Source organism: Microchirus variegatus, assembly GCF_963457635.1.
Source record: "Microchirus variegatus genome assembly, chromosome: 14".
NCBI lineage: Eukaryota > Metazoa > Chordata > Actinopteri > Pleuronectiformes > Soleidae > Microchirus > Microchirus variegatus.
In genome coordinates, this window is record NC_139815.1 from 19,358,723 (window position 1) to 19,430,811 (window position 72,089).

Consider the following 72,089-nt stretch of genomic DNA (forward strand, 5'->3'; position numbering starts at 1 on the left):
TATGACTTTTTGGTCAAATTTTGCACGACATGCTTTAGTATGACTTTTAGGTCAAATTTTGGACGACATGCTAAAGTATGACTTTTTGGTCAAATTTTGGACGACATGCTATAGTATGACTTTTTGTTCAAATTTTGCACGACATGCTTTAGTAGGACTTTTAGGTCAAATTTTGCACGACGTGCTAAAGTATGACTTTTTGGTCCAATTTTGGACGACATGCTATAGTATGACTTTTTGGTCCAATTTTGGACGACATGCTATAGTATGACTTTTTGGTCCAATTTTGGACGACATGCTATAGTATGACTTTTTGGTCAAATTTTGTACGACATGCTATACTATGACTTTTTGGTCCAATTTTGGACGACATGCTATAGTATGACTTTTTGGTCCAATTTTGGACGACATGCTATACTATGACTTTTAGGTCAAATTTTGGACAACATGCTATAGTATGACTTTTGGGTCAAATTTTGGACGACATGCTTTAGTATGACTTTTAGGTCAAATTTTGGAGGACATGCTAAAGTATGACTTTTTGGTCAAATTTTGGACGACATGCTATAGTATGACTTTTTGGTCAAATTTTGGACAACATGCTAAAGTATGACTTTTTGGTCAAATTTTGGACGACATGCTATAGTATGACTTTTTGGTCAAATTTTGGACGACATGCTAAAGTATGACTTTTTGGTCAAATTTTGGACGACATGCTATAGTATGACTTTTCGGTCAAATTCTGGACAGTATGCTATAGTATGACTTTTTGGTCAAATTTTGCACGACATGCTTTAGTATGACTTTTAGGTCAAATTTTGGACGACATGCTAAAGTATGACTTTTTGGTCAAATTTTGGACGACATGCTATAGTATGACTTTTTGTTCAAATTTTGCACGACATGCTTTAGTAGGACTTTTAGGTCAAATTTTGCACGACGTGCTAAAGTATGACTTTTTGGTCAAATTTTGGACGACATGCTATAGTATGACTTTTTGGTCAAATTTTGGACGACATGCTATAGTATGACTTTTTGGTCCAATTTTGGACGACATGCTATACTATGACTTTTAGGTCAAATTTTGGACAACATGCTATAGTATGACTTTTGGGTCAAATTTTGGACGACATGCTTTAGTATGACTTTTAGGTCAAATTTTGGAGGACATGCTAAAGTATGACTTTTTGGTCAAATTTTGGACGACATGCTATAGTATGACTTTTTGGTCAAATTTTGGACAACATGCTAAAGTATGACTTTTTGGTCAAATTTTGGACGACATGCTATAGTATGACTTTTTGGTCAAATTTTGGACGACATGCTTTAGTATGACTTTTAGGTCAAATTTTGGACGACATGCTAAAGTATGACTTTTGGGTCAAATTTTGCACGACATGCTTTAGTATGAATATTTGGTCAAATTTTGGACAACATGCTATAGTATGACTTTTTGGACAAATTTTGGACGACATGCTTTAGTATGACTTTTAGGTCAAATTTTGGACAACATGCTTTAGTATGACTTTTTGGTCAAATTTTAGACGACATGCTTTAGTATGACTTTTTGGTCAAATTTTGGACAACATGCTTTAGTATGACTTTTAGGTCAAATTTTGGACGACATGCTCAAGTATGACTTTTTGTTCAAATTTTGGACAACATGCTATATAGTATGACTTTTTGGTCAAATTTTGGACGACATGCTTTAGTATGACTTTTTGGTCAAATTTTGGACGACATGCTAAAGTATGACTTTTTGGTCAAATTTTGGACGACATGCTAAAGTATGACTTTTTGGAAAAAATTTTGACAACATGCTATAGTATGACTTTTTGTTCAAATTTTGGACAACATGCTAAAGTATGACTTTTGGGTCAAATTTTGGACGACATGCTTTAGTATGAATATTTGGTCACATTTTGGACGACATGCTATAGTATGACTTTTTGGACAAATTTTGGACGACATGCTATAGTATGACTTTTTGGTCAAATTTTGGACGACATGCTATAGTATGACTTTTGGGTCAAATTTTGGACGACATGCTTTAGTATGACTTTTAGATCAAATTTTGGACGACATGCTATAGTATGACTTTTTTTTCAAATTTTGGACGACATGATATAGTATGACTTTTTGTTCAAATTTTGGACGACATGGTATAGTATGACTTTTCGGTCAAATTTTAGACGACATGCTAAAGTATGACTTTTCGGTCAAATTTGGGACAACATGCTATAGTATGACTTTTTGGTCAAATTTTTGACGACATGGTATAGTATGACTTTTTGGTCAAATGTTGGACAACATGCTAAAGTATGACTTTTTGTTCAAATTTTGGACGCCATGGTATAGTATGACTTTTTGTTCAAATTTTGGACGACATGCTATAGTATGACTTTTGGGTCAAATTTTGGACGACATGCTATAGTATGACTTTTTGGTCTAATTTTGGACGACATGCTTAAGTATGACTTTTGGGTCCAATTTTGGATGACATGCTATATTATGAATATTTGGTAAAATTTTGGACGACATGCTATAGTATGACTTTTGGGTCAAATTTTGGATAACATGCTATAGTATGACTTTTCGGTAAAATTTTGGACAACATGCTAAAGTATGACTTTTCGGTCAAATTTTGGACAACATGCTTTAGTATGACTTTTTGTTCAAATTTTGGACGACATGCTAAAGTATGACTTTTCAGTCAAATTTTGGACGACATGCAATAGTATGACTTTTGGGTCAAATTTTTGACGACATGCAATAGTATGACTTTTGGGTCAAATTTTGGACGACATGCTAAAGTATGACTTGTTGGTCAAATTTTGGACAACATGCTATAGTATGACTTTTTGGTCAAATTTTGGACGACATGCTATAGTATGACTTTTTGGTCAAATTTTGGACGACATGCTATAGTATGACTTTTTGGTCAAATTTTGGACGACATGCTATAGTATGACTTTTTGGTCAAATTTTGGACGACATGGTATGGTACGAATATTTGGTCAAATTTTGGACGACATGGTATGGTATGAATATTTGGTCAAATTTTGGACGACATGCTATAGTATGACTTTTTTTGCCAAATTTTGGACGACATGCTATAGAATTACTTTTTGGTCAAATTTTGGACGACATGCTATAGTATGACTTTTTTTTCAAATTTTGGACGACATGGTATTGTATGACTTTTTATTCAAATTTTGGACGACATGCTTTTGAATTACTTTTTGGTCAAATTTTGGACGACATGCTATAGTATGACTTTCTTTTCAAATTTTGGACGACATGGTATAGTATGACTTTTTGGTCAAATTTTGGACGACATGCTATAGTATGACTTTTTATTCAAATTTTGGACGACATGGTATAGTATGACTTTTCGGTCAAATTTTAGACGACATGCTAAAGTATGACTTTTAGGTCAAATTTGGGACAACATGCTGTTGTATGACTTTTTGGTCAAATTTTTGACGACATGGTATAGTATGACTTTTTGGTCAAATGTTGGACAACATGCTAAAGTATGACTTTTTGTTCAAATTTTGGACGCCATGGTATAGTATGACTTTTTGTTCAAATTTTGGACGACATGCTATAGTATGACTTTTGGGTCAAATTTTGGACGACATGCTATAGTATGACTTTTTGGTCTAATTTTGGACGACATGCTAAAGTATGACTTTTGGGTCCAATTTTGGATGACATGCCATATTATGAATATTTGTTCAAATTTTGGACGACATGCTTAAGTATGACTTTTCAGTCAAATTTTGGACGACATGCTAAAGTATGACTTTTTGGTCAAATTTTGGACAACATGCTATAGTATGACTTTTTGGTCAAATTTTGGACGACATGCTATAGTATGACTTTTTGGTCAAATTTTGGACGACATGGTATGGTGTGAATATTTGGTCAAATTTTGGACGACATTGTATGGTATGAATATTTGGTCAAATTTTGGACGACATGCTATAGTATGACTTTTTGTCAAATTTTGGACGACATGCTATAGTAGGACTTTTTTTGTCAAATTTTGGACGATATGCTAAAGTATGACTCATTTGTCAAATTTTGGACAGCATGCTATAGTATGACTTTTCGGTCCAATTTCGGACGGCATGCTATAGTATGACTTTTTTGTCAAATTTTGGACAACATGCTATAGTATGACTTTTTGGTCAAATTTTGGACAACATGCTATAGTATGATTTCTTGGTCAAATTTCGGTCAAAGTCCAAAATGTGAAAAAAAGTAATTCTTTAGTATGACGTCCAAAATTTCACCAAAAAAAACTTGAGACTTGTTTGCATACGTGTGATTTACTCCCATCTCAAAACAATGGTTCCAGAACTCTGCCACACTGTTGCTGCTGCTAGATGTCAGCAAAGACCCATTGCATCATGTCAGTCATGGGAAGATTGGGAACGACTCAGAACAAAGCCAGATAGAAAAATGTCACCATGTCAGCAGATGGTGTTCAAGTATTGAAGCAATACTTGAACACCATCTGCTGACATGGTGAAGCACCTCAGCTGATAGACTGACAGAGCTGCTGAAATTCTGTCATGGTTTCATGTGCTCAGGTTAAAGTGGTAATTAAATAAATAATAAAACACAAATGTGTGTTTTTGTTTGTATTTTATTCATAAATATTCAGTTTTATAAACAAGCAGCACAACAGTATAATAGCAACAGCACAAAAAACATAACAAATAATCAACTTTACAGGATTGAAGGAAAGCAGAGGGGGTACAATAAATAAATAAAACATATACACAAAAAAATTACAAGTTAAAAGAAATCTGGTCACAAATTAATGTAAATTAGATGTCAATATTGACATATCTTTAATAACTATAATATCATGACCAAAGATGTTTTATACAATAGATACAACACCCTGTATTTACTCTGCAACACTGCAGAGACACACCATGTCAGACCCTCTCCAGGAATCATTTTTGGCAACGATCATCCATAATGAATTGTCTCATGCTGTAAGTTGAGTCAGGGTCCCATATGATTTTGCAGTAAAAATATCTGAGCAGAACTTTATTTTCATTTTGGAGTGTTCTTTGCTGTTTTACATTTTAGAGAAATAAAGGGGTAAAAAGAATGCAGTTTGCTACAAGAACAGAGCAGACTGTGAAGAAATTTATATTTTAAATAAATACTTGATGCCAGGAGTTTATGGAGCAGTTGCCTTCAAGATGAGTTTCCGAGGTGTCATTTTCCCAGACATTCTTTAAATGTTGGGTTGAGACTGGATTACAAGATGTGAAATGGGAAACTGCATTACAAATCTTTTTTGACTCTGGGGCCTGAATCATACAGTTTTACAGGTGCAGGACAGACGTTGAAAGTCGTGCAGGGTCTGTTTGTGCACATAATCGTTGACGTGGAGGTAGTGTAAGAACTGTTCTTATGGTAGTTTGCTGTACTGTATTCCTATAAATATACAAAGGAGGCAATAAATGAGGTCAGGATGACAAACAGTGGTGTAAACTGAATGTTCAGTCTGAATAAATTATTTCCTAAACTGATACAAGATACTTAATGAAGTGGTGAACAGAGGACATAGTCATTTTGTCAGTGCCTAAATAATTGTGTCACAACTCACAAGTTAGGCCAACTGATGAGTCCCATGCATTTGGATCAAATGTTTTTCAGAGATACAATTGGCTTGAAATGTCCATACAACTGCTAGAAACTAGTTAGCTTCAAAAAGTCCTCTGTATAAGGATAGGTAGGGTTTGAAAGATGAAGCCTGGGTAGTGTCGCTGCACTCTCCATGATTCACCTTGCAAATGAATTTGGATTCTTTTGTCAAAACATTTTGTAACAATATGAAAAGGTAAGGTTTTAAGGACTTTAAGGACAAACCAGTTCTCCCCTCAGAGACAGAGACAATACATCTTTTCTTGATGCATAACCAGCTTTCCACAGAATATTTTAAAAAGCTCTTGCAGAGGATTTGTCACGTCAGGAGAGGAAAAGTAACATGTCATCCACGTAAAGAGAAATGCTATCATTCATTTAAAAAATGATTCCCAAACGTTTTCTGCATGGCCTTCCTTTGGTAGATTAAAAACAAATTCAAGCCCATTCACACATATTTACCTGATGCCAGCAGCTTTGTCATCATTAAGGGAAAGGTCGGAACTACAAAAATGCAAATAGCAAATTTAGATTTAAGCATAAATTGCAACACCATTTGTCAGCTTACAATTACTTCATTACTGACCGATAAAGAATTGGTACTAAGTTAGAACTGGCTTTCTCTAAAGCTACATAAAACCAAACATTTGTATATATTAAAATTCTGCCAATAAACCGTCCTAAATGTTACACACTTATGGCAAGCCGTTTTAACATTTAATAGCTAGACTGGATATGTATTACAGATATCTGTAATTCTTCCTATCCACTATGTCATTTTCCCTAGGACAAATGGTTTCATTACAATTACTGTAAATGTTATTATGACTAGTAACAATTGGATTGAAGATATCTGAAATGGGAGTTTCTCCCAGTAAGAATTCTACTGCAGATATCCAGAATGTTCATTCTAGATATATTCCAGAATGTAATTGTGAATTTCTGAAATCGAAAGCCCAATACACATGAATGGCAAAAGTAACATCATTTGTCCTAGGAAGAATGTCATTGTGGATATCTGAAATCTTCTTTTTGACTAGGAACAATTGAATTACAGATATCTGTAATACATATCCAGTCTAGCTATTAAATGTTAAAACGGCTTGCCATGCACACTGGACCTTCAGCTGTGGTCCACTTTACCGCATTGACTCGCTGGAGTTTGACATTCGCTCTCTGTGGACAGCACTCATCCACAGGTCGCAGGCCACAGATTACTCCCTGTGTGTGTGTGTGTGTCTAGTGTGCCCCAAAAGCAGCAGGACCTCAAACACCACCTCGCTGCTGTTGTGAAGAACAAAACGACTCCACGAAACCAACCACACACGCGAACGATCACTGCACAAACACGTTTCACATTTCACAGCTGTGTTTCCCCTCCTGTCGGTGCCTTCTCTCTGACGATGGAGGTGCACACGGTGGTTACTGGATACCTCTGAATAGACACATCGCAAAGACCATGGCAAAGAGCTGAAAGAGATGAAGCGTTCAACAACTGGTGGGACAAACTGAATCACCTAAGTACAACATTCACGTATCTGTACTTTATTTATATTTCTAGCAACTCATTAAATACTTACTACATACTAGTAGGGTTAAGTAGTACTTTTTGTCAAATTTTGGACGACACAATTTTTTATTTTCAAAATAGAATATTTTTTTTAGTTAATTTTTTTTAAGTTTTCCTTAAAAAGTTTTTTTTTTGAGTTGTTTTTTTTTCAAAAAAAAATTTTTGGATGGCATAAAGTTTGACTTTTTTTTGTCTAATTTTGGACAACATTTGACTTTTTTCAGTTTTCTTTTATTCAAAAAAATATTTGTTTTTTCCAATTTTTCTTCAAGTTTTTTTTTTTTCCTAATTTTGTTTTTACGTTTTATTTTATTTTTTCAAAAATAGCTTTTTTCCCCAAGTTGAAATAAGAAAATTCTGTGTTTTTTCAAAAGTTTTTTTTCCAAGTTATTTTTTCAGAAAGTACTCTCTAAAAAGTACTTTTTCTCCACTACATTTCCTCTAAGAGCCAAGAATTTAACCCACAACCTACCAGTTGAAAGACAACTGAGCTACCATGGCTCAATCCTAACTTAAAACTTAATACATTTTATATAAAAAAGGTACTTTTGACACTTAAGTACAGTAAATGTCATATACTTTAAGACTTTTACTTAAGTAACATTTTTAAAAAAGTGACTTCAAAATTCAACCAAAGTCATTTTCTGGTAAGATACTTGCACTTTTACTTAAGTATCCCTTTAAGGTACTTTATATAAGACTGACTGTCCATTAGCAGAAGGCCATGATTCACTTTGAACTCTTATAAAAGATGGATTATTTTAAATACAAAGCATTAAGAAGACATAGCACTTACTTCAATTGTCAGCACTGCGATGGCCAGAGCTCCTGCTGAGTAGATGTACATCTCAAAATAATCCACGGTTGCTGAGTAACAGCCCTGCAACATAACACACAGAAGTGGATTTATTATATAACATTATTACATATTGACACATAGTCAGTGATTACTAACTGTGCTGTATGTGACTCCTTCAAATTGAGACCAACTCTATAACAAAAGGCTCACCGAATCAGTTTTCTAACTGGAAAATTAGTCAAGTAACATACTTGAGTAATTTACATAATCATTTTATATTCATTCAACTGTTTTGATTCCTATGGAGCCCCGAAGTGACATAAGGAAAAAAAAAAATGAAGAAAATCATATTTTTTTTAAATCTCAAGTTTCCAAAATAATTGAAAAAAAAGAAAAAAAAACTTTTTTTTTCATAATTTTTTCGGAAACTCAAGATCTCGACTTTACCCCCCCCCCCCCCCCCCCCCAAAAAAAAATGTTTTTTTAATTTTTTGGAAACTCAAGATCTCGACTTTCCCAAAAAAAAAAAAAATTTTTTTAATTTTCTGGAAACTCAAGATCTCGAGTTTCAAAGTCGACAAATTTTCCTTCATTTTTTTTTTCCTCCTGTCACTTCGGGGGCTCTGTAGATTCCTAACGTTTGTGTTTTTTAAAGTTTTTTGTTTGGATTTGAAGTACCACAAATTTTGAATTTCCTACCTTGTTGTGTCTGAAGGTCACCCTTCCACTCATGCACTGCTCCACGCTGACGTCTCCATGGTAACTGTTCCTCTGGCAACAGGCCTCAGGAACCATGTGACTGGGGCTGAGGAGCCTAAAGAGGCTCTCCTGGAAGTCCTCGGGACCGCTAACACCGCAGCAGTCGAACTGAGGAGAGAAGCACGACGATGAGAGCAACAGCAGACATAAGAGACATAAAGAGATCCGGAGTGATGCATCACCGTGGTCATGATGCCGTTCCACATGGATGTGAAGACGTCAGAGTTGTTGTGACCTTGATAGTGACGTTTCAGCTCCCTGGTGAAATAGTCTCTGTTTAACTGTGGGCACACAAACACACAAACACTCAGGTCAGTCAGGTCATCTCGACGTCAGGAAACAACGACTGTGTTTGAGAGAGAAACTCAAGACACCGTGACCTTGACCTTTAACCATCCACATCTAAAGTCTGATGGTGCGTTCACACTGAATAAAATGCATATTTTTCTGTCAAACATCCAGAAATTAGATTTTTTTGTGTAGCTAACAGTTAAACTGATAATTCACTGTGGGGTAATCACATATAAACACATTAATCTTTCATTGGCTTTTAGTTTCTGTGCTGTTGCAGCAAATCCTCAACACAGATATCCAGTTATCAATCCACTGTTTGAGACAGACTCACATGATCCCTGAAGAGGAAGGCCAGAATGGCTGCTGCCAGCTCTGCCAGGAAGATGAAGAGGATGAGCATGGAGAACTGAGAAGAGTCAAACAACAGGAAAAGGACAGTGAGGATACACGAAGCACGAAGACAAAGATTCATGTTGCTTGATTTTCAATATAGGAGTAGAGTTTATGATAAAAAAGTACAGATAAACAGCAATAAAGTTTATATAAAGTGAACAAATTCACACAGAATGTCTGCCTGTATGAAAAGTACACCGAGAAACTCAGTTTCTGTCAGTGCAAGGGTTAGGGCTGGGTTAGGATTGAAACTGTATCAGAATTACCACCAAAATCTGATAATTTCTTCCACTTTCATCCCAAGAAAATTCGATCCAAATCAGTCCTTTAGTTTTTAAGTCTCCTGTTGTGTCCCTCTTGTGTCTGATGTGCACTGTATCATAACTGCATTGCTTTTTATCTATTTGTTGAAAACAGATTTGTGACCTCATGTGACCTGTGCATGCACATATATTACATATATATATATATTTATGCTAATTTGCACAAACATCTCGGTAATTTTTCTTTTCAGGTCTGAGATCAACAATATTTCTTTTTATTCATTGTCTCTTAATGTTCTGCATATGAATCACCTTTTGCTGTAACTGTTATTGTTGTATTGTGGAAATTAGCTTTGACTATAATGCATATTTACATTTATACAGTATATGCATTAATATGTACTGTCACATTATAAATAAGTTAAGTTATTTATGTTGCTTGAAGTTAGCCACATGCAGCCAAAAACATAACCTCCTTAATTTAGGATCAGTGGAAATAATATCATATTACAGATTCACAACAGAGCAGTGATGTGTTTAGGTTTCCCTGAATATGTACAGTAAGTGACATGTTTGGGGACCGTGACACGAAACACACTCACAAACAGCAGCAGACACTTGTTCTCCCTGATGGCGCCGCAGCAGCCCAGGAAGCCGAGCAGGAACAGCATGCTGCCCATGGCCAGAACGGCGTACACGCCCGGGAACAGCAGCGGGTTCACCGCCATCATCTCCCTGAAGCCCAGCGGGTCAACCAGCACCCAGATGCTGACACCCAGCAGGAGAGAGCCACCCAGCTGTGAGAGGGAGAGGGACAGTTACAGGTCAGAAAAGACAGGTTAAAGTCATACAGCTGAAAAAAAAAAAAAATGTCCATAGGAATGAATGGACAGTTATCAATGATAAAACTTAGCACTCTCTGGAGCCACCATGTGGTGACATACAGCATGTTAATATAAACACAGCTCAGAGTTGAAACAAGTTAACTAATTAGATATCACAATTAGGTTAATTAAGTAAAAGGACACATGAATAAAAGTATTTTACCAGAAATTACTTTGGTAGAAGTTGAAGTCACTTTTTATTACTTAAGTAAAAGCCTTAAGTATATGACAATTACTGTACTTAAGTATCAAAAGTAATTTTATGATATAAAATGTGCTTATTTATAGTTTTAGAAGAGTTAGGATTGAGCCATGGTAGCTCAGTGGAAGGTTGTGGGTTGAATTCCTGGCTCTGCTAGTCTATGTGTCCTTGAGCGAGACACTTAACCCAATGCTGCAGCATGTGAACGTAACTGTAGTGTAAAGCAGCTCATCAAGACTATAAAAGTGCTACAGACCCGTATAAGTACAGAAGCAAAGTATTTGTACTTTGTTACAATAAAACACTGTGAACGGTGACAGAAGAAGAAGAAGAACATTTTGAACTCACAAAGATGAAGAAGTTGAAGATGAACATCAGGTACTTCATACAGCTGAGACAGTCGCCCTCCATGGCTGAGACCTGCCCCTAAACACACGCACACACAGGCAAAACATAGGTCAAATATATTCACAAAACACACACACTGTGACAAAAACGTTGTCAATTAAATCAATAAATCAGTTGATGTCAATAATAGTCATCATGATAAATACCAGATCATTAAATATTAAGTTTTGAGTGAAAGTTGAAGTAACTACAACTGGTTAATTGTATTTTTTAATTATTATTTGTTATGGACAGTGTTATATCTCAAAATCATTCAGAAACATTAAACTGATACCCACGACATTGAACCTTTGTTATTTTCAAAGAAAACTATTATGTTATTTCATATAGTTTTGTTTATAACACTGTCCTCATTCAAATGATTTAAAAAGATCAATTTACATTACAGTACTGTAACAACACAGCATTGCTAAGACAATACTTTTGTAAAATTGAGGTAAAATAATATTTTCTTTTTTGTCTCTTTTATTGTACAGGACAATGAAGAATATCACACTGTGGTAATAAGTAGATAATATTGCAGTAATTTCATGCTATTTCCAAAGTAATATTCTGGTCATATATTGGTTTTGATAGTTACTAACATTCACATAAAATGCATGTTTATGAATCAACATTGATAATTACCATATGTTAAATATGACGTTGATACTCCCTCATGTCCTTCACACATGTTCAATCATCATGATTAAATGAGATGGTATTACCAGACATACAATTACCATATTGTTAGTGTAGAATGTACAACATGATGAGGATCACACACTGCAGTAACAGTGTGCTGCTGCATCTAGAGAGTGAGGAACTGTGTGGTTCATTTCCACTTGAAATGAGCAGAAAACGACACACGACACATGGACACAAACAGTTTTTTTTCACAGTGTGACGGCGAAAGTTTGTCCCCGCGGGATCGCATGACTAATGGAAGGACGTTTGGCTGGAGCCGAGGATGACATGTTGAAGTGAGCAGGGCCGTCAGTGGGGGGTGGGGGGTGTGAACAGGACCAACTGTGCACTGAGGCCCTGATGGTGTTTACCAGTTAAAGCCAACATGCAGCCACCTGTCGCAACACAGGGGAGGAGGGAAGTTTGGCTTCATATCGCCAGTGACTCCTGGTCACCTTTTTATTCTGTCATTTCAGCTTTTTTTAAATGAGAACATTGGATTAAAACCGTTCTCTGTTCCTTAGTGGAATAAATGAACACAACAAGCATCATTTTCACTGGGGCACTAAGGGGGAGATGCACATGATTGCAGTCATTTCACAAACTGCAGTGTGCACTTGTTAAAAAACCCCACATATGCCGACTGCAGGAGCACAGAGAGGCAAACAGCACAGTGGAAATGTTCTCCAGGTGATTGTTTGATTATAACAAACAGGGAGTTAGAATGACATCAGTCATCACGATGATTTCCTCATCACTGAATTCTGTTTTCTTGTCCTGGAAGGTGGTAACTCAAATTCATACATGAGTGGTAAATTATGACCTCTTGGGATTCTATTCTATTCTATTGTCTCCTTCTTTGCTGTAGTGTGTGTTTGTCCACTATAGAATGAACATTTTTGACATTAATAATTATAGTCAAAAACACACAATTATATTATTATAGTATTATAGTTTCCCATCTGTCTCTGTCTGTATTCCTCAGTATAACAGTGTTTAGATCTAGTGCCATCTGGCCACATTTCTCCAGCGATGTCAGTCGATGATAATAAAATGACCGGAGTGCTGCACTCTTGCATTATTATCACATCTTTGTCAATCACTTTAACCTTTATTTAAGCAGGAAAAGACCCATTGAGATTCAAAATCTCTTTTACAACAGTGTCCTGGCCAAGACAGACAGCAGCATAGTCATACACACAAACACAGGGTGGACACAAACAAAACTGCAAACATTTCAAGGTCAGCTACAACAATAAAAGCCTCAGGCTAAACATCTACAGTCAGATGTTTCTGCCTCCAGCTCAGCCAACTTCCCCTTAAAAGTGTTCAGACCAACTCATTTTGTTTCAAAGTTTTTGCTGTTGTTCCAGGCAGAGGGAGCAGCAAAAATGCTTTCTTTCCCAGTTCAGTTTTGACTAGCTCATGTATTTCAAACCTACTGTAGTTCTGGGGCAAACACACACAGAGGATGGATGCATGAATGATTGCATGACTGAATGGAGAATCATGGAGAATCACTCAACTCAACCGTCGTGCCTCTCACTGTGACTGTTTCCTGATTTAAGTTACAGCTGCATCATGTAGCTCCTTTTCTTGTGTCTGAGCTTGAACCTACTTTACTCAGCCTCTTGGTGGCAGCACACACTGAGAACAAGACACTGTCATAAGAAGTTGAAAGTGTGGTTGTCTTCTCTTCTCTTTGTTTATTCCAGCTAAATTCCTAATATAAAAACAAAGATTTATCAAGTAATGACTATAAACGACCCTTTTTGCACCAGACTCCTGAATTAAAACAATTATTTGACACAAAATATTGATTTTGAAATGATTGTTGTGCTTTCACTAAATGAAACAATCCTCCAGGTTCTGCAGTTTTAGAACTGTGACCATGGTTTTGGATCCAGTAATGTCAGAATTCACAGTTTTCATTTACTGTTTAAAATGATTGTTATGATATATTTTGCTATAGCATCAATGAGGTTCAAAGTATTCCTCCCACTGCAAACAAAATAAGCAATTGAATTTGGTTTTTCAGCCTGACATCTGAGATTTCTGGCTTTTTAAAAAAATGTGTTTCCAAAAAAAACATCACACATGTGACACTAATCTTCTTCCATATTTGGGAAAGATTAATCTTCTCTACATAAAGGAAAAGTGCAGATTTGTGTCAGAACAGTGATCAAGTGGTGGAAATATTGCATTAATAATAATTAAGTTTGGCCGAACCATTTCTGAAAAAATGTCCATAGATTTTTAATACGATGAGAGAACCATAAAATGCAAAAACGTCCGGTGAGACAAATTGTCATTACATCATAAAGATAACAATAAACCAAAAACAGAGGGAAAATCTCTGTTGGTCAGAGTGAGTGCTGCTTTAATAGATGATTTATTTATTTCCTGCTTTATTTTAAGAACATAAATCCACTGATGTGAAGGATCCACATGTTTGTTGTGCGACTTGTTAAAAGCATGAGTGACGATGACGTTGACGATAACTGACAGTGAATAAAAATGTGACGACCGAGGACTGAACAGTCCATCTTTGACCATCTGCCACAGTCACACACTGTCACACATCCAAACGCATGTGGGCATGACCACATGTGAATGTGTGGTTTGATCTGTGCAGTACGCACACACACACACACACACACACACACACACACACACACACACACACACACACACACACACACACACACACACACACACACACACACACACACAAACACGTCACTAAACAAGATAAAACAATCTGTTCCTACTGAAGACACTCCTAAACATCAGAGAGTAACTTAATTAATCAGATTTAAATTGATCAGGTCGTCCTTCCTCATGCAATATACGATAATCAATACGTCAGGGCAAATATCAATATGTTATTTAACAAATTAAGGAGCTCTAAAGTGAACATGGGCGTTGCTACTTCATGTCTCCTCGTGGTGGCGCTGCTCAAATGAATGAGGGAAACTTGAGTGGAGGTTACCTGGCTGAAGAAGAGGGAGTTTACAGCGGGTTAATGGTGGAGGAAGCCACGTTAAGAGATGCTCCATCCACGTTCAATACATAGACTTTATGCACGTTGTTCTCTACGTTGTGAAGAAACAGAGAAATCCTGCACTTTTAACTTTTCCGCGGACGCTTTGTTTTCTTCAGTTAGACAGATATCGTGATGCATCGCTCTATGATTGTCTTGCAAGATATTGATTATGACAGAATCGTTGTATGGCGATATTATTGGTATCGTGGACCATGTATCGCGTACCGTAAATTGAGGCACCCTGTGATTTAGGGGTGGGGGGGGGAATTGATTCACATAGGAATCGCGATTCTAATCATCCACGATTCTGAATCGATTCATAAACTCCAAAACTGTTTTTTAGTGTGTATCTGCATCATTACCTTGTTTAAGAAGCCCTGAAGGTTCAAAACAAACAGTTCAGCCACTACTGAGAACACTGTGTTTTATTGTTACGTAAACACCGGTTCTCCGGAACAGCAGATCGTCCTGCTCCAGGCACGAGTCCGGGCACATCCGGTCGCGTACATTGAACCGCAGAAGAAGAATAACGTCCGTTGTGGAGGTTTTTCACGAGCAACAGTGTCTTCTGACTCTGGGTCTGACTCCGGGTCAAAGTCATAAAAAGGACTGCGGCGGGGAGTCGTGAAGAAGCTATTTTTAAACATTGTTAAAACAATGTTTTGATAATGAGTAGCAGTGCATCCACTGTTCCAGAGGGGGGAGCTGTGCTTCTGAGAGCGGGTGTGCTGAATATGTCACTTCCGGGTACTGGCCAATCACAAGACAGTTGGGAAGCCGGGGTGATGTTTGAGTCTGAAATATCGCGGCTGGGGATTTCTATCGGCTCGTTTACAGCAACTAGGAGGTTTTTGACCATAAAAACAAGTTATTGTATGTAAGGAGACCTCCATAAATAACATATGTGCAACAGGACCACTCTATGTGAGCTTTAAAGTTTCTATTTTGAAAAACCACACAAAACACCCCTTTGTTATTTGTGTACTGTTTATTTTTGTAACTTCTGGGAGAAAAAGGCAGCGAGCCTAAGCTTTTATTTATGCAAGTTATTTTTTTGTACAGTATATAGGTTTTTATTTATTTTGAATGAATAAATGTTAACTTTTGTCTTAAGTTTGCCTTTGTGTAATGACATCATCATATCTTATACAAACGGTATTGTTTTAATGCCATCATTTGCCTAGACACACTATGCATTGTATCAATTTTTGGGAATCGTATGAATCTAAAATCGTATGAATAGAATCGGTTGAATCGAGAATCGATTTTGAATCGAATCGTGACACTAAGAATCGGAATCGAATCTAATCGTGAGCCACCAAAATATTCACATCCCTACTGTGATTCCCATCTCTACTTCAGATAATTCATAGTAAGAACGTGGGCGTGTCCTGCTGTCCACCACCCGCCTGGATTTTCTTATTTTATTTTTACATTCTCCTGCTGTTGTGAATGTGTCTCGACCCAAGAATCACCTGCTGCTTTCGTTCAAGTTACACACTAAGAAATCAAAGTACGAGACTGTACCTAAAAAGGTACAAATGCTTTGTCGCTCCAGTTGTTCCCTATCAGGGTACAAGCACAGCACCTTTAAAATTTGAACCTCTAAAGAAACATTTCTGCACCCCTAGTGACAAAAATGTACCTGTACACATTGAGAAAGCAGATGTCACCACAAAGCGCTGACGAGGTAACATGATGAACAAACCATGGAAACAACCAAAGTGCAGTGAAGGTGTCGTACCATATTATGTACCTGTTTCAAGGCTCCTGCTCCAGGTGAATGGGTATTTAGCCTTTGACCTCTTGCAGCTTCACATCAGCTGTAGAGGAGGAAGGAAAAGGAGATAGGATTAGATTCTGCACAAAGACCAAGCACATGATGGACAGATTATAAGTCACTGGAAAACATGGCTGCCAGACAAGAAAGGACAAGAAAAAAAACAGATTTTTAACACCTCTTCTTATACCTTAAAGCTTCAGTACATAACTTTGGGTGATTGTTGTCATTATTCTGCCTCTGTTTGGACCTGATTGAAGGATTTTTAGAGTGTATACTAGTGACAGGCACTCTTCAGGGGCACTTTTTCATGTTTTCAGTCACACTCATTTGTCCTGTGTGCAGTGCGGCAAACGTCGTCGGGCGACACGAGATCTAACCGTCAATATACGGAGAAGTCTTAGTCATCGTTGTTGGAACTCATTTAACAATGGTTTAAATGTAGCAGACATTCTTTTAATACATTTAAAAGTATTTTTTAGACCAAAAAGATGAAGACAAAAGATCACCTGTAGTTAAAGGTGCATTATGTAATAAATCTAAAGCAACTGGCCATTAAATCCTCCTAATATGTCACAGAGACTCAGGAATAATGTTCATATAACAAACTGAACTCACCAACAACAACAGTACAGACAAAATATTTGCATTAAGAAAAATATTTTGCAGACTGCAAATCATGTTTATGTTCTGAAATCATGTTTTGGCATGTGGCGCCACCTACCGCCGTCTACCAATCATTGCAGTCAGTAGAGCCTCAGCTGCCGAGCAAACACGGGTTGCCAGTTAAGTCAGATAATGAAACCTTAAAGACCTCGGTTTTTTGAATTTGAATGTAGTAACTGTTTTTGGCCACATTCTTACATATGGCGCCTTTAAATAATAACATTTATAGGTTTTAGAGTATTTTGTTTTTATATATTTATATATTATATATATATTTTATGTTGTAGTCACTGGTTGCTGCTGCTGCTGCTGGTAGCTGTGGTGGTGCAGCATCAGCAGAAGCAGCAGCTCGTGAGTCACTGATGGAGTCATCCATCCAGAGCGACTGACAGCAGCTCCACCCACACAGCACCACAGTCCTTACTCTTTTTATTCATTTCATAAATGTGAAATGAAGGAGTGGGGGGGGGGCGGACAAAACAAATATATACAGAAAATGTGCGGCTGACATGAACATTGTCAGACACAAATGTTTTTCTGTCAGCGTCCACACACCCACAGATGACATCATCATCATCATCGTCGTTGTCGTCGTCGCTCTCTGTATGTTAAATACTTTTCTGTAAAGACAAACTGATGAAATTATACTTAAATAGGAACAAACCTGAGCTGAGCAATTATCAATCATTCACGATCAGCACAATTCAGGAATCTGAACCAGATTTATATGTAATTTAGTAAAAAAGCCTCATGAGAGGATGACAGATCTTTGTGAAGCTGTACATGATGTTTAAGACCAACAACTGTATCAGATCCAACCAGCTCTCCAGACATAAGGAAAAGCAGTTAAGCAGCAACTTAAGAAATAAAATAAAATAAAATAAATAAATAAATTTGGCTGTACTGTACATGCAATGACAATAAAGGTGATTCTGATTTAAGCGGTTAAAATGTAGTTTTACCTGGTGTCCACACTGGAGGACATGTTTTTAGCAGAGCATGTGTCTGCTTGTCTCATGTGTACAAAGAGCACAGTCACATGTGTGTGAGACACTGTCTATGTGTCATTAGTCTACAGAAACTCTCTCTTAAATGTATTCTGTTAGTTCCTGACAACACCTGAGGCACTAATGGTTCCTGGAGAGAGCTGACCAAAAATGACTCTTCTCCAGAGACGCACTTATACATTCTAGCTGCATAAGGTGTAGAGCAAGGAGTCCACCATCCACACAACCACCAGGTGTGAGATACCAGTCACTCCCTGACATCATGAACCTGCAGATGATCTAACACAGGACCACACAGGCAGTGTGCGGAGTCTCCTCGATGTGATCAGTGTGAGAGAACGTCAGCCTCATTAGATCCCAGGCAGCTGGTTCAGGTTAAACTGTGGAGAAACTTCAGTCTGCTGGTTCCTGACTCTGCCATCGTCATTGGTTCCCACATTTTAACGAGCAGCTTGCCGCTCACGTTGTAGCCACTGTGCAGACGCTGCACCACTTACTTACACATTTAACTCGCCACAGCAACTGAATTAACATGGCAGAGCGCAGTAAAAGCTTAAATGATTCGTTATTAATCAGAACGTGGCAGGTCTGCGCTGCATTCCAGAAATGTCCTCGTCTCGTGAAATATAATGGCGTCCCTGCAGTTACCTGCGATTCCTCGTAAAAAAATAAAAAAATAAAACTGCTACGTTTGCTGGAGTCAGGAAGCTGCGCTGACGTCGCACGTTCTCCTCCTGACATTTGGGTTTTAAACACACCACAAACTACTAGTAGAGAAATCAACAGGCATTAAAGCTGGAGTAGGCAACACATGCCGCTTTTCCACTACATGGTCCCGGGCACGGCTCGACTCACAGCGCGGTTGCGTGAAACTGCTACACTGCTAACTGCTATACTATACGCGACGCACACAAACTAGTGACTTGTAACGCAGTCGTTTTCAATGTAATGAATCTTTAGAATCAGTTAAAGGAAAGGATGTAAAGGACAACTAACGCCAAAAAAACTAACCCAACGATAGTGCTTCAGTTAGCGTAGCTTGTGTTTTCAGCTCGGCTTATTACCTACTGAGTGCACGTTTTTCGGCTGTACTGTAACACGGTGCTTTTTGCGCAACAATGCGATCACGCTGTAAAGTTTATTAAGAAAAGGTAATTAAGAAAAGAACCAGGTTTCAGGTGCTATTGCTAATGGAAAAGCAAAAAAAAAGTGTGCCGTGCCGAGGCGAGTCGTGCCGGGACAATGTAGTGGAAAACAGCAATATATTTGTGGATATTGATCAGTACTTTAATAATACTATTATTATTAAATAATATATATAATAATATAATATATAATAATAACAACCTTTAAGCATCAAGTAATTCAAACGATACTTCTGCACCTTCTCTAGAGGGAAAAGGTGGACCATGACTTGACCAGAGACAGAGTACAAAATGTGTTATTTTATTGTTTTATTTTTAAAGTAATTTATCTAATACTGCTCTCTAATATTGTTTTGGTTCTCCACACATGTATTGTTAATCTCTGATTCTCTCAGTGAACTAACAGGAGACAGGATGAGGCTGACGAAGGTCCCGTGCCGTGACAGTGAAGTGGTCAGTGTGTGGCGAGCAGTGTGTGTTGTGACCATCTGCTGCTGCTCCATTCAGTCTGAATTTAATCTTGTTAAAACTACAAACCTTTCAAAGAGCCCCACAGCGTGAGCATGGTGTGGCTGCGTTAAAGAGTTGCTGATTTAATTAGCAAATGGAGGAGAACATCCTCCCTCCTTCCTTTTCAACAGACTGAGTGACAGAAACCTCTCTTGAACAAATATATTCAACATCTCTAGCCTTTAGGGACGCTATAAAGGGCTGTTTCACCCATTTTGTTTCCACTTGGTCAAATGAAGAATAAACTTGAAATCACTACGATGCTGCTGTGTTTGTTTAATTCACATTCTATTTAATGTGATCTGACTTTTAGTCATAAAACGTGTCAATTGGTAGAAACCGTGATTTCATTTTCTCTGACAGAAGTGACTCTGACATTGACTTTTTGGTCAATTTTATTCATGTTTTTCAATCCCAACTTCCACTGTTGTTGTGGGGATGAGACGTGTATCTAAGATCCACTGTCTCATGATCAAATAACACATTTATCTCTGGAAATTGGTTAAAAAATCAACAAAAAATAACGGTATATTTGCTTGGGTGAAGTGGCCCCTTTAAAAACAGCAAACACAGCATTCAAATGGTTAAGTCATGTACACTCTTAGAAATAAGGGTTCCAAAAGGGTTCCTTCTCCAAGGGCTGAGGTTCTACCTGGAAGCATTTGCTTCTGAAAAACCAGAAGAAAGGGTTTTTCAAGGGTTCTTGGTAACACTAATTCCAGTAAGAACCATTTTGATCCAGAGAACCCTTTAAAACCCCATTCCTGAATAAAGGGTTTTAAAAGGGTTCTTGGTCGAACCCCCAAAAAGGTTTCCTGGTGGAACCCTTTATAAAAAAGGTTCTACCTGGAACCAAAAATGGTTCTCCTCTATGAGGACAAGCCAAAGAACCTTATATGGTTCTACTTAGCACTTCTATTTCTAAGAGAGTCGATGATGTAGATAGTGACAAAGCCAGCAAGAAAGAGAAAATATTGTTATTTTCCTAAGACAAAGTCAGTCAAAATTATAACATATCAATCATAAATTTATCTTCTGGCAAACAACACAAGAAGAAGAAATAGCTAATCATCAGTTCAGACGTTCATTTAATAATAATATTTAAAAAATGTTGTGTCAGACTCTCATCATAAATATTCACTGCTTTCTGTGTTAATCTGACAGTAAACGCAACGATTTGGACAAATAATCGATTTTAAAATACCGTATATTCTCCGATTTATGGATGGAAAACCTCGATGTTCAAAAATCCTAATTTTAACCAATTTCCAAAAAGTGAAGATGACAAACAAACAGCTGTAGATACTCACCGCTTAGAGTCACCGCTGAGAAACGGAACGAGCCTCTTTGTCCTCAAAAACGTCTTCAGACTGAAGTCGAAGTGAAGACAACAGTGAGGTCTCTTGTCTCCTGGTCAAGTGTGGATCCACAAATGTCCCACACTGCTGCGTTCACGGACTATCTGAAAGACACGCGCAGACACACAGTCTCTCTCTCCCCCCCTCCCCCACACACACACACACACGCACGCACGCACGCACGCACACGCACGCACACACACACACACACACACACACTTATTAAACCACCAGCCAAAGCCACATTACATTAAACAGCATTAGTGATTATCATCAATTATTTTTTATGTTTCTATAACAGTTAATACACCAGTATGTAGAAGCTCTTTAACAGAAAATATATATTTTTAATGCTAAAATATAATCATTGTTTGTATTGTATTGCATTTTCAAATCGACTGTTATACAAAAAAATAACAAAATAAATAAATACATTTGATTGAAATGTCAAATTACAGTGTAATTCCTCCTGAAGAGAGCAATTGGTTTTAGTGGTTGAATGTTATACTTGATTCATTTCTGACTTAATTACAAAAACCATTAAATTGGAATCAAAGATTAACAGTTAAGATTTGGGCTGTCAAAGGTCAAAGGTCACGGTCACTATGGCCTTCGTCTCTTTCTAGATTTCCTTCCTGTTCTGTGAATATCTTTTTTTGTCATTTTATATGATTTTTACTGTGATCAGAAAAAAATTGCAAACTCACCTTCAGAATAAAAGCTCCAGTAGTTTTTTTTTTTTATTTGGAGTCACATCACCCTCCAGTGGTTTGAGCAGGAACTACAGGATGGGTCCAAACACGCTCTATGTTGTTCATCTTCTGCATCACTATGTGTTTAAAAATTAGTATTGTCTTCAAAAGATGACACTTTATTTCCTCCAGGTTAAACAGTCAGTTGGATAAAAACCAACACAAAAATCCGCTTTTGTAATCAGTTTATTGTCAAAATGAAGCAGAATGAATGTTGTGAGCTCACACAAACGAAATCCAGCTACACGAGTTACACACAGACGTGACTTTCTATCTAAGAAAATAGTATAATGATAATGGAATGGTTTTCATACAGACTGTACATGAAGAAACAACAAAAACATTAAAATAATAATAAAAAAAAAACACACAACATCTCGGCTGGAAAATCTACCTCAAATCACTTTTCTGTATCAACAAATTTGGTTGTAAAACAGGTATCACCGAGGGAAATTTCTCTCAAAAATAACTGGTTAAAAATAAACATTTCATTTGCTGTTCGTACATGAAATTAAAGCAATATTGCCTTATTTAAATGATAGTGATACTTTTAGAAAGAAAAAAAGTCTTTAGTGTGTCATTATTTCTATTATTTCCAGAGCAGAATTCTCACAATTTTAAAATTAAGAAGCTAAAAAAACAACATTAAAAATTCAGGGAGAGACCAGCATCTGATGAAAACACTGGCAGGTTGTTTCTTATTCAAAATCGCACAAATAAAAAGTAAAATTATATACAAAACACTAAAAATATTTTACAAAAAAAAAAAAAAAAATCAAGTTGCCAGTGTATTAAAAAGGACGAAAAAATAAAAAACACTGTGGATTGGAGTGTCCAAAATCTTTAAAAAACGGTCCTTTCTTTACAGACAAACATGATTTCTTTTTTTTTTTTTTTAGGAAACCATAAACATTGTAGTGATTTAACTTACATAGAATTGACGACACAGTCGTTTGAGCCTAAGAAGGAGCTGCTGACTCACATTTCATCCATCTTCTTCCTCCTCCTCCTCCTCCTCCTCATCATCATCCCTTTTTACATTTTGTATAACACGTCGGTTTCGTGCTCCGATCCAAAGTTCAACTACAAAACGTTCCTAAAGTGCTCAAAGAAACTGGACTGACTCAAACTCATGGAAGTGCCTCAAATAAAAAGCAAAAAAAAAACAAAAAAACATTATTTACATTTAAACAGAATGTTTCACAAAAGGTGAAAAACTCGCTTATTTTACTCCCTTGTTTTCGCAGTTTGTCCATCAGTACTCATCAGTACTTTGGCACTTTGGTGTAATCCTCATTGCGGATGTTCCTGCACAGGCACATGGACAGGATCATCCCCAGCAGCTGCACACACACACACACACACACACACACACACACACACACACAAAAGAGTTAATATTAGTTATCTTAACTAGAATGACCACTAACACTACTGCCAACAACTATCAGCCATGTTAGCATAGTGGCCAGAACGTGCTTCTGAGGTGATCTTTGACCACAAAATTTGACAAATCTGTGCGTATTATGTCAATGTCAAATGAAACTGCTATTTTGAATTGGCAGTATTTTTGACCACCAGTATGTGAGCAGTTTAACCTCCAACGTGTTCCCGGGATACTCTATTTGTCACTCAGTGACATTGAGCAAACTTTGAGTTCTAGTGATCAGTTCAGCTAAGATTTGAAAGGAACCCCATTTTCCCTGCTGTTAGATAACAATTTCACAGCACTTCTCTGTACCATCAAACGTAGGTTTAAGGCTTCATCCAGGAAATATTTCCATCTCATTTAAATGGTTTCTAATAATCAGTTGAGCTAGATTTGGAAGGAATCCCTCTTGCTTTGTAAAATGCAAACTCCACCCACACCAAAGTCCAGAGAGAAAAACAGCAATTTTATATCACAGCCCACAGGGAGTTGTTGATCCACTGCTGCCTCCATCTGTAGGTTAAAATGTGTCATTGTGCGACTTCGGGTGTTTAATATCATATGTCCAAATTTTCCTGCATGATACAAACTGAGCCAAATGAGGTATCGGAGGAGCAGCAGTTCCTGTATCCTATGAGTTTAAAAAGCAGTTGACAAAGCAACACAACATTTGGTTCCCCGTTGGAAATGGCCGTCTAACGTAAAGGAAATGTGGCAAAGTCCAAACTTGAATCCTCAAGATCCTACAAATGTGCTTTCTGTGATCGGACCCGAGTTCTAAGCAGGACCTAACATACTTTATAATTGCAGTTTGACTGAAAGTGACCAAACGTGTCGCCGTACCTCGATGAGCGCCACAGCGAGGCAGATTCCCAGCACGACCCCGATGTTCGTGAGGAGCCAGCTCTCCACGGTGGCGGCACAACCCTGATCACACACACACACAGGCACAGAGAGTCAAAGTGGAGAACGGAGCCAGCGCAGAGGAAAACAAAGGACATCGACAGCAGCAGGAAAAAAAACAAACGCTCATTTACCACGTCGTATACGGGCCAGTCAGGCGTCAGAGCCTCACAGAAGCCGCTGTCGGAGACGTTTCCAGAGGTGATGGACGTGTTCTGACAGGTGCAGGGAAACAGCAGCCGAGAGCTGTTGACGATGACCATGTTACCGCTCCAGTCCTGACGGCCGTCCCAGCCACAGCACTCCATCTGCAGGGAGGGGGTGAGCAGAGATCAGCAGCAGTAGACGGAAATCCAGAGATGCTGCGTGTCACAGATGACACTGCACAACCGTAATTACACGACGGTCTGTGCTATCGGGAAGATTCCAACGGTTTCGGAAACCTGACAAGTTGCACGTCAAAGCCAATGTGTGGTTATTACGGTAATTTCACTCGCGCTGCTGCAGGAAGCCGGAGAATCATTCACCAGAGAGGAGAGTTGGAAAATAGTACATAGTTTCCATGTTTTTGTTTTTAATGTCCAGTTTTTGGACATTGAGACAAAGAATCAAACAAATGTTATTTTAAATATGTTTTACACTGTTCAAATTTAGAATTTAGCATGCAAAATCTGGCGTTTATGTGCAACATTGTATTGTCCAAATAAAACTTGTTTGTACACTATTTTAACAGCAGTAAATTGTAAATAAGTCTGGAAAAATGGACAAAAGCACTTAATCACAGGATATTTTCTGGCCATTTTCTGGTTAAAATAAGCCAAAATTGGCATTTTCAGGCTTAGATGTTAAAGGGTTTAAAATTAATTAATTTATAATTTAAATATATTGTGCCTCTTTGAGGCAGATGAGAAAGAAATGCTCGGAAACTGAAGATATGGTTGAAATCAAACCTATCGACCGCTTTTCTATACTTTTTTATGTCATGTTTGGAATCGTTTCTTACTTTATGAGGTTAAATTGGGAAATTGTTACAGAATAATGAGTTGAATAAAAGTGAGTGTTTTTCCGTTAACCCAGTTCTCCACCCACAGCTTTAAATGTTGACATTCTGACGCAGTGGATTGAAGGTTGATGATCTTCATCACAGAACCAACAATTTGGAACAGTAATTAAAGTCAGTGGGTGAAGAAAAAATAACAAAAGGTATGAGTGAAAGAGACCTCCATTTGTTTCAATCTGCAGTTAAAGGTCGCGCGAGTCAGCACCTCATTATAGACATAAACCACTAAATTAAAGAGCATAAACGTGCTCCGTGATCAGCGACTCTGACTCACGTTCTTCTGGATGAAGTCCCAGGCTTGCTCCGTGGTGGAATTGCTGCCGGGGTAATTGTCCAGCACCTTTGTGACGATTTTGGACATCTCCACATTTAACTGGAAGGAAAAAAGAGCCAAGAAATAGGATCAATTTCTGATTTTTTTTAATTATTTTTTTTTGAATCAGCTCCAAGCAAAACTGAAGATGTTTCTGAAACACAAACATGTACTGGATGATTCACGGCAGTGTTTTCACAAAAAAATTCCTGTGTAATTACATCACTTTTGCGTCAGCAGGTACAAGCTTAAGGATTCAGCAGCCGTAACTGTGGCATCACAGAACTTTGAGGGAAATCACTGGAGACACAACACAGTCACATTATTCATCAATATCTTCTTTTTTTTCCTTTAAATTTCCCCTTAAAAAATGCATGTTCTGACTGTGAACTTAACCAAACTGTCCAAACACTTAAAGTCTGCGATCCACTACATGTGTGTACACAAGCTCTTCCTCCATCTAAATAAGACCACATGCTTTGGATATTTCTAAAAAAGAGACATCACTGATGTTGAGGGTTTCATTTAACTTAGAATAGAGTTCAGCAAATTCTATGGCAAAAAAAAAATTGCTCAATTGATATACTAACTTGTGTCCAGACCCAGCATTGGTTATTTCCAACCTGGATTTTCCATTTTATTTTCCAGAGCATAAGGAAGAGGAGGAGGAGGAGGAGGAGGAGGAGGAAGAGGAGGAGGAGGAGGAGGAGTGGGGTGTTTCTTTGAAAGCACGTTTGGCAGCAGTGAATGCAGCGGCTGTGAATCTTACCAAGAAATGTTCAGATGCCAAAAAGCCGAGTGAAAAACCACTCCTTTCTTTTTATGGCCTCCCAGTGACAGCACTTGAACTCAGCTTGAACATGTTTATTTACAATAGGGCTGAACAATGAACCGAAATTTGATCGAAATCGCAATATTTGTTAAAATGTGCGTCAAAGCGTAATTTTAGATTTATTATCGTCTTGATCTACACACATCTTATTCTACAGACTGAAGAGAACATCGTTGTTTCTCATAGATCTGCACAAATATCATGTACAACATGTAAAAAATACCTCTTATATCGCAAATCATATTGCAGTTGTAATTCCTGTCAAAATAATCACAATTAGATATTCAAAATCGTTCAGCCCTAATTTACAATACCAATACTACTAATACTAGCTAATTGTAGATAAATAAACCAGTTTCAGCAGCAGCAGAGGTTATTCAAGGATGTTTTACTAATATCAGGATAAGAATTATCTAATGGAAGCTAATGGGACAATCCAATAAACTCTAAATAAATCTATGTGGCTCATAATGCCCAACAGATTAACTATGCATCTGCATCAGGACACCAGACTGCAGCTGAACACCAGAGGGCAAAGTTACACACCGGTGTGACAGAGAGTCTGTTTGCAGATTTTACAAGGACCATGTGTCCGCACCCGGTGTCCAGCAGCTGCCGTGAAAACCTTTCCGAAAACAGAATCAGGTTTCCGTTCAGAGCCGGAGCTTGTGTTTTCAAGTTACACCACAGAGTCGTGTGACAGACCGATGGCGAGTTGAGACACGTCCGCGAGCAAAGAACGTGGACCAATCAGTATCAGAGGTTGCACCGTTGAACAGCTGTGCATGCAGCACCTCCGCATTCCAGCTGCTGAACATCACCTGAGAACGCCTGCTGCTGCTGCTGATGATGAGTAGGACTGACGAAGAGGAAGTGACGTCACTTACCACCTCCTTCTGGAAGTAGATGAGGGCGCCGGCGGCGATCTGAGCGAGGAGGATGAGGAGGAGGCAGGTGAAGTACTGAGGAAGAGGAGGAAAAAATGCACGTCAACGTCTTGTTTACATAATTACACCTTAAGCCCCTCCCTCTTGACTCACTCTCATCTTTGTTTATCACTTTTTCCCTTTTCAGTACCTGGAAAAAACCCCTGAACTATCACTTTAGTAAGTGATAAGACCTAAAGGTGGTTTTGAGTGACTTCATCATGTGTCAGTCAATCGCTGCCGTCACAGATAAATGAAGATGAACAGGAGAAGAAGGAAAGAAATCATCCTGCCATGGTTTAAACTGAGTGCATGAGCACAAACACCCGTTTGGCATCAAGCACGATTTATTTTGGTGAAACCTCAACGTTGTTCCCAGAGGTGGATTTGTACTCATCTGTTTTCAACCCTTCTCTCCGCACGTACGTGTGCGTGTGTGTGTGTGTGTGTGCAGGGATTCTTGTGCCGCTGTACCCTTGACTCCTTCATTATAACCATCAACTCGGCTCTTTCAATGCGTGTGTCATTTCTTTAGTTTTTCAAGCTCTGTTTTAAAGCCGACTTCATAACTTTTTACACCATGAAACCACAGAAAACAAGCCTCTCGTCTATATTTCCTAGTCAGTCACGTTGTATCCACACATACAAAAACACAGTTATTGTCACTCACCAGGCCAAGCAGGCAGCGGACCTCGTAAATGGCCCCCAAGCAGCCGAGGAAGCCCATGAGCATCGAGAAAGCTCCGACTGCAATCAGGATGTAGCAGGCCACTTTGACAGGCGTGGAGTTATCTGGAGAGAAAGAGCACTGATGAGACGCTGCAGGCTGAGAGAACAACTATATATACACACACACACATAATGTGGATATATATATATATATAAACCATATCTGGGTCACAGAATGTACACATACAACGGCAAAAACATCATTGCATCGTAAATATAAAAACACAACCTCCCTGAACATGCGACATCATCATCATCTTCATCGTCTGAGTTTGTCACCACAGAGAGAAAACTGTATGTAATCCTCTTGACAGGGCCAAATTAAACACAACAGACTTGGGCCAAATTACATGTAATTTCAGTGCAGATTTATGCAGCACTGTGATCATGATACAGAACACGTAGCAATAATAAGAAAAAGTCTATAACAAACTTTTTTTTCCTTCAGACAGAAATACATTCATCGCAGTCATCACAATCCAGAGACGTCGGTGCGTAAAGATAACTTAATCTGGATCAATGTATCTGTCAAAGCCCTGAGACAGAGATCCAGGTCAGTGAGCTGTTAGAAATTAACACAGATTTTAAGTTTAGTATTTCACTGTCAGCGGCTTTAAATTAGTGGAAAATTAATCCCTCGGCCTCCACAAGTGCAGTTAAAGGATCCAAGACTTGGTCTTTCTTTTGTTCTCTGCTGCATCTGGATCAGAATGTCCTGCCTCAAGCAAAGATGGACACGAGGAGCACTTAAGAGTCAGATCAGGTTTGTAAAACAAGCTCCAAGACCGTCCACTGTCCGTCCCCTGCAAAGTCTTTAAGGCCTCAAGGAACCCTGGGATACCTCGGGGTAACAGTGAAGGGGGGGGGGGGGTGCAGCTCCAAACCCAGACAAAGAGAAACAAGGCTAGTTTATGATGGAAAATGAGGCTAGAAAGGGGGAGTTTGTGTGAGGACACATGTCCATGTGTGCAGGACAAGTAGAGCAAATGTGTGAGAGCAGCTTCATGTTACAGAGACAATACGTGAACAGTGTTTCTTGAGACACAAGACGATCACAGAGACACAAGTCGATCACAAAAGAGACATAGGACAACGACAATGAGACACAAGACGACCACAAAGAGAAAATCACAAAGACCCAGGAAGACCGCAAAGAGACATGAGGTGACCGCGAAGAAGACATAGAGACAAGACAACCCCAAAGAGACAAGAAAGCTCCATAGAGACACAAGACAACTACAATGAGACATGAGACAGCCACAAAGACTACATAGAGACACGAGATGACCATAAAGAGACATGAGATGACCGCGAAAAACACAGAGACGAGACATCCACAAAGAGATGAGATAGCCATCAAGACAGTCACAAAGACAAAGGACAAACAAGAGTGTCAAACAAGACTATGACTATAAAAGAGACATGACGACCAGAAATGGACACAATGTCCAAAATAAACACTAGATGACCATTAAAAGAGACAAAAACATGAAGTTAACCATACCTGAAATGCTTAATTTCTATAAACGGATCATTAGTTGACACCAGGTGTAAATGTCTGGACATTGACATCAGGTTCTGCTTCATGTCTGTTGTTTTCTGTCCCTACAAAACTGATCAAATGTGTTTAATGTCTGTCCCTATAAAACTAAACAATAATAATGTAAGGTTATTGTGCTGTGTGTTTCTACATTTACAGACTGTGATGAGTCATGACAAACTAGCTGATGCCATCGCACCTTTGTCTCGTTTTGGCTCTCTGACTGTGACTCAGCTCATCATTCGCCAGCCACAGCAGCAACAGGCCGATATCATCCCTCACAGGCTGCACCGGGCAGCTAATGGATTCAGCGTCAGAGCCACTGGGATCATCTGTGAGCACATAACAGACCACAGGCTGCAGTCATCGAACCGAGTCCCACCGAGCGTGAACATCTCATTCATGTGCAGACACAAAGATAAAGTGTCACGAAAGCTTTGACGCTCACTGCTGCTGCTGCTGCTGCGTCTCGCCTGCATCATCACATCATGGACTCATGTTTGCGGTCTGCCCAGCACACAGAGAGTTGTGTGTGTGTGTGTGTGTGTGTGTGTGTGTGTGGTGAGTAAGGCAGTGAGCGCACTGGGCTGATGTGATGCATGCTGATGTTGGATGGACAGAGAATAAAGAATAAAGAGGCCAGTGTCTGAAGGGAGGACACCTGCAGTGGACGATGGACAAATGTCCCCAGTGACACTTGCTGCTCATACACACACACACACACACACACACACACACACACACACACACACACACACACACACACACACACACTACAGTCTCTCTCTCTCTGTCGTTCTGATACACTCTTTATAGTTCAGACAGTTTTCAAATATTTAAAAGTACATACTCGCTTAAATATTGCAAATAGAGCAGCTTGGTCGTGCTAGGACAAATCCACTGATTTTTCACTCATCTAGTGTGTAAACATAGAAGGGAAGCGACAACATGGATCTGGCGAAAAAACACAGATCTGGAGTGCACGCACAAAGAGAAAACCCGCACAGACACGAGATGACCATAAAAAGACGAGATGACCTCAAAAAAAAGACGCAGAGACAAGAAAATCAGAAAGAGACACAAGACAAGTACAATGAGACCTGAGACAACCACAAAGAGAAAACCACAGAGACATACGATGACCATACAGAGACATGAAGTGACCTCGAAAGAAGACATAGAGATAAGATGTTTAGTGGAAACACAGATTTGGAGAGAAAACAAGGATCTGGAATGAAAAATGTATGGACAGGAGGTCAGTGAAGCGGGATGGGCTAAGATTTTGGAGGGTTTTGTAGGTGGTGAGGAGGATTTTGTATTGTATTTGTTTACCAATATACACTACCGTTCAAAAGTTGGGGGTCACCTGTACAATTGTTTTTGTGTTCTCCATTAAAAGTCACACTTTTATTCATCAAAAGAGTTGAAAAATGAAAAGATAATATAGTCAAGACATGGACAAGATTAGAAATAATAAAAAAACATTTCTAAGATTAGGATTAGGAACCCTTTAAGTCCCGCAAGGGGAAATTCAATTCTGCAGTGAGTTAGTGAACACACACAGCACACAGTGAGGTGTAGAACATGTAACCCAGCGCAGTGAGCTGCCATGCCAGTGAGCGGCGCTCGGGGAGCAGTGAGGGGGTTAGGTGCCTTGCTCAACAGCACTTCAGCTGCGGACTGGTCGGGGATTGAACCGGCTACCTTCCGGTCTCGAGCTCGAAGCCCTAACCACTAAGCCACAGCTGCATAATCATTTTGCCCTTTCGTCAAAGAACTAGAAAAAAATATTTTCAGCTGTGCTAACATCATTGCACACGGGTTTTCAAGGGTTTTCTAATAATCCAATAGCCTTCTAACACGATTAGGAAACACAATGTACCATTAGAACACTGGAGAGATGGTTGCTGGAAATGAGCCTCTGTACACCTATGTACATATTCCATTAAAAACCAGACGTTTGCAGCTAAAATAGTCGTTTACCACATTAACAATGTATAGAGTGTATTGCTGATTCATTTCATGTTACATTCCTAAGTGACCACAAACATTTGAACGGTAGTGTATAATATTGTTCATGCAGTACAACACAATAAACATGAATCTGGAGTGAAAACATGACAATGGAGCTCCTGACACCACACAACTGACATGCTCCCTGGCAGGAAACCCACGCGGTTCATCCCATAGACGTATACAGTAGACGGTGCGCAAATCAGGCAATGTCAGACAACTCGTCTCTTCACACACACACAAACTCTATCCCCCCATCATCCCTTTTACAAGTTTTCTGACATATTGTCTGATTTATGTGATGTGTTGTATAGGTCTATGGGATGAACCACGTGGTTTCCAGCCAGCTGGTGTGTCAGAGGTGTTACCCTGGTTGTGTGACGTCAATGTCAACAACTCTATGGACAGAGAGGTCAAACCTGAGGTCAAACTAAGCTGTGAACAACATTAACAGAACTCAGCAGCAGCAGCAGCAGCAGCAGCAGCAGCAGCAGCAGTAACACATGAGGCTGAAAACACTGCGCTGCTCACAGTGAACGCAGATGTTCTGTCAGTCAGGAAAGTGGAACTCGAGAGTCAGGTTTTTTTTAAAAATCGGACCGTGATTCAAAACAGAAGTAAAAAAAAAAATCCAGGGTCTGAAAATAACTCAGAAGCTACAGTGATCTGAGGAAGAGGCTGAAAATCACACAAGTCACTATAAGAAGAAAACGAGTCGCTGAGTTTCACACAGGAAACTGTGCTGTTGTTTCAGTTCATCAAAGCTTTTAACTAGGAATACAGTACACACACACACACACACACACACACACACACACACACACACACACACACACACACACACACACACACACACACACACACACACACACACACACACACACACACACACACACACACACACACACACACACACACACACACACACACACACACACACACACACACACACACACACACACACACACACACACACACACACACACACACACACACACACACACACACACACACACACACACACACACACACACACACACACACACACACACACACACACACACACACACACACACACACACACACACACACACTGCAGGCCTTGGCCTGTTTTTCTGCCTGTTAAACTGTTGCTCCATTTGTTTTGACCTACATCAGATCTACAAGTGAATTCATGTAAAAGTTGCAATGGGAAAAAAACAAAAAAAAAAACAGAATGTGAGCCAGGGATCGAACCACCAACCTTGTGGTTAGGTTAGACAACAGTGAAAGAAAACGATTATGGACTAATTTTATGCTGTGTCAGATCAAAGAATTAAACATTTTGAAGTAAATGGATGTTGGAAAGACATGGAATGGCATTCAACATGCTAACAACCGGCTGAAGCTCTGATGCAAAAGGCGGAAAACGCCTGATACTAGTGTAGCGGAGGCTGACTGGGATGATATATCGTTGTCCTTCCTCATATAATACGATAATATAATTATAATACTTATAATAATTAAAGGTGCATTATGTAATAAATCTAAAGCAACTGGCCATAAAATCCTCCTAATATATCACAGAGACTCAGGAATAATGTTCATATAACAAACTGAACTCACCAACAACAACAGTACAGACAAAATATTTGCATTAAAAAAAATATTTTGCAGACTGCAAATCATGTTTATGTTTTGAAATCATGTTGTGGCATGTGGCGCCACCTACCGCTGTCAACCAATCATTGCAGTCAGTAGAGTCTCAGCTGCCGAGCAACCATGGGTTGTCAGTTAGGTCAGAAAACAAAACCTAAAAGGAATTTTGAATTTGAACATAGTAACCATTTTTGGCCACATTCTTACATATGGCACCTTTAACTTTTCACAGACAATTGTTTTCTTCAGTTAGATATCGTGATGTATCGCTGTATGTTATTGTCTTGCAATATATTGATTATCACAGAATCGTTGTATACCCTGTGATTCCCACTCCTAAGGTGGACACTCTCTCATTCAATAAACTGATTTCCCCACAAGTCCTTATCTATTAGGACAAGGACAATGTCCCAAATAAGAAATACTGAGTGTGATTTAGCTGATAGAAGAACTTACTGAGCACAACGATGAAGCTTTGATTGTCCAGGAGCAGCCAAAGTCCAAAGCCCATGATAACGGCTCCAAACAGCTGAGTACAGAGAGAGAAATTATTGATATATTAAACATTTTGAAATCAGCAAGATAGGTGCAAAATGTGAAAATCAGGAAATTGTTAGAATAAAGCCTAAATGCAGCTTAATCTGTAAACAATCACATATTACAGTTCATCCCCACAAAGACTGTAGGATGAACTAATCCATTACAGGAGATGAGGAGCATCTGAAGAAGGGCTCTTATTTGCTTAGTTAAATCCAGATAAGGGTTTTCTTTCAAATAAACAAAGACGACAAGATTATCTGGATGCAGATCATTTTTGTTTCAAGATGCTATTTTTAAACGGGTAAAAAAAAACACTTCATCTGTATTTTAATTAAGTCGATGACAGCGAATGTCAAAGTGAACACTGAACAGAAAAGCATGCTTTATATTATTTTGACAGGATAAATTCTGACCACCGACCTGCTCAACACAATTATACATATAAATTAACTTGTTAATATTAACTGATGTGATACAAGTGGGATTTATGTCCAACTGTGTCCTAAATGTACGACAAAATAACAAAACCTATGATGTCACGACCGACACCACCATGTTTTTACACTTTAAACTATTTATTCTCAAATAATTTTTCTAATAATAAAATAATAATTTTAAATAAATAAGTAACACATTTTTTTTTCTTTATTTTGGTTTTACATTATTCTTTGTCGTTGTTAATAATTTTCATTGGCAATGTCTGTCGATGTGTTTTTAAAAAAAGGTGCTCAATCAATATTATTACTAAACCTGAATGTTGCCAGGAAGCAAAATAAAGAAACAAAAAGGGATTATTCATCCTTTAAATTACACATTGATAAAAATAAAAATACTTACGAAGAAGATGAGGTTGAAGAGGAACAGAAAGTACTTGGTCGCCTTAATGCAGCCTTTCCCCATTTTGCCTTATCTGTGAACATGAAACGAGACAGTGAGCGACAGTTACTCAGTCTGCACCACAGTGGGGCTAATGTCACACAAACAACGCGCCAACCCAGATCTGCTGTAATGTCAGCAAGTGGCGACAGATGCTACAAGAAGAAGCACAGACTTGTGCTGCTAAGCTGTTCGGGATGATTGTGATCATGAGCCGGACTCAAATCTGCCGGATTACACCCACAAAACCAGTTCAGTCGCTGGGGGAGGGGCCAACTCCCCCCTGGCCTCTGTAACCTACTCCCGTTGATTTACAACCCCAACATCCTCACAGGGAATCAATTATGGGAAATTATGGAGAGAGAAACTTTTTAACTGTTGCAAATGCATCCACTTTACTCCTCACACAATCACAGGAAGTGATATAGGGAACACTTATTTTCATGGAATCTAAGAGCAGCCTCATTCTGGATAATTATTTCAGAATGTAAACATCATTTGCTGCCAGAAATCCTCAACACTAACAGAAAACACTTTTCCATCACTTTCAATGTGATCATGAAATGTGATCATGAAATGAAAATCCAAGCCAACCACAATGTAGCATCTCTCTGTGTCTATTTGTCTTCCCATGTCCTCTTCACCTGCCTGCAGCTACACCTCACCTTCATACTGTGACGGCCTGTTACTGTCCAATAAATCTATGAGAATCTGGGTGAAACATGGCAGATATGGATCAATAGTTCCTCCCGGCTCTTGTGCGTGAGCGAGGCATATATCGTCATTACTGTAAATGGGTTACTGTTACGACACTGCCTGTGCCACTTTAGAGGGTGATGCCACTTTGGGGGGCAAAACGTCACCATCTCTGATGCTGCACAGAAACAGCCCGAGGCTCCGCCCGCCCACACCCATGTGTTTTCGTTTTAAAACACATGTTGATATGGAAATTGCAGGGGTGGTACTTCAGTGCGGACAAACGAGAAACCAAGGCTTTTATTTTGAAAACTGCAGGGTTGAGTTATAGTGTGGAGAACCAGATAGTGAGTGTTTGAAAAAGACTCATTGGTTCTTATCACTCACAATGTGTCTGCCAGTGATGAATCACGGCATTGATACCAATACATAATATATACATATACACTATCGTTCAAAGGTTTGGGGTCACCTAGAAATGTCCTTACTTTTTGAAAGAAAAGCACTTTTTTTTTCAATGAATCTAACATTAAATGAATCAGAAATACACTCTATACATTGTTAATGTGGTAAACAACTATTGCAAACATCTGGTTTTAATGGAATATGTATATATATATGTGTATAGAGGCCCATTGCCAGCAACCATCTCTCCTTGAAAACCCTTGTGCAATGATGTTAGCACAGCTGAAAACAATTTTGCTGGTTTTTTGACCAAAGCAAAGTTTGAAGGGCAAAATTATTATTTGGAATAAAAATCATTATTTCTAATCTTGTCAATGTCTTGACTATATTTTCTATTCATTTTGCAACTCTTTCGATGAATAAAAGTGTGAGTTTTAATGGAAAAAAACAACAAATAGTATAGGTGACCCCAAACTTTGGAACGGTAGTGTATGTACACACACATATGTCACCGATGGTGCACTGGAGGCTACTTAAAAATATCAGCGCTACTACTGTGAGGTCATAAAAACAACATGAACATGTTGATTATTCTCATTGTGTCAGCAGCGAGCAGGGACACTTCACGTCCCATTGTGCTGCTAAAGTGTCTCACTGGGGACAGGAGCAGGACGTCTCCGGGTCCAGTCTGTCCCCGTTCGATATCTGAAAATATGCTTCGCAATATGAGAGGGAATGGTAATTTTTTTGACATAATTACTCTCATTTTCATTTGAAGCACATATTTTGAATGATGACAGCGTGATATCTGTTCTCTTCAGTCTGCACAATATGATGTGTATAGGTCACGACAATATTTAACTTAAAATGGTCATTTTTATTTTTATACTATTCTTTTTATTCGTTTTTCCTTCTCCAGACAGAACAAGTCGATATATACAAGACAGTATTACATGACGTATTCAAGATAAACTGAAACTTATCAAGAAAGAAAGGGAAAGAAAATGCCAACCATAACCCTCCAACTTCCCGATATGGTTATAGAGAAGCTTCACTGACTGGTGATTAGTGCGGGTACCACATGACATACACCTACATTCATACTAAATAAACATTCGTGCATACAGGAATCTAAAATGGTAATTTGACACGGATTTTAACATGATATAATTTGCCTCCTGTGATTTGAAAATTGCGATTTTGATAACATCTCGATGAATTGTTCAGGCCTAGCCTGACCCTCTCTCAGGATAGAAACTGGGTCATCTGTCGACTGTGACCCGCTTCAATGGAACAAGACCCTGATACAGTAGGACAAAGAGGTCACCATTGACTGGTGTGTAGACGTGGTGTGTCCTCACACACTCATCACACACAGATTTCACAAAGGCTCTCTGCACTGAGACACTGAGCTCCTCTTCTTCACTGCAGCAGCAGCAGCAGAGAAGAGTCCGTGGCTCATCAGACTCACGACAGACACACTACACAAACAGATTCTGATTGTAATGAGCGAGTGCAATAAACCACACTAGATTCTACACAGCACTTAAACACACACACACACACACACACACACAAACACTGGCTTCAACTGAAACGCTGCTCATTTACTCTGAATAGGGAAACATCACAGAAACTGCCAAAACTGCATCATATATTGTCAATTGTTGAAACGATGTTGTAAATTGTGACTTTTATTCACGTCACCAAGTTTTTACTCAGTTACCCCCCCCCCCACCCCACCCACCCCACCCACGTCTGGAAAACATTCAACAAGTCACATGTTCAACTAGAAATGGCATCATGTGGAACATCTGAACTATGACAAAGAAGGTTAACTATACCATTTCTGAAATGTCATTTGTCGTCGCCGACATGGATTTGGCATGCATACTTGTCATTACCATAATTCCTACACCTTTTCTGATATCTAGAAAAAAAAAAATTGCCTTTCACCCTATGTCAGCTGAGGCACAGCACCTCACATGACCCTCATGTGGAGGATAAAGTGCTAGAAGACGGACAGATGGATACCGGAAAGCAGAGAAATAGCACTTTGGGCCCATATAATTGTCATTACAGTAGCCCTCAGGACTTCCGTGGAAAGACCGTCCAATCACAGAAAACATTCACCTGTCCGTCAGCTTCTCAGTACCGTGATTCAGTTGTATAACTGCCTGATATCAAAAATGGAAGCAAATGTTTTTTTTGACAATTCTACAGCCATAAAATCTAAATAGATCCACGCGGCCTGATTATCATGATGGTCATAAGAGGGTTAATGTCCTAATTCCATTTGTTAATTCCATCGAAAAAACACTGTCCTGTTAAAGTAGCACTAAAAGGACTGAATAATACACTACTTTATACACTAGATTACCACATTTTTGAGCGAAAACCGAAAAAGAATCAGCATCTGGCTGCATTTCAAACGTATTGGAGACTGCAAAGCTCAGTGTAGGGTTAGGTGCATGTTCTGTGTTCAGTTTTTCATTTAAAGGTTTGATGAAAATGTTTAAAAAACAACAACAAATGAATTTTAAAAAAAGGCTTTTATAACACATAAAAAAAACTGCTAACCAACACACAAACAATCCATAATTGCCAAACCGCGCTAAAATAGAAGGCTCTGAATGAGACTAAGTGAAGAGCCATTTGGGAACTGCTCTTCTAAAGGGAGCCGAGCCAAAACAGGGACTTTCTTCACTCGAAACAAGCGCATTCGTCCGCGGTCAGCTGATAAGAGGACAGACCTCAGGACAGAGAGCTGCAATTTGCAAATTGGAGCATTTCGAAGAACCCATAAATGGAACTCAACAACCAACTACTACTGCAAGCGATCCTGTCTAAAGTTGTTGACGTTAATGATCAGTCTTTTAAAAAAAAAGAACCATATTGGCAGAGACACTGAACCACCGCTAAAGTGTTGCTGAAAAGCAGCAGTGTCATCACCCTTAGTATTCAGTCACACTACAGCTTAAGATCTTAAAATTATAGGTCACACACATTTGTTTTCATTAATCTGCTGCAATTTGCGCTAATCACTAGTAGATGTCAAGGTGACTTGAGGTAAAGTCAGTGCATAGACTTGAATAACAACCTCTACTTTTGGCCTTTGTTGTCTTTCTTAACTTGTGCAGACGATTGAAAGAAACTTTAAAATGTATAAAAGTTTATGTTCCTCCACAGCAAATTACACATCAACTCATCATTTCATGAACATTCAGATCATTTATCTATGAGAATTAAAAACACACACACAGAGACTCCCTCCACCAACTGCCCCCCCCCCCCATACTCCGAGCAGCTTTCACACACATTTTGTCTGCAGCAACAAAAGACGAAACTTGATCCACTTTTCCCCTGCACAATACAAACGCCGATGGGGGTTTGAAAAGCAGCATTTTCTTCACCGTGGGACCCGTCTATCCGAGTCACTTGACACACCTTTACCCGACACACCTTCGGCTGTGCGTTAGATTGTTACACACCAGCCGGAGAAAGAGAGTGGAGCTTGTGCACGAACCAACCAACGTTTCTACTTCAAAGTCACGTAGGAACACACAAGAGATATGAACTATTGAATTGTATGTGAACCTTTGTATTTGAAGCTAAATGCTAAACCATACTGATAGACTGATCACTTGCTAAACAGTGAATCTTATTATTAATAATCATCCACAGCTCAAACTGATGACGATCAATTACAAAGAAGATATTCTCAAACTGAAACCAAAAGCGTAACCCTACAAACACAGGTGCATCCTAAAGGCTGGTGCACCGGTGAGTAATAGCACATGTTAATGACAACCAACGGTTCCCTTCGTGGACCAGTCTTTCCACTAAAACATTTTAGCTCATCTCTCCTGCTCTGCTTGTTTACACACATTCATTACCATAACGTGGAGCAAGAAAACAACTCTCCTTTTTTTTTGTTGTGAAACTGAATCAAACCCAGAGTGTATATAAAATTAATTCAGTCTTCAAGTCTGAAAAAAGTGAAACCTAGGAAAAAGGCCATAGCATTTAGCGACCGTGGTGTGAGTCTAATTGGAGCAAAAAGAAACCCATTACAATGGAAGTCTAAAAAAAATGAACCTATTTCCCACTTGATTTTTAACATCAGTCAACATTTTCTAGGGGAGATTGTGGCTTTAAATTTCAGGTCTTCTTCAATAGCGTAATCATGTTCCCACTTTGAATAGAATAGTGACACTTGTGTGATTGACAGCTAGCATCATCCAACAGGTGCCTGGTTACAGGTGACATCTGTGGAAACTTGTGGTCGTGCAAAAACTGCCATGGAGAAATGGCGTCATACAGTGGTTAGCAGCACTGTTGCCTCACAGACAGAAGGCCCGTGGGTTTAACCCACGTTCGTCCCAGATCCTATCCGAGAGTTTGAGTTTGTATGTTCTCTCCGTGTTCGTGTGTGTTTCTACGGGCGCTCCGGTTTCCTCCTACCATCAAAATGTGTCAGGGTAAAGTTCCTGACCAAAGTTCTTGACGGCACTGACATTTAATCTGGAGCTGGTCATCGAGCACTGCCCACTGCTCCTGGTTCTATTACATTACCTTTAAAAAATTAACCTATACCACGAATCCTGAGGCTGCAAACTGGGAGTTTGTTTTGCAACCAGAGCAAATGCATGAGGTTTAGTCAACCAAAGTCGTCTCTAAATCTGATATTGCACAGCGAGGTTCCGTGATCATCTACATCACACTACTTACCGACACATCATCGACAAACATGGCCACATACAGAGACAGTAGTCCATCAGGTTCACAGTGGTACATACGTGCAAACATAAAGGGGGAGAGAGGACCATTTATGGGTTCACTCTGGATGAGTGTGGCCACTGCAGGGAGAGTATTGACTCCTCAGCACTAACCCACTCTGTTCCCAAGGCAAATAGTCAAACAAGGGAGACCACACTTGAGTAAAAAGCCTCTCATTGGCCGTAATAACAGCACTACGTCTCTCATGGGGCAGGGCCCTAAATATCTTAATATCTCCTTGTACCACAAAGTGGCCATCAGTGGTTTATCTTTAACCCAGTTTATCAAAGTACATTTTCTGGCTAATAGTAATACTTTGTCACATAGATGGGTCTCTCTTCACTCCTAACCCTGAAAATGCCTCCCAGTTCCTGTGATATCATTTCATACAGTTACAGTCAAAGACGGTCATAAGTGCAAACCTCCTCAGGACACTTAAAGGTGAGGATCTTATTCAGGATATGAGGGGTTACCTGCAGGCCATGTACTATCATTTACTGTCTAATGTAAAGGTGGGCTTAAACACCACTAACGTCAATTTACTCAGTATCGCTACATGAAAGTTCTAAACTAAACTTAGCTTTTACTCTGAGAAGAAACATCTGAGAGTTCTCCAGAGCGCAGGAGAAATGTGAGCAGCTCAAAACGTATAAAAACCCACAATTACCTGTAGGGCAATTCCACTCAACAGGGTGAACAGGTTATGGACGCACGCACCGACGTGGTGGGCGAGTCTCTAGTAACACAGCGACTGTTGTTCGACGCGGTACTGACAGCAAAGGCGCTTAGAATGCAGACAAACTGGTACGAAGGTCGCGAGCGGCGACTGCGTCGAAAGGAGAATAAACATGTTTCACTTCCAGAGAGTATATGGAAAAGTAATTGAGGTCAAACTGGAAGAGAAACAACTCACTGCCTCACATAGCGAGGGGGGAACTGCAAGGGGGAGAACACTGAAATATCTACTGTGTGTCGATGTGACCACGGACACACACACACACACACACACACACTCTGACCCACATCTCCATCTGTAACACAGACTGTTCCTCATTAACATGTACAGAGGCTGGGGGAGCCTAAAACTGCACATCTGCATATATTCAAAACAATTTCATAAAATGACTCATGAGCAGAGACATTTACTGTATATTAGATATTCCCAGTGTTTATGCTTTACATAAGAGTCCATGATACAGCTCACAGTTATGAGTACGACTCATTAAGTCATACTCATTACTTAGTCAGCAAGTGACCTGCTTGTCAACATAAGTTATTAAAATCTAAAACTAGGGATGGGAATCGGTATCAGATACTGGTCAAACTCACTAGATCAGATATGAGACAGATAAAAATGAAAAAATCAGATTACGATCTAAAAATCTTAAAACTAATATCGATATTGGTAGATACTCGAGTTTTAGAGACAAAAAAAAGTGATACCGTCCATCCGTATCTAAAACCAGGTCGGATGTAGAACCGAGTATAGAACTACACATCGCTGCATCGTCTTCACTACTGAAGATATTTTCCTCTCCATCCACACAAGAACAAAAATAACCACTAAAATCGTTCATACTTAGCATGCCTGGCCACTAGGTGGCGATAGACAGAAATCGTTCCCACCATCTGCCGGTATGATATCAGGCCTGATCCAAAACCATTGTTTTCCAGTGGACTTTTAGAAAACCCTGATGCTGTGGTTTTATTAATATCTGGAAATATCTGGTAACGTGATGCAGCCAGATTTAGCTGCAAGCTTAGGTCGCTCCAATCGTACAGAAATACACTGGCACACAACCACCATTGTTGTTACTCCAAGTGTTCTCCAAACATGAACATGTTCGCACGGAGGCACAGAACAGAGTTAGATTAAAAATCTGCACTTTTAATGGGAAAATATCTGCATTAGTGTGAATGGAGGATTATTTTCACGCTTTCCTCTAATCTCTGTCTCTTCTTTTTTTTTTTACTCAGACCACTGACAACTTTGGTTTCCTTCGCAGTTCCTGTTTGATCACCCATGTAAAGACGCAGCAGTGACAGGATGCTGCTAAGAACACAGGTACAGATTTACAGATGTGCATCAGTGTGACAAACAAAATAGATGCTAATATCTGCAGTTTTGCCGTTTGCTGGTAATGGAGTTGACATTTTAACTGTGGCCAATTCCCACAGCACACACAAAAGGAAACTTGGCCTTAATACTAAAATATTCATGTCGAGTGATTATGAGATTAGAAAGAGAAACTTATCAGATTGAAACTTGAAATAAAAAGACCGAATACAAGAGAAAAACAATAAAAAGCTTGACTATCCAGCCAAACTTGTTCTCATCATTTAAGGCCAAATGTTCATCCTTTCTCCACAAGTTAAAAAAAAAAGTTCTATACATTTTACAATGTAACAACTTAAAGACAAAAATGGGTCTATATCAGCTTTAAGAAACACTGAATGATGTCAACTCATGAATAAAAGAGAAATACATTTGACTGAGTGTGATAATAGAAACAGCAGCAGACAGACTGAAGATCACACTGCTGCTTTAAAACAAGAGAGACAGAGAAAAGTGCTGGCTGGAAAAACCATAAAAAGGTTAAAATGGAGGAGAGTGAGTGAATTCACTGATACCAGAGCTCACTCCTTCTCTCCTCCTCCTCCTCCTCCTCATGGGCTACAGTTTCTGTTTGCTCCTGTCAGCTACTGCTGATTTAACAGAGCAGCTGAGTTTCAGTGAAACAGTGCGAGGAGGAAAGTTCTGGCAAACTTTTATAGCGCGTGACAATACATTTAAGTAAAAACCCTCTGAGACACACACACACACACACATATACACACACGGCGCCACATCAGCAACAACGTCCTCAAACTCACCAAACACCTTCCAAAAAAAAAAAAAAAAACGAACAGTCAACTGATAACCGATTCGCACGCGATCACCATGTAGCCGCACGCGCCTCGTGTTCCGGCTCAGGGATTGTTGTGTTTTTTACTTACGTGGGTTTTTTTTTCGCGCTGAAGTGAAGAGGAAACTGACGAGAGTGTGTCAGGCGACAGCTGCGGCTCCTGAGTGAGAGAGAGAGGGAGAGTGAGAGGGAGGGAGGTGAGGAGAGAGAGAGAGAGAGAGAGAGAGAGAGAGAGAGAGAGAGAGAGAGAGAGAGAGAGAGAGAGAGAGAGAGAGAGAAGGATCATCCTCCATGTGGCAGATATGAGAATTTGTCTTCTGTCTCCTTTTAACCCTTAAATACCCACAGAGATGACTGAATGAACACAAAGAAAGAAAGAAAATCAAGTTATAATGACTTTTTCCTGGGCAAAATCAACTTTTTCAATTTTTATCATTTAACTCCTTATATTTGGGACTCTGGAGGCCCTATGAGTCGCCAAAGTGTGGAAAAAAGATGACTCACTCATGTTTTTGTGGTCCTCCTCAGTCTAAGTACAGTACAACACGCGATGTTGACTTCTGCGCTCACTGGGACGTCACAATGCGCTAAATTCCTGGAATTGTTGTCTCTCGGAGTGCAGACGAGGGCAACGGTATCTGAAAACCCGAAGTCTGCGAAAAGTTCTATTCTTGGCTCCACAGTGCAGCACAGAGTTCTACACAAACTTCCAGCCTCAGAGGATTTATCTGTCCTGTGGATACATGTTATATATGACGGCAATGTGCCTGCTAGAGACTGCAAATGATCACTTTTCCAAACGATAAGTGCTGTTAGCTCCTAGTAGCCTCTGTGGCTGATGTCATTTCCTGTCCCGTAAGTTTCGTTTTACTTTTTTTTTAAGGTGGACCTAAAGAGATACTACTAAACAGAGCGTTCTGAACAGGGCTGTGTTGGCAGGGTGATTGAACTGCTGTGGTGCTTCATTTTTAAGGTATTTTGACCAAAACATGTGACAGACATGTTCATTAGGACACCAGAGAACTAGGGTAACTTGGAGAAATAGGGTATAATATGTCCCCTTTAAACTAATCTTGCATTATAAAAACCTTGATATTTTAAACGATACACAAGTCCATATCAACAGATAAACTTTTATTTTGACATGTTGCAAAAACCACCACCACTTCTGAACAGCTGCTTCTAAATGACTTTTTTTTATGACTTTGGTGTTTTTACTTTACCTCCATGACACACCTTTAACAAATGAGGCAGCAGTAGACCAGCATCTGCTGTGTCCTCTGGGTCAAAAAAACAACAGACTTCCCCTGAGGATTTTGGTGTAACAGTGTAGAGTTCAGTTCAGTTTCCGGATGAAGTGGGAAACATACTCTAAAAGTATTTCTGGACTTCAGTTGGCATGGATTTAATAAGTTGATGAGTTCCTCCCTTGCTGCCACACTAGAAGCCATGTTATCAGTGAGAGCAGGCCTCCATGTCTCAGACTGGTTCCTGTCCCTGGTGGCACCATGAGATTACATACTTTTATCACTTAACATAATTTCCACTACTAATAATCCTGCTTTGTTCGATTTTAAATGTGAGATAATTATATGTATTCAATATGACTTACTGGTCCATGATGTCCACTGTGGAACAATAGGTTTCTTCCATTTGTCATAGTCTCAGGCCACTCTGGAGGCAATAAAGACTCCTCTCTGATCTCAAATCAGTCGGGATCCGTCGATTACACTTGTTTTTTCAGTTTGATAAACGGGTTTAAAAGCAATACAAATTCACACCAACATTATCGTTTAGCTGAAAGGTTTAGTATTTAAATGATAAATGCAAACCATCAACATGTTTTCACTGTGTAAATAAAAATAAATCTGCTAAATAATCACATTGTTTTATCTGTACAGCTAAGCGTTAATATAGTGATGACATTTTTGTAAAGCGTCATTAGTGTCAGATGGACCGGCAGGAGGAGGGAGTGACGATGGTGAGGTCAGGGCCGTCTTGAGAACAATGCTCCTTCACACAGTCCGTCTACAGTGAAGGGTTTTATTCTACAACCTCTGGTGTCATGAACGTGGTGAACCAGATACGTAATTTCTGCGTAGAGCTGCACGTCTGAACATGATGATGCAAAAGTCAAACGGAGTAAGGCTGAATAGACTGTAAACTTCCGACTTTGATTTCTTATATAGGTCACTACAGTGGTCTAAAGTTGGGATTCTCTTCATCACATTAGCTCTTAAACAGTTCAAATCATCTCCAATTTAATTGCTGATGCTAAAACATGTTCTTAAACATTTTTTCCATAATCCTTCCATCAAGTAACCAAGCACATCAATTACCTGTAAACTTTGACTACACTCGACTAATTGTCCAAACGCATTAAATCCTATATTATCTAGCATATCGTTCAAATTATTCAGAAAAACTCCCAAAAACATTCACTTTTTATATTACCCTCCTTCAACGGAGTTCTTTATTTCTTAAAAATAGATTGCACAGATTAAAGACATTTCATGGCAAACAGGACAGATGAGTCCAATATTTGCGTAGTGAAAAAACAGCCCAGAGTTACACTCTTTGGGTTGACAATTACAAAAATACTGTCAGAAAACAGACTTCAGGAATCTTAAGCTCAGACCACAAACTAGTAAAATCAGTACCAGAGATTTGGTGAGGGGGATAAAAATTAAATAAAACCCCAGATGTGGCATCAGGAGGCGACACATCTACCCATCAAAAGAACAGCTGATCATTAGCCTGAAAGCAACTAAAGAATCTGTTCACTATGCAATCAAGTTCAAGGGAGAAAACAGAAGTTCTGCACCACTACTGAACTGCAATAGTTTAAATGAAAAATTAAAAACATTTTATTAAAACCAACATTGTTATCAAGACGAAATAAAGTGCAAATGAAGTCAACTGACAAGTCCAAATCTCTTCTCAGGGATTGGTTAGCAAAGGTGCTGCAATGTTCCTGATGGTAGACGACTGCAGCTGAGGAATGAGGCTGATCTTCATCAGCTTGCTGCTCGAGTACTTGTTCCTCACAGCCTGCACAAAGACAGCGCAATGTTAAACATGATCATCTGCGTTACATAAAAAAACATTTGTGAGCAGTCAACACACCTGGAACTTTGTTTTCCCATCATTCACAGCCACTACGTTCTTGGCAACGTGCTGCACGATGGGTTTGAGGTGAGCGGCGTCGTATGTTGAGTAGTGTTGCTGTGCAAGAGACTGGAAAATAGGGACACAATGTTATACTTTAGGTCTCAGCAGCAAAGGGAAGCTTCGACTGCGTCAGTGGACACCAACTCACCCATGGCAGCCCATCTAGCAGGTGCTGAGCGAGACACAGCGATGCAGCAGCTATCTCCGAGGGGCGATAGTGAACCATGGCGTAGTCGAGGAGGGTCAGCTCCATGAGATACTTGGCCAGAGTGTGTCTCTCTACATCAGACTGGAACAGTAATTTTCAAAATTGATAGTATTTATACAAGTCCTAAACTGCGAGACAGTATGCTCTAGAGCTGAAACGATTAATCGATGACTAAATTAATCAGCAACTATTTTGATAATCGTTTGAAGCTTCTCATGATTAAAACAATATTCCTGATTGTTTTAGCTCCTAAATGTGAATATTTTCTGTGTTTCTTTGCTTCACATAAAGAAATCATTAAAACTGAATAATTTTGGTTTGTGGACAAAACAAGACATTCAAGAACATAGTCAGTTCCAGGTTTTGACGAACACTGATCAACGTTTAACATTTTATGGACCAACCGATTCATCGAGAAAATAATCGACAGATTAATCGATTATGAAAATAATCGTTAGTTGCAGCTCTAGTATGCTCCATCAGTTGGATGATGCTCAAACATCAGCAACACTGATGCAGCCCTACTTTAAATTAAAACACATCGAATGTAGTTAAGGACTAAACATTTGTCATTTTTCAGAGACTGTGTTCCAACATGACTTTCAGTCTTGCATGGAAATGCAAGAGACTGTATGCAATCGTCATAATTTTATGAGTTTAACTCACATTCGCCACTTTTGAAGCTCGTCGGAGGAAGTGCAGAGGTAGAGGACGTCCCAGTTGAAATTTGAGGCCCCTCAGAATGAGCTGCTCCATCTCCAGAATCTGAGACGTGGTAAAAGCATTGTCTGTAATGTAGGCAAAGTCTCCGACCTCAGGGGCGTACATCTCCTCGTATTTACAGGCCACCAGCATGGCGGTGACGCCAACGAGCTGCAGCTTTCTGCGAGACACGGGCTGGATCTGCAGCAGAAAAGACATGGTTAAAAAAGTCTGCTCACAAAGACAGGGAAGGCAGCGTCGGAGAAGTTCTTTACCTGCAGATAACGATCCAGAACGGCAACTGTGAGGTACAGAGTCTCTTGCAACAGCTGGAACCTGGAGTGAACCTGAACCAGCCAGTCAATCAGAAGGGCTCGCATGCGTTCTGTGATCTCATAACCCTTCATGTAGTTGGCTTGCACAGCCTGCTGCACCTGTGGAGACAAACCGCATTTTAATTAGGAATAAAAGATAAAAGCAGCAAAATTGGCTAGAGTGGAAGCTGAAATCACCTCAAGCATGTGTAGGTAGCTATAGATGTCTTTGACATATTCTGAACAGAGCTGTGGCTGGTCTCCGTCCTGCTCATCCACATCCTCCACAGTGAGGAGTGTTTCTGAGAAAGCCTGGCAAAGTTGCTCCTCCTCCATAATCATCATGGACACATCTGCAGGCTGCTCTGGAACTGGAGGAACGACGACATCCACAGGTGCTAGGACCCGGGCTGCAATGGCTGTGATGGGCTTGGCTTTTTGGGCACATGACGTTTTGGCTGAGGCTTTTGCTGCTCCTACCCTCTGGGGAAACAAATCACATGTTAGATGTGCAGCAAAAACAGTGCAATCAAGTCAAAACACATACCAGAGCCACAAGGCATTTAGACATTGTAAAGATTGGAGGAAGGTGATTTCTAGTGACACAGGTCATGGCTGTTCGTGCCAAACTGATGGTCTGAGGATTGCTGAAGCGGTTCATAGAGTTTGGTTATCAGACACTTTAGATTTTACGAATGATTTTTAAGAGAAAATGGTTAAATAAACGAGTCAATAATCTACTTCAAAACTAGGATAATGGACAGACTGGTTTAAAATGAATAGTATACACTTTATTAAGTATACGTAACACCGAGAGGCAGATGGGTGGCTCAGTTACCACGTTAAACCTGAACACTTCATCAGTCTGCGAATTTTATATACTGCCAATTGTTTTTTTTTTTTTTTAAACATGCGTATATAAATGCATACATGAAATCGTGCATAAAAAGGTGTACGTTTAACGCAACACCGACAGCGTGTGCTTTCGTGGTAGTTAGCATCTGGAACACTAGCTTGTTGTGCTAACTTTGTCCTGCTAGCGTAGAGGCCGCTGTGAAACACGCAAACCGTGTTGTCCCCGTGTCTCGGTACCTTAGCGTTTACCGCGGCTCCCGGACAGTTGGTGATCTCCCCGAGAACACCTCTCCTCCTCGGACCGGCCGCTGCGAGCTTTCCCATCTTCACCGGATTGTCTGACGCCGAAAGCTGCTGCAAAGACGGACATTACAAACGGTTTCAATAGATCATCCAACAAGCGACGGTTACTACAACAACAGATGGCGAAAGCACGAACAACAGTAGCTTTAGAAAGTGTACTACTCACCCCAGCGCGGACTCCTACGAACGCCATGTTCAACGGTCAGACGATAACTTTAAAAACAGCGTACGGTGAATAATTTACAGCACCAACCACCACCACCACCACAGTTGCTCGATACGTTCAATGTGCACACACCGACTGGAGCAGGTAAACATGGGAGCGACGAGCAGCTTTCAAATAGTGCTCCGTCTGAGCTGATTGGACGCAGCTTTTAGTAGGACGTCCCTTATTGGCTCTAAATGTTACGTCACATCAGTATTTAAAGCCACCAATGGTCACTTGGGGGTATTGCAGGTGAGCCTCCTCCCTCGGGCTGAACAGTCGACTTCTCCCATTTCTTTGAAAATAAACTCATCGGCCAATTAATTAGGTACAAGTTCCACTTCTCATAAATATTTAACCAGAAATCCACATGGCAACGGTTCAGTGCATTTAGTCACGTACACATGGTTAAGACAAGAAGCTGAAATTAAAACTGAGCATCAGAATGGAGAAGGAGAAATTAAAGTCACTTTATGGGAAAGAGTGACTGTTAAGTAGATGTGGGCAATGCAAGTTTATAATTATATCGCTATACTCCATCATGATATTACAATAACAATACTTGTGTTCACAGAATTTCAAAATAAAAGTATTTTGTCTGATATGAAACTATATATAGTGGACAATAAAAACGCATTTATGACACAAAGAAACATGCAGAAATAACTCACTATAACTTCATATTAAGTGGTGGGCCGCATGTGACCCATGGGCCACGAGTTTGAGACGTCTGCCTTAAGCAGCTGGGCTACAGCAACAGACAATCACACCACGTGCCACTTCTGACGCACTTCATTAAGTGATTATGAGTATTTCTGGGGAAATACGTTTGATTTATATATCATTTTGTGATCCTCATTTTAATATGGTATATCTCAGTTGTGGCCAAAATGCTAATTCCACTGCAAAGTGGTGCCATTGTCACAAAAAAGGTTCATTTTTTTTTATTGAATCTAATTTAAATGCAATAAATAAGCATCATTTATTTGAATATTTACAAGGGGCGTACATGCCAGAAAAGGTTAACAGAATGGTGACATGGCTTTGACAAACAAAAAACACAAACATAATTGCAGGTGAAAAGGAACAAGGATCAGATCGGGAGGAGCCACAGCAGCACCATCTGCTGAGAAATTAAAGATGCCAGTTCCAGCACTGTGCTGAGCTCTCCACAAGCAGCTTGTTGTGTTGCAACAGAACAGGCAGACCAGGCAATTGTTGCAACTCCAGATAGAATGAGTGTTAGATTAGAGGATGAATATTAAAGTTGTTTTTTTCTATAAAACATCAAACAGGCTGAGGAAACAAGAGTCACAAAGAAACTTTATATAGTTTTCAAGTATTCAAAATTGTTAAATAAGTACAAGATGTGTTCACATGATTTACATATTGGACAATATATGCACCACCCACTTTAATTCTTTTTACACGTTTCCCACTACCCACGCAAGACGCTAAAATGTCCGCAATCTATTCACATTTGTTTTGCCTTTTCTTTTTTGAATCAAATTATTAATCTGGACAGCGTCTATTGGACAAAGAGCACAAAGACGTTACACCTGGAACAGTAACAGTGTAGGATGGAGACGTCCAACAAGGGGAGGGGGCACACTGAGCCAGGGTCAGACGGTGATTAGCTGGTGATATGAACAGTACATATTAACACAAGAAACCTGGGTTAACACTCAATCTGTTGATCCCTTGATGTGTTGGGCAGTTCATCCATATCCACACAACATTAAATAATATACAGAAGGACTGACAGTTTATAGGTGTTTAACTGTGTCAGTGTTTCAGGGGCAGATGGCTTTGCATTTTCCCTCATTGACTAATTCACAAATTTGGTCTAAATGTGTCAAACGCTCTTTGTTAAGGCACCTAATGTTTGTAACAAAACAAAAATCTACAAGTCCACAACTGAAACAGGCTACAGGTAAAAGTGTTAAGTGACGTGAACTGACCCGTCAAGGTTAATGCTGCCACCATCATCTACCAACACAGTTACACAGAAATAAAAAGTAGCACCAAAGAGAAAATAAATCATAATGCTAACCTAGAGACAACAATTTATGAAAATAAAAAGACTGCTAGCTCCAGCCCTGAAATAACCATGGCTGCAACTAGCAATTATTCTATAAAAAATTACTGATCAATTAGGACTGCACAATTAAAAAAACAAAAAAAAATAACTTATATGCGATCCAAACTGGAAATGACGATTCTTCTGCATTTTGTGAAATCAACAGCATCTAAATAACCATTCCTATTTTCTCCCTAAACCATTATCAATGCAGCATTAGCCTATGTGATGAAGAGCAGCAGAAAATAGCACATAGTGAGAGCCTGGATAAGCGAGAGCAAAGCTATTAAAGTATTGTGTTGGGTTAAATAAAAAGAGATTAACATATTTGTAAATGGTTGGGATGTTCATGATTATGATCAGTTGTAAAAGTTAAACACACACTCTGCAGGTCTCCCAGTGACCAAACTGAACCACAGTCTCAGTGAGGAAGACTGTTACTGATACAGTTGAATCTAATTAGTGTCAGAGCAACTGTGGCAATGGTGAAACAAACTCTCGCACAACTATAGCATGAATCTACGCACTAGTCTGTGTGCGAGAGAGAGAGGGAGGTCACAGCAGCTGTAGGTGTGTGGTGCTGACGCTGTTGTCTATTCATGTAATAACTAGCCTGTCATTCTCTAAGTTCTAAATGGAACATTTTAATCTTGTTAATGGTTAATGACTGAATGAGTGAAGTGTCTCCCCACAGAAAATAGAACATTCCTAATTGGAAGCAAACACAATGTTGAATATGATGACTTAACTGGGGAAAAGTCTAATTTGGAAGAAATAAATTGATAAAGAAAAAAAAAACATTTCATAGAAAATGTGCAGCCTAAGGATCAATATATAGTCAAAAACAAATCTTATTCACATTTGAAGCTGAAAACAAAGAATTTTGACACATTTCTCTTTCAACAGAAAAACTGAAACCACTGATCTTGGAATCTGGAAATGAGGGACATTGTCCAGTCTTTCTGTAAATTACTTTCAAAATTTGAAAAAGCATGGAGGATGTGGTTTATGTGCCAAGCTACCATTATACCCCCCCCCCCCCCCACCCCAAAAAAAACACAACGGTCTGTGTAATGTCAATATCTGATCATAATTGATTAGAAAACCTTGTGTGCTTTGTTTATTTGAATTATGCTGATAAACTATTTACATCTGGATTATTTCCCTCTTTAATGGGAGTTTTGCCAGTGACCTGGAACATAAACATAATGCTGGTCCATAATATAAAACTTAATAGATTGTGATTTTACAAGGCTTTCTATGTGCACATTAAATTAATGAATTCAACGAATACAGTGAATGATTACTAATGCGGGGGATAATGGAAACATGGCACCTGGACACCAAATGAACTGACCCATTAATGCCTCCATACCAATGACAGTGTGTGTGTGTTCTGTACGATTTGATACGAAAAGTCACCAACAGAGACAAAAATAAAAACTTCAATAAAAACCTGCCTATGAGACAGAGGGGATAGTCACCGTACTGTACACTTTCTACATGATCCATGTCCATTATGAAAACAAGTGCATTCACTTGAATGAAAAGTTGACCTTAAAACAAATTCTCATTGTTCACTTCGAACCAAAGACAGGGGAAAAGAATGGGAATTTTTTAGCATAGTGATAAGTACTTTGCTTACTCAAAGTAATTTGTCAAGCTAATAACTAAAAATGACACATAATGATGAAGACATCTGAAGTGAAGAACAGAGATTTTGTTTTAGGTTAACAGAGCCAGAAACTTTCATTCAGATTTGTGATTTTTCAGCAATTCTCTTGTTTTTAAATTACTGTACTTCTTTTACATCAACACAACAGTTGATCAGCATTTTGTCTTTATTTACAGGGAGAGGTGAAGCCAGCTGCTCCACAGCTTATGCATTGAGCCTCAGAGACTGATCCTCTCTCCTCCTGGAGGAGATATCGATGTCTATCGAGTCTTTGCCCACGATGAGTCGGAGTCGTTTTGCAGGAGGGAGTGGAATGAAATCGTCTTCAAACTCATTGTCAAAGTAATCATCGTCATCCTCCTCTTCCTCATCATCCTCATCGGATGAAGGTTCCGCTAAGACCTTTTGGGTCCGATGTCCACCGTTCCTGGCATCCAGACTCTGAGCCATGTCCCTGTTATAAGACATCTGCTCCGCCATGCTCTGGGATATTCTGCGAGCATCATCGTCCCTCTTCAGCTGGATCTTCAGTTTGGTAGAGTTACCATGAACAGGAGAGAATCCATTGTTCAGCTTGGCTATGTATGAGCTGCCTTTGTCCTTATCGTGGTCCTTGCTGAACTTGATGCTAATTTTGCTGGAAGATGCGGGGTTTACCGTAGAGGCAGAGTGGTTGGATGAAACAATGGGGTCGTTGGTCTTACTGCTGCTGCTGTCCCTCCGCCGGCGTAGCGTGAGCTTGGGGATGCCCGTGTTGTTCTCCAGGATCAGCTGCGCATCATACCTTGTGATCTGGCGTTTCTTCTTCCCTTTTTCTTGTGACCGACAGCTACTCTTACCCTTGTCCCTGCGGAGGGACTTGCTGCCATTGGCAACCCTGTTGAAGTCTCTATGTCGTTCTGCAAAGCTCAAAAGCACATTCCCACAGTCTGAGTAATTAGTGGCGTGGCTGGCAGCCACAGGTATGAACGGCTCACTATATGATTTCTCGCATTTAATCGCCTGCTTGGTCCTGAGCCGTGTCGGCCGTTTCCGCCTGTTGCAGGAGCCTCTCCTGGCACAGCCGGAGTCCAACACCGGCTGCTCCAGTCCCACGCCATGGTGGAGATACTCCTCCATATCAGCCGGCTCTGTTTTAATGACCACGCCACCAGGGACAGGACTCAAGCCGTCCATAGCGCTGGGCTCTAGCTTAACACCAGCTGCCATTTCTTGGGCTTTTGTGAGGGTCCTCGTGGTCCTGCGAGTTCTGTATGTTGAACACTGGCTACCCTCACTGCTTTGAACAGCTGGTAGATTTCCGTTTTCCTTGGCAGCATGGCGGGTGAGGCACCCCCGCTGGCCAGGCATCTGCTGCACCACCTCCTGTCCACCCTTCTCCTTTTTAACAACAACACCTTTACACAGCGACACCTTTGAGTCCCTGAGACCCAGCTGGCAAGTCTCTCCTTTGACCCACACCTTGGGTTCTACAGCCCTCCTGCGACACCGCAACTGGACTTGACTGAGTGAAGGCTTGGGTTGGGATTTTAGTCTCTTTGGTACCCTGTTGTTTACACGACCTTGTTTTGAACATGAGGTAGTAAGGGCTCTGGACAAAGTCTGTCTCGTTTGAGTCCTGTTTTTGTACTTTAGGCCAGATGATGATGATGATCTTTTTCTGGCAGCTGGAAAGAAAAATACAACAACTCAATATTATGCACTTTGAACTTTGAACAAACCAAACAGCCCTCATAAACGTCTGTCAAGATACTTAACCGAGAAAAAGTAGACTTTTTTTGGTTTTAGAAGAAGGTTTTACCACCAACTCTGCCACACCAAAGTCACAGGAAAGGGGACACAGGAAATGCTGGACTTCTGCTGCCTCATTTGGTAAAATTGTGTCGCTGAGGTAAATCTGAACGGAGGATTTCAAACACCAAAAGTTACAAAATATTTAACAACTTCTGTGTGCCTTGACATAAGAACAGCTGCTTTTCTCTGTGTAAACTGTGTGAACTGCTCACTCCCGATGTCAGAGTCCAAAGTAACACAAACGTTAGCCTCTTGTTGGAGAAAGCTGCATGGTGAAACAGTGAGGTAAAACATATATTTTAAGGGAAACACTGTTACTTGGTTGCATTTCAGTTTACATTAACTGGACAATATTTCAGTATTTAAGTGCATGAAATCATATTCATTATTTGTTGTGGCACATGAAACAATACATTACACATGCATGTGATAAACTTGTTTAGTATTCTGGTGTTTGAATTACAAATACAGATTATTTATCTAAAAAGTGGGTTTATTGGCCTTTATGTAATATACTGCCAATATTTATGTTACAGGGCAAGTGTATAAATACTTTGAAACTAAAATAGATTTTTTAGATTGTTTTTGACATTGAATGACAGAATGGTTAAAATCATAAGACACAGTTTTAATGGACTCTTACATTGATGCGTTTTTGGCATTTCCTGAGAGTCTACGTCAGTGTGTGAGCCTACAGAGTGACTGTCTGAGCTTCTGTTTCCTTCCCCGAGCTTCTTCAGTCTGTTCAGACGCTTGTCCGTTTCTCGCAGCCCATACTTGCTGTTGATCACTGGCACTTCCACCGGCAGTCCAGCTTTGGATTTGAAAGCACCAGTGCCCCGTCTGCTCAGTGACAAACAAAAATATTGTTTTTACTCACAACAATAATTGGTAGAGAAACTAATCACAGGAGAAATCAGTTCAGATGCAGTTTAACATTCAAGTCTTAGATTCAATTCTCAAATTTTGATACATTTTTTTGTCAGATTAAATTTACTATGTTAAATCCAATGACTATTACCGTTCACATGTGTAGCATTCACAATATTCATTGTTTTCCCCAAAAAAACCATCTCCATAGTAACATGAGATTTCCTCTCCGGGTTCAATGTCCCTCAACACCTTCACACAGGCGGTGTCACGTCCTGTCGATACAAACTAAATAAACAAAACAAACACATGATGGTTAATATTTTTTTACATCAGACACAATAACTGATTTGATCATTTATTTGTTTCCTTCAGAGGCCTTTATAAAAAAGGAACTTACCTTACAATTTGGACGACAATCTACAAATAAAGAGAAGAAAGATTAGTTACACAATACTGCCAACTCGAGTGTCACTGAATGTATCCAAAACAGCAAATCACTGTATATTTCATTGATCAATACCATGATTGATGAAGGCAGCTGGCCCCAACCAGAGCTGTGCACAGTTCTTTCGGGTTGAATACATGACACTGAAGTCGTTCTCCCCATGTCGGAGTAGCAGTTTCTCCTCAATCTCAGACAACTCCGCAATGCAGCCCACGAGGTACTCAATCTTATCATTTCTTTTCCTGTAAAACAATAATTACAGAAAACATCAGAAACCTCGCTTTCTTTAACTCTAAAAGAACTGCTCTGTACTCCCAAATTCATTACTGGAGATAATTAACAATGATGAATTATCAAGTTACAGACTGCAATCAGCAACAGGTATAAATATCTGTGGATCACAGCAGTGCCTCACCATTCCTTTGTTGCCACAATTTTAGCTCCGTTTTGCTCAGATGAATAGCGATTGCAGGGAAGAATCTCAAAGCCGCTGTCGGTGGCAAACATTCGCAGATATACAAACACCTGTGGAAAGCATGACACTTGTTATCTGGTTGCTTGGTTACGAGTAATGCCAGCGAAAAAATAATGTAGATGTGTTTTATTTTTTACATGTTGCTTGAAGAGCTTTTCTTGGGCTTTTGTCTTATGGAGAAAAAAATTTCGGGACCAGTCTCCTGTTGTCAAAGCTCTGAAAGCTTTTTCCAAGTTGTCATGTTTCTTGAAACTCTCAATTATTTCTTTCAGCTCCTCTTGTCGCCCCTTCACTGGTCGAAATCTGCAGGGGCACAGCCGTGTTACAAAAAGAGAATGCTCATGTGAAAGCAGAAATGCAATGTAACTTAGGAAACCAACATCTGAGCACATCCGTGAACATTATTTGACAGGACTGAATGGTCTGCACCACAATCAATTTTACTATGATGAATTTGCTGACCTGGTGTTCATTTTATGTGTCTGAAAGCCTAGATAAGGATCCAGGATGAGGCTTGTTGTCAGATCATCATTCTCACACAACTCCTTGGCAGTCATTCCTGATGAGGGCACGTAGCGCCTTTCTCCCTCTAGATTAGTTGCATTAAACCCTGCAAAAAAAACAAAAACACAGGCATAAGTTTAAAGAATAAAACTTGTGAATTTATCGAGACAATTGACAAGACACCCTTTAAACTCACTGCGGCTACATCTTCGATTTCTGGGGTGTGCTTTATTTTGACGCAAGGACATTCGTTGTGAATGCTGGGAGCGGGTCTGGCTCTGGCTCACTGGTTGCTCGCTGGTCACCTTGTTTCTGTGTCGTCTGCCATTTAATACCATGTTCTTGGATTCGCCCAGCCACTTCATGCCAACAAGCCCCCTGGTTCAGTTGCATTTAGTCTACGAGTTGAGGAAGAACTCTTGGGTGGGGAAGACTGTGGCCTCAAGTTTGAAATCTGGAGGTACAGCAAAAAACAGCTAACTTTACTTGATGCATAAATAATAAATGTATTATTATGCGATACAAGCTTTATAAATACTAATTGAAAACTGGTCTAAACAGGGAGATGAATTTATCACCAAGAACAGACTAGATGGGGGAAACTAGATTAATTGTCCTTCTACTTAGTACAAGAAATTAACTTTCTCTGTCTGAAGTTGATGACAGACTTGCACTGAAGTTTGAACATGTTCCTATAAATATGTGCAGGGAATGCATGCGAGGCTGTAAAGGTCTGCAAAATGACAGTCTTGAACTCTCGCTCCCTGGTCAAATTTCCAGATGATGTCAGAGTGAGTCCAAAAAAGCTCTGGAAAATTCACAGCAAGCTAATTACCAAGTGTCCTGCCTCCTACAGCCTCCCCTCACCTGGCCATTCTCCTGCTGTTGTGAACATAACTGACCCTTAAAATCTCTCACCTGACCTGATTCCCTGGACAATGTCCAAAACTAAAGGAGCATCATTAATATGTTGTCCTGTTCACACATTACACCACAAGTATATATCTAACAATCTACCTATGTGTGTATATTCATATACTAAATTGGAACTATGGATACGGTTACTAAGATATGGTCAGAAGTTCAGTATATTATAGATTCTGATGACTTAGTTTGATAAGTAGTTTTTACTCTTTTGGAGCAGTGTGGTGAAGGAAACACTTTACCATCTATGCATCACTAAGTTATATCACAGTAAACTCTGCCAGACACTGTGGAAAATGTGTCAACATTAAGTATGGTGCCAGCGAATAACTTATCACACAGCAATCGTCCGCATAATATTCTGCTGTCAAACTTTGAGAGGGGTAAACCAGTCAAACATGAACAGCATAATCTAGATGGACCAGTGTTGTAAACACAACCATGGAGAGAGGCATCCCTGTGAAAATAACTCCGACACTGTAGCGCCGCCAAGTGGTAACCCCTAAAACTGAACCGGCTTACAGTCAAGTGCAACAGCAACGTCTCATCCAAAACGTAAAAGTGTCATCGTGCTAATTTATGGACCAAAATAATCACACGAACGTGTCACATCACGCTCGCGTTCTACGGCATCTACAGCAAATATTCGGTGCACCGTTGATAACACCGGTTACGCATCTGATTTCCACAGTTAAAATGCGTTGTGAGGGGCATTGTTTTATTGACCATCTATGCATAAACTCTTTATCATCTTAGCTCGGAAGCTAACGTTAGCCTTGGTAGAGACACGGCACGCCACACGGATCAGGAAAGGCAATGGAAACCCAGAAGGCCACACCAACTGATGAGGCCGAGATTGTACCGAATTGTCAATACAGAGCGCATTGTTTGCTAACAACTGCCGTCTATCCACCCATTCGCTGCGTTAGCATGGAGTTAGCAACCCCAGGCAATGGCAGGGATATGTGGTTATTAGCTTGCAGCACACTCCAGCACTATGCCGTCAGTGTATGGCGGCTGCTAACATCAAATATAACCCAAATGTACACATCAAATACAAAAAACACACCATAAAATTGAAGATGACTGCAGTATATACGGCGATTTACCACAATACAACCACACATCTCAAGCGACTCAATTATTTTTCAATTCAAGTGCAAACAGTCAACAATTAATAACACCACTTTAACCAACCCTTGTTAAAATGTCTCGTGATTTCAGGAGCACAAACCATATCGTAAATTAACACGCTCCTCGGCTTGTGCTAGCTAGCATCGAACTTAACTTCAGCAGGTTGCTACATTAGCTTCACGGTCGGCTAGCACAGTCAGTTAAACACCCCATTAACCCGTTAATACTTAAAATTTGTATTTTCTTCATATGGCGACACAAATAATATGTGACGATAGTCGATAGTTCGATTGAAGTGTAATGCTAGCACACGATAAACTACCTACCTGCAGAGCACCGCAGCTAACCGCGCTAGCTTGGGTTGTTTGATGTGGAAGTCATTAGTTAGCTTAGCAGGCTAAATATCTCGCCTGCAACCATTAAAAGTTAATTTGGATAACCGTGACGCTGTGTATACCTTTTATTGTAGCTACCAGTGCAGGCAAGTGGCCGTCGGCTCGGTATGGGTGATGTTATTGATCGTGATAGATGGCAGTTTAACAGCACTGAGCCCAGAGCATTTTCACGCGTTGGTAGCGTTAAATGTCCCGAGTCGACAACAGAAACACAACAAACACACGATACTCACAGGGTGACTCTGTACAACGGCGATGAAACGAAACGCCACCCCGTCAAACTAATCCCAATCTGGCACGATAGTCCAAACGAAAATATCACAGGAAACACATTTTTAAAAAAGAAATTAACATTAAAATTCAAGATGGCGGCCATGCACAGGGGGGAGAGAGAGAAAGGCGTAGCACAGCCATCCCGAAGAAAATAGACCCATCAAATACGCAGCCGTTCTCACCCGTGTGGCCGAAAATGTGAGACACTACTACACGATACAGTGTGGAAATGGTCCGGTGGACATTAAAGACTACTTTTTACAGCTGATATTGAAACACGTTTCGGAAAGCGAAGTCTTACTTTGTGGCAATAATTGTCGGATGTACACAAAAGTAGTGCTGCATGAACAAGTGAACCTGTTTTTTTTTCTAAACATTGTAGCATTTTATTTACTAATTAGTGGTCAGGACTAAACATGCTGCCATATTATCAGCTGAGGACGGAAATTTGTTGGAATTGTATTTACTGCTGCATCAGAAAAACCCCTTTTTAAAATAAAATAAAACTATGTAACCTTCTGTACAGTTTATTCATCACTAAGGAGTCATCACTAAGGAGAAGAATAGGTTCAGCAGTGGTGTGCACAGTCATCTGGGAGGGTAGGGGCAAAAATTAAAAGGGCACCGACTGAGCACCGGTTGGAGAGGCACCACTCGTATGTAATTTTCCACATTCGTATTGCCAAGCAAATAACACACAGTGACCAGTTATTTGTCTACAGACTTCCCTTGCAAAATCCACACAGGACTGAGGCAGAAAAGGCTCCACTGTTGTATATGTTTTAGAAAAGTTGTCAATCAAAAACTGGCACCGCCTTTCAGACAGTTCCTCCAATCATCATGCAGAAGCCCCACGGCCGCGCCCACTCACAGCTCCAAGAGAAGCTGAGCTTCCCTGAAAGTGACGTTTTTTTGCCGCATTTGCCCAATCACCGTTGAGCTCACCGCAGTGAAATAAACCTATTCTGTGCCATCCCATCGAGAACAGTATAAGTAGAGCTTCAAGTGATTTTAATGTGGAGGCTGTTTATGGGAAAACAGCTGATTAAATACACACATTCTAGCCCACATTTAATAAAATTAATAATAAATAGTTAAGATTTAGTGAAATGTAAATACAACACAGAACTTCACAGCCTTTTTTTGATTGGAAGGGCACCCATAGGAAACAACATTGCAAAGTTGCACTTTTCTCCACTATCAACAATGTATATTTTGCTTCGCCACTGATGTTCACGTTACCAGGACGGAGTGACTCATATCTTGTTTTTCAGATCCTCAACACAGAAATCCAAGAAGTCATATTTTCCAGGTGGTGTCTATTTGTTTTCTGCCAGGTACCTGGTGTTATTCCTTCTTTGTTGTTTTTCTTCCTGTGTCCAGTGACCTTGATGGTGATCAACAAAGGCATTCCTAATAGACCCCCAGCTGGTGTTAATACCAGGTTCCATCACAGTACATCACAGTCAGATGCAAGACTTTGTAATAATGAATGTGAAATGGCAAATATGATCTGTATTAAATAAAAATTGAACATGCTGTTCCAGAAAGATAGGTGAATTATTATAATTATTTTTTCCAAACATTATAACCGTTTTTATTCACAGTTACTAAGTGGTTGGTAGAAGACTAGATTCACATTACCAGACTATAGTGTCTCTCATGTATTGTTGTTTTTTTAGTTGTTGGATGGTAGGGTCCGAATTTGAAGTAAACAACATGAACTACCAGCTGAAATTTGTTTAAACACCACAGCCTACCTGTATGTCGTAGCTGACCATGTCCATCTCTTTATGACCACAGTATGTAAACTTCTGATTCCAGCATGATAATGTGTGATGTTACAAAGTTCAAATTGTCTCCAACTGGTTTCTTGAACATGTCAAAGGGTTTACTGCACTCTAATCATACTCAAATCCAATAGAGCATATTTGGGTATGTACAAACAAATATACCTGATAATGCATTGCCATGCAACATGAATGAGCCATAAAAAGCCATATCATTTACATGAAAGTCAGATGCAAGAGACTTAAAGTCACTTATGAAAGTCAATAGGCCCTTCATATTGGGAATTGAACACTGATCATTAATAATTAAATTTATGTAATGCAGTTGGTTTGGGTGGAGTAGGTTATGGTGGTGTTGGAAATAGCGGCTATAGGTTGTTGGCATAGCAGGAGAAACAAAGGCTACAACAGCACTTGATACGAGACCAGACCAGATGAGGACCAAAGACCAAACCCTGGGGAACGCCATGTGACAGAGGAGCTGAAGAGGGGGTGCAGTTGTTGTATGAGAGATATGACCTTTGGGAGAGGACAGTACCAGTGTTGAGGGAGACTTGTCAGCAGGAGGGGAGAATAATGTGGTTGAATGGTGTCAAAGGAGGTCAAGGAGAATGAGCCGTCAAGTGTGTTTTATTGTCATTTCAACCATATACACTGTACATAGTGAAATAAACTGATGTTTCACCAGGATCAAATGTTGCTACACTCAGAGAACAAATATAGTAGGAACAGGACATTAGATATGAAGTGCAGTTACTGCCTAAAGCTGTACATTTATGACAGAGACAGTGGAAATAACAACAAACATACACAAACATTGAACAGAGCAAAAAACAGAGCATTGATTTGTTGGTTGTTGTTGTTGTGTGTACTGAGTTCTCCAGATTCATTGTTGTTGATGTTATTGTTCTGCTGCTGTTTAGTCTTTATGAACAGAAATGAGGTAACATTATTTGTTTACTGTGTCATTCATCTGAAAACAAACCGACAACAGGACCTGGCATGGCTGGGGTCACTTGTGTGAATATAGCAGCAGCACAGAGGCTAGGCAAGAAGCATTTATCACGTCAAACTCCTGAAAATTTACCTCTGAAACTTTTCGTGGGCGCTTTTTGTGTTTTCAAAGTTTAAAAAAAAAACCAAAAAAACCCCGAAATCTATATTATCTTTGTAGTAATGAACATACACCAGAAGATGGCGGTAATGCGACTGCGTCGACGCAGGCGGCCATTAAACCCCAAAGAAGAAGTCATTGTCCGTTGGTGACTAATCTCCAGCCTCTTGTTGTATCTCTGGTTCTCCTCACTCCCTGTGTCGTTGCTGCTGAAGTTACCATTAGCAACTGGGCAGCGCCCAACTCGACTCCCACTTCTGACTGACCGCCGGTGTCCGGTCAATACTGCAGGTAAATAACGTTAGGAATTGTTTTTGTTAAGACCAAATAACATTCAATTAACTTTTAACTGAAATCAAATTTATAAAGTACCTGTGTTCGTTTCAAGTTTTTGATTAGCTTTGTGGCTCGCTAGTCGGCTGGCTAGCTGAACGTGTTAGCTAACGTTATCAATAACCTCAGTGTGTAGCAGCAGCAGCAACTGAATGGTTCGAGGTTATGAGGGAGAACCCTGCCTATCAGCACTTTATATACGATATACGCACAGTAGTTGTCACTTTTAAAAGAAGTGATGTGTCGTAATTATATTTAATGGTTATACTTACTTAAACGTCTGCAGAATTATTACTAACTAGTACTAACGGACACAGTTTTGTGCGATCCGAAATAAGAGCAGCTCTTTTCAGTGGTGTATGTGTGCACCTGCAGTACATGTGTAAACACGCCATAGTCAAACAAGCGTCTGGTATAGACTCTTGTTAGGACACTGCATTGACATCCATTCCTTTGGACACCCGAACCACAACTCATTCTCTTTACATTTACCATAACCATTTAATGCCCAGCCATAATATTTGAAAACAAAAATCCTGCATCCAGATGACCACCAAAATCGAATAATTTCATCCTTGGGCCTTAACATAACAACCCCCCGAAAATATTGTTCTCAACCTGTTAAGGTATGCTGCGTACAGCCAGACAAAACAGAGGACAGAAGGCCCAAACGAAGTAACAAAAATAATGTGTACACACACTTAAACACGTTCACAGACAGACATAAACAACATGAGGTTTTCGGGAAAAACAGATGCTGTTTACCTTCACAGGGTGTGTGATATCTGAGGAAAGGCATGTTAGCTATGAAGCAGGACAGAATGTAAGTGGCTGTCACTGGCGACTGATAAAAAATAAATCTATCTGGTCAGTTTCCACCTGACATGTTTATCCTGTTTGAAATTAAATTAAATGGAAGATATATGTCCTTTGTCCTAAGGCAAATGCTGTCTGTGGTTTTTGTTGGCATGTAATATAGATTTAATTACCCCTGCTGTGGTAATTATGCCGTTGGATGCCTTCTAGTTGTAAGTTTAGTATGACATAAAAACTAAAATATTTTTCTGAATTTTCTGGGATTGTAGGTTATGGACTAAGGAAGATTTTAGTTATGGTACGGACTCGGGACCTTTTGAAAATAATTGTTAACCCTGTCGAGATAGGGAAGTGTATTGACACTGTGGAAGACTGGGTGACCTTGGCAGAGGTTTGCACTCACTTGGTACTTTCTCTTGTTGCAGTATTGTCCTTCCCTGATCCTAAATTTTGTCAATTTATTACCTTGAGCTACAGTAATTGTAACCCACAATATTGTTTTGGAGGTGCCACACTGCTGTAATTGTCCGTTAATTATTTGTTTTAACAGGTAAACTTCCCCCGGATTTCCAGACAACAAGGAAGGACTTGACAGACAAGTGGATCACAGACTCTTAGACGGGCCATGGTTCACACATGAGGTCACAGTGAGTGGCACTGCCATGTTGCCAGGAGTTGGTGTCTTTGGCACTGGGAGCACAGCCCGGGTGCTGGTCCCGTTGTTGAAAGCTGAAGGCTTTGAGGTTCATGCGTTATGGGGGCGAAGTGAAGAGGAAGCCTTCTGCTTGGCTAAGGAACTTGGAATCCCATTCCACACTAGCCGATCTGATGACGTTTTGCTGCATCAAGATGTCGACCTCGTTTGCATCTATATTCCACCCTCAATGACGAGACAGATTGCCGTCAAAGCACTGGGTGAGAACTCAGGACAAATTATACAAATATATTAACAGGTTGTTTGTCTGGTTACCATGAGGCTCTGCCCAAAGGCTTGTGGGCACACAAGTGTCTTTCCATAAGTGTTTCTCGTCAAATTAATTCAGTCTAAAGCAGTGACAGGTACACAGACTGGAGCACGAAAGAGAAGTATGACTATGAAATATGATATATCTTTAGTGTTATTACACTCAGTGAAAATGTAGGTATTATAAATAAATATATAGAACTTATATAATAATATTGGCTTGTTACATAAACAGCTATAGCAGCAGATGAAATCAATAGAGGAAGAATTGCATGACATGTCACTTCCACCCACAGCTACAGTTGACAAAGGTCTGGGTGTTTGCATGGATGTTGATAACCGTTGACGATAGTGTGAGCATGTGGCAAACAGTGCTGCAGATAGTGCTGCTCACACAATTATAGTGGAACAACAGACCAAAACACTAAGTTAGAGATATCAGTGTTCTTATGAGAAGATGAATTTTGTTTTTTTGATTAACTGCTAAACTGTGGTAAAAACAAAAAAAACAACTATGACTGACTGCCACAGGTTAGATAAGTAATGGGGAAACAACGGACTTCCACCTTTATACTTTATATGTCTGTGTTAAGCCAGCACACTTTCACAAGCCATAAAACAAAGCACTGATAAAAAAAAAACTTAGTATATTGATAATTAGCTAATTTCTTTTTCTTTTACCAAACATACATGTGAATGAAGATCCCCTAATTATATATTATTATACATATTAATACATATTATACATACAAGTTCTTAACATTATTTTTTATTATTTGTCAGCTGGGGAGCAGTATTTTAATTATTTTAATTATTATTATTACCCAACAAAAGTACTGTGCAAAAGATTAGTTTTAAAGAAATGCTATGATCTACGACTATTTCTCAGTCACTTTATTGGAACACATCCAGAAAATATGGGGAACATGTTTGCTGTAATAAAAAAACAAATTCTGCATAATAAAAACTGGTTCTACAGGTTAAAGTGTAAAGTATTAAGTGTGACTTACGCTTGAGCAATAACAGGAAGTTGGCTTTCTTAAACCTGGAGTGGAACCCAAAGTAATGTTACTGATAAAATCGGTGTTGATTTTACTATTCCACGTAAAAGAAATATGTCTGGTTTATTCACGACATGCCTGAGCATTACACGCACATAATATAAGACCAACTTTTAACCACATCTTTCCAATCCAAATGCCAAAGATCACAGAATTTAAAAGCAACAAAGCCGGTGGTGCCCTTAGACTTTGAACAGTACTGCATGTACTGCTGCATCAGATTTCTCTGGGTCAGTGTGGTCATCTGAGAGAAGAAAACCTCAAACTAAACCTTTAAGATAATGATGACGTTACCCACATCACATTTCTGTTCACTACACACTGAAGCAAACGAGGAGAGCAGATCTCCTACTGTATCTGATGGAATTCCTGAGTGTTGACTTCAGCTTCCTGTTTAAGTTGCAACTTCCTGTGTGTGCCCCCCAAAAAGACTTAATATCCACAACTCTAATTACCAATGTATACTGAAGGCTGCTGATCTATAGAGATAAAAACCACCACACCCTCTGCTACCACAAGTGGTTACAGTAGAATATTGACTTTAATTCTAACACTGAGCAGTCTAAGGCCATCAGCTCCTCAAATTACAATTAATAAACTTCAACTATAATTTAAAAACTCAAATGAGCACAGCTTGCTGTCTCCCATGATCATTAAATATGTGGTAATTTTGAGAAGGATTACATATGCTGTATGGACAGATTAGGATGTAAGATAGATGTGTTCCCCTTCCCTTATTCTCCACCAAAGTCACCACCACCTTGCTCTATCCACTGTATGAACATTATGTAAAATATACTAAGTGATCTTAATATTCACCTGCTTTACCCACAAAACAAAAATAGAAATAAGAGTTTAGCAACCAAAGTCATGAAAATGACTTGAATTGTCATGATATAATGTATTTCTTATTGTCTCCACCTCACACATCATTGATAAAAAAAATAACCCCACCTCTACGTCTCTCTCTCTGCAGGTATTGGTAAGAATGTTGTGTGCGAGAAAGCTGCAACTGCAGTGGATTTATTCAAGATGGTGACTGCAGCCAGATACTATCCTCAGCTGCTCAGCATTATGGGTAATACCCTGCGCTTCCTGCCAGCATTTGTTGCGATGCGCCAGCTGCTGGTGGAGGGATATGTCGGTGAAGTTCAGGTGTGCGATGTTCGTGTCTATGGCCCAAGCCTCCTGGACCAGTCGTACGGCTGGACCTGTGAGGAGCTGATGGGAGGCGGCGGTCTCCACACCGTTGGCTCCGCAGTCATTGACCTTTTAAGTTACTTGACTGGTTCCCGAGCCAATCGTGTGCACGGCTTATTGCGGACCTTTGTCCAGCAAAACAACTTGATCCGAGGCATCCGTCGCGTCACCAGTGACGATTTTTGTTTCTTCCAAATGCTGATGGGTGGAACTGCCTCCAGCTCTGGTGGCATGTGTTGCACTGTAACCCTGAACTTCAACATGCCAGGGTCGTTTGTGCACGAGGTTATGGTAGTCGGATCCACTGGGAGGTTGGTTGCCAGGGGGACAGAACTGTACGGTCAACGCAATGGAGGTAAAGGTGAGGAGCTGCTGCTAGGAGACGATGGATGGGTGGGACCAGAGGCGAAGGAGATGCCCCTGCCTCACCTGCGGGGTCTGAGCTCCATGGTGAAGGGACTGAAAGAGTCTTTTCAGGCTCACGAGGAGCGCAGGTTATGGGCACGTGGACCGGTTGCCATGGCACCAACATTTGAAGACGGCCTGTACGTGCAGACGGTGGTCGAAGCCGTGAAACGGTCCAGCTGCAGTGGAGAATGGGAGTGTGTCGAGATCATGAGTCAGGAGCCAGATCCCAACCATAATTTGTGTGAGGCACTGCAGCGAAATAAGAACTAAACATATTTATACAACCAGTGCAACTACTACATGTCTGACAAAACAGGATCCTGGAAATCCTGCTGCTTTAGCAGTTAACGCGATGACTACTTTTTCACTAATGATGCACAGATTGTGAAATTATGGGCGGACAGCGATGTCTAGCTGATACAGATTGTTAGTTTTATTTTCGTCTTTCTTTTGTGGCAGGGACACAAAGATAGCTTCATTATAAAAAAATTTGCTTTCGGCCTTTCACACTGGCACATTACCTTTAAATTATCATATATTTAATTATGCCTTCAATCACAAACAAACACCGTCAGAAGATTTTTTTCAGTACACACAGCCATGATAAACATTGAAGTCTATGTTGGCAGATGTTATCTTGTTGACTGGTTGATGTCACTCAGTCAACAAGGTGAACATTCTGTCTCATTTTGACCATTGTTTGAGAGTAAATAGGAGTGTTGTAGATGTTTATGCCCTCACAGTTGATATTTTGTCTCACACCTATTTGTCATCCAAACCACATCCATTATATTAATCCTCATTTGAAACCATCACACTGCCTTTTGTTTAGTTTCAGCCTGCCACAGTGAAGACACAGTTCTTGCAAACACAAACACCTCTGAGAACTCTGCTTTAAGTCACGCAGTCGTGACTGTAGGTGCTAATAATGGCCAAGTCGTATATATGCAAAAAGGTCGTCACGATAAATAATTCTGATCTCTCAGCTGAGGGTTATAACCGGTGTCAGATCGTCAAAGATTGACTTTTCCCGTTCAGTCAAAGTTGAAACAGCGACACGTCTCAGAAATCTATTTCATGCAAAAACACATCAGTTTACTTAATATTGAACCTTTTGTTATATTGCTGTTGAAGAAAATTCTGTTGTGATGCTTTCTGTGATGGAATTATTTCACAGTTCAAGTTAATATGTGTTGTTTTTGTTAAGACACCACACCTTTTATCAAAGTCAGATATGTGGAGTATTTTTTGTTGTTGTATCGGTACTTGAATGTAGAAAGCTGAATAAGTACCTGATCTGTGCAGAGAGGATAAAGCGTTTGCAAGATTTCCCAAAACTATTGCGAAAGCATGTACACAATGACGGCCCATTTGTACAGTGGCAATAAGTAAATAATGACTAACGTAATGTTTGGATGCAGCACAGTTTGTAAAAGCTGTTTACTTACACACACACGGTGAGGTTAAATTCTCACTGTGTTTTGATAATCCATCACATAACATTAGAATCTCTACTGTACTATTACATTTATATATATTTATGACCATGTTTGCGTCAACGTGTTCCCTAAAGCACCTTGTTCTGAATGGAAGTGTTAACCACAGACGTGAATGTGAATATCAAAGCACGAGGATGATCTGACTAACAAATCACTATGACTGCAGTGTACTCAAAATTCAAATGACTGTCCAGGGTAGAGAGAGAGAGCAGCAACCCCTCTAACCTCAGAATTGTAAAGCTGTAAAGAGTAAATTGTGTCCTGTCGTTGTAAAAAAATATCTTCCCCTAGATGAGATTGCAGGGATTGAGTAAAAATAAGCTATACTGTATAAAGAAAATTTGCAGCATTGACACCCGCCCCCCCCAAAAAAAATGTGTAGTATATGTTATTTGAAGTAGGAATTAAAATAGTGCAAATGCTTAGTCAATGTGTTTAAATACTGTAGACGCCAGTGTGCTGCCTGTTTGAAAGGAAAATGCTGAAAGTATTCCAAATATAACAAACCATGTACATTTTGTTGATATTTTCAGCAGGGACCGCTCCATAATGTTTTCTCTGCTGCTCCCATTCACTTGGAAACAATGGGTAAATTGTGTTCCGGTCCTCCCATCTTCCTCTCCAGACAGACGATGTGCTTAACACTCTGGCTATGCATAAGTACCGTATACACTTCCAATTTGAAGAAAAAACAAACCCTGAACTATTGTTGCTCCTTTCTTGTCAAACATTTGATTATCGACACAACGTTATAAGCCAGTAAAATAAACAACAACAATATGTTAAAAAGTGACAGAGATAAAGAACCTTCATTTCCCAATTATAAGTCAGAGCCCTGTGAAAAAGGATTAAGAAAGCAGCTTCTTTAAGGACAGTGCAGCGTTCGTGTTTTGTGTTTTAGATGTCGACTCTACAGAAGTTTCTCAGATGGGGGTTTACAGGATCATTGGAGAATCAATTGTTTATTTAATCCAACCATTAAAACTGACTGAAGAGGGAGCCTACCAGCTTTTAACTGTAATTTGTTCGAGTTTACACATTGTACAGATTATTGACAGAGTATAATTTCCCTTAAGTAGATGAATAGAATCAGTCCTGTCCTTAGAAAGTGAGCTCATTGTTAAGCTGTCAGACGTTGTAGACGTGAAGACAGTTAAAAAAAAAGGTGTGTAAAAGTTTGTTTACATGTGTGGAGTGATTCTGTTTTTACAAGATTTTTATTTTTATGCAGTCTATGCATTTAAAGTTTTTTTGTTTTTTGTTTTGTTTTACATTATGTTTACCCCACGCCCCTTTTACAGCTGCCCTGAAATCTTTCGTAGAGTAGAACCACTGGATTTGACGAGTGTGAGTAGAAATGTGTGTCTGTCACACACGAGGAGAGAGGAAGTGTTTTGTTTTTGGGTGTTGTAGTCGTTGACTACGTCTCTCAGTTCTGCTGAATATCCTGTGATATTGACAACAGACGCAGCGCTGGTTATTAGTTTGGTTTGTCCCCTTCTTACAGGACCTGCGTGTTAAACACTTACCTCACGCTTTCCCAACAGTGCTTTACCAAATCCCTGAGTTTACATTGAGTGATTTTAATGAACTTGTCTACAGTTTCTTCCATAACGCACCACTGTTTAAATACATTCCAGCTGAGTTTTTTTTTTTGCACTGATAACTGCTAAAATGCCACCTATTTAATACATGCAATTTAATGTTTGTACCAGCCAGCTCACTGCACAGATGACTTTCACATTTTGTCTGTATAAGGAAGATGTTTTTTTTATTTATTTATGTTTAGGTGCAGAGGAAATGTCAGTCTGTTCAGTGTTTGTATGAATATCTGTTAAAAAGGTGTAATATTTATCTTTTTTTTTTGGTTTAGAGTTTTAATTGATAGTATGGCTTTTTGAGCACAACTTGTCACATTTAATTTGGGTAATGTGTTCATCTGCCAAGAGATATTTCCTTTAATAAATACAGTTGTCTTCTTCACAGTGTCTTTGGTCACAACTTTGTTTAGTCTGTCCAAAAAAAAGTACTGTGTGTTTACTTGTAAGCTATGTCCTTGTGTATTGAAACTATAGAAAACAGTTCTTAGATGAATTAATCAACAGTCATAAAATCTATTTCCATGGCATTACATCCTGAATCCAGCATTTTAAATTCAGATAATATCATATATAAGATCCTGTTAACATGAAATACTCGATCCAATATACTGTATCTCAATATTATTAGAATCTCATTGAGAGATATATGTGTACATATTTTGTTTTCTACTTTATTCTGTTTTTGTGAGCTGCTTTAACCATTAAATATCCCAACGTTAGTATCAATAAAGTTTAATCTGATCTAATATACATGACTCAAATCAGAATACTCCACGAGTCTTAATATCGTTGGTTATTAGGAATGTCCAATCAAATCTAACTTTATTTTGTACAGCACTTTAAAACAACCACAGTGGACCAAAGTTCTGAACAGAATAATAAATAAAATACTCAATAAACAAGGCAATCAGAGATCTTCTGGGCCTTCACCCCATTCACGCAACAAGCCTCTGGCGGCCTCTGTTGGTCATATTGGGAAGTGCAAGTATGGATGGACAATAGACAGACAGAGCCACTAGTGGGGGTGAAATAATAAGAGGCGTAGAAGCTCACACGAGGCAATAAGATTCATCTAAAACAACTAAAATAATTCAAAAGACTTAAAAACACGGATTCAACTAACAGCCAAACAATAAAATAATTTGATCATGTAAACATACAGTTCTGAGCGCACTTTTTTTTTCTTCTTAAAGCTTTACTCTGAAATTCC

General features: G+C 39.6%; 5 protein-coding genes across 6 annotated transcripts; 1 reads left to right on the forward strand and 4 right to left on the reverse strand.

Annotated features, from left to right (window-relative positions):
• Window positions 1-7,098: 7,098 nt before the first annotated feature.
• Window positions 7,099-11,251, reverse strand: LOC310936721 (tetraspanin-18B-like; the record flags this gene model as incomplete). Its single annotated transcript, XM_083900842.1, has 7 exons — window positions 7,099-7,146; window positions 8,043-8,126; window positions 8,745-8,912; window positions 8,987-9,085; window positions 9,430-9,504; window positions 10,357-10,551; window positions 11,189-11,251. The coding sequence occupies 7 exons, from the start codon at window positions 11,249-11,251 to the stop codon at window positions 7,099-7,101; spliced, it is 732 nt and encodes a 243-aa protein (XP_083756968.1).
• An 11,149-nt stretch (window positions 11,252-22,400) lies between these two features.
• LOC310937078 (CD82 antigen-like) lies at window positions 22,401-43,914 on the reverse strand. Its single transcript, XM_083901269.1, has 9 exons — window positions 43,855-43,914; window positions 34,939-35,011; window positions 34,018-34,090; window positions 28,312-28,433; window positions 27,603-27,677; window positions 25,845-25,943; window positions 24,645-24,818; window positions 24,451-24,534; window positions 22,401-23,521 (listed from the first exon to the last, which is right to left on the reverse strand). Exons 2-9 carry the CDS (start codon window positions 34,999-35,001, stop codon window positions 23,444-23,446), a joined length of 768 nt encoding a protein of 255 aa, XP_083757395.1. The 5' UTR covers window positions 35,002-35,011; window positions 43,855-43,914; the 3' UTR covers window positions 22,401-23,443.
• Window positions 43,915-46,703: 2,789 nt separating this feature from the next.
• On the reverse strand, window positions 46,704-49,337 carry LOC310936508 (G2/mitotic-specific cyclin-B2-like; the record flags this gene model as incomplete). Its single annotated transcript, XM_083900581.1, has 8 exons — window positions 46,704-46,814; window positions 46,890-47,000; window positions 47,083-47,223; window positions 47,809-48,045; window positions 48,120-48,278; window positions 48,357-48,641; window positions 48,706-48,805; window positions 49,186-49,337. The coding sequence occupies 8 exons, from the start codon at window positions 49,335-49,337 to the stop codon at window positions 46,704-46,706; spliced, it is 1,296 nt and encodes a 431-aa protein (XP_083756707.1).
• Window positions 49,338-50,886: 1,549 nt separating this feature from the next.
• On the reverse strand, window positions 50,887-60,232 carry kmt5b (lysine methyltransferase 5B). 2 transcript variants are annotated; one of them, XM_083900511.1, is made up of 9 exons: window positions 57,564-57,768; window positions 57,326-57,473; window positions 57,001-57,166; window positions 56,804-56,913; window positions 56,464-56,630; window positions 56,341-56,360; window positions 56,092-56,228; window positions 55,714-55,913; window positions 50,887-54,943 (listed from the first exon to the last, which is right to left on the reverse strand). In XM_083900511.1, the coding sequence occupies exons 1-9, from the start codon at window positions 57,730-57,732 to the stop codon at window positions 53,481-53,483; spliced, it is 2,580 nt and encodes an 859-aa protein (XP_083756637.1). In that variant the 5' UTR covers window positions 57,733-57,768; the 3' UTR covers window positions 50,887-53,480. The 2 variants fall into 2 exon arrangements, with proteins under 2 accessions (XP_083756637.1, XP_083756636.1); XM_083900510.1 differs by adding an exon at window positions 60,054-60,232 and having other exon boundaries at window positions 54,829-55,913; window positions 57,564-57,821.
• A 4,576-nt stretch (window positions 60,233-64,808) lies between these two features.
• Window positions 64,809-68,049, forward strand: gfod2 (glucose-fructose oxidoreductase domain containing 2; the record flags this gene model as incomplete). The annotated part of the gene is made up of 2 exons (XM_083900969.1): window positions 64,809-65,061; window positions 67,148-68,049. 2 exons carry the CDS (start codon window positions 64,809-64,811, stop codon window positions 68,047-68,049), a joined length of 1,155 nt encoding a protein of 384 aa, XP_083757095.1.
• Window positions 68,050-72,089: the final 4,040 nt, after the last annotated feature.

Bases quoted from the DNA above. Each gene is read 5' to 3' on its own strand.
- kmt5b (XM_083900511.1), bottom strand. From the start codon at position 57,732: ATGAAGTGGCTGGGCGAATCCAAGAACATGGTATTAAATGGCAGACGA. The intron at 57,167-57,325 runs GTCAGCAAATTC...GTGCCCCTGCAG, and splicing joins ACACATAAAATGAACACCAG to ATTTCGACCAGTGAAGGGGC. The intron at 56,631-56,803 runs GTGAGGCACTGC...ATTGTTTTACAG, and splicing joins ATTGTGGCAACAAAGGAATG to GAAAAGAAATGATAAGATTG.
- LOC310937078 (XM_083901269.1), bottom strand. From the start codon at position 35,001: ATGGGGAAAGGCTGCATTAAGGCGACCAAGTACTTTCTGTTCCTCTTC. The intron at 28,434-34,017 runs GTAAGTTCTTCT...CTTTCTCTCCAG, and splicing joins AAGCTTCATCGTTGTGCTCA to ATAACTCCACGCCTGTCAAA. The intron at 25,944-27,602 runs GTAAGTGACGTC...TTTTCCTTCCAG, and splicing joins TCTACTTCCAGAAGGAGGTG to TTAAATGTGGAGATGTCCAA.